Below are 72,089 nucleotides of genomic sequence, written 5' to 3' on the forward strand. Positions count from 1 at the left end.
AATGATAGGTGGAATTGTAGGCAGTGTAGATGAAAGCATAAAATTACAAAGAGATATCAACAGATTAAGTGAATGGGCAAAACTGCGGCAAATGAATTTCAATGTAGGCAAATGTGAGGTCATCCACGTTGGACCTAAAAAGAATAGAACTTGCTAAATGGTGAAAGGCTAACAACAGTAGAGGTCCAAAGAGACTTGGGAGGGGATGGGGGGGTCCAGGTACATAGATCATTAAAATGTCATGAACAAGTACAGAAAATAATCAAAAAGGCTATTGGAATTCTGGCCTTTATATCTAGAGGACTAGAGTACAAGGGGGTAGAAGTTATGCTGCAGCTATACAAACCCCCGGTTAGACCACACCTGGAGTACTGTGAGCAGTTCTGGGCACCACACCGTAGGAAGAATATGTTGGCCTTGGAGCGAATGCAGCGTAGGTTTCCCAGAATGATACCCGTACTTCAAGGGTTAAGTTACGAGGAGAGATTATACAAATTAAGGTTGTCGTCCCTAGAATTGAGAAGGTTAAGGGTGATCTGATCGAAGTTTTCAAGTTACGATAGGGTAGATAGAGAAATACTATTTTGGCTGGTTGTGGATTCTAGGACTAGGGGGGATAGTTTACAAATTAGAGCCAGACCTTTCAGGAGTGAAATTAGGAAACACTTCTACGCTCGAAGGGTGGTAGAAGTTTGGAACTCTCTTCTGCAAATGGCAGTTGATGCTAGATCAATTGTTAATTTTAAATCGGAGATTGATAGCTTTCTGTTAACCAAATGTATTAAGGGATATGGGCCAAAGGCGGGTATATGGTGTTCGGTGTCAGATCGGCCATGATCTCATTGAAGGGCGGAGCATGCTCGAGGGACTGAATGGCCTACTCCTGTTCCTATGTTCAATACACTGGGGAGCAGGGGAGACTACTGATGGGAAAAACATACTAGTAATGGGACAAACCAAACCTGAAATCTTCTCTGGGACCGCAGACCCCCGGCCTGACCGAACCATGTGACCCAGAGCAGTCAAACACCAGGAGACATGACGAAGTAGGAAAAAATATCATGACATTTTAGAGGTGATTTGCAAGATCGCAAGTTGAGATAAATTTTCATTAAAAATCACATGTTTTGCGATTAATTTATGAGAGTTGGCATTACTGTTAAAGTTTAAAATTTTTTTTCATGTATTATTATTTTTAATATTTACCCCTGCCCTCCCTGAAATTTAATTCCCCTGTCTATGGCCGTTTGTGTGCAGTGCCATGGCAGAGTGACGAGTTAAATCAAAAATAAAACTTACTTACACAGAAGGAAACTTGGGTGAAAAACTAAAATGGCATTGGGGCCTGGCACTCTTGCCTAGCTGATGGTAGCTAAAGCATCGCTAGCATTTTCTTCTCTTCCCACTTCCATACAGTCACCCCAAAGGTCTCCCAGGATCCATCCATTTCACCCTCCTCTTCCACATGTACACACTGAGGGATGTAATGTGCTGTGTAGTTACCCTGTAATTCTATAAAATAGAGACCTGATAAGCAGGACCCAATAAATATTGATCTCAAAAAGTATTATTTTTAGTTGTTTAAGGATTAACAATTTATGCAAATCTGTGAGCTGCAGAAAATATATTTTCTCTACCAGTGTTCAAGACTCAAGGTGGAATGCAGTTCCACAGGTGCTGAAACTTCTTTGTACTTTCCCAAAGAGCTAGAGAGCACGTCTTAACATGTTCCTGATGTGCACTTACCAGCAGTAATTGCTGTGATCACAAGGCGCAGGAACACTGATTAATCTTTTCCCTCCTGTGGTCAAGACCAAATTGTGGCTAAGTGCCACAATTTCTCCACTACCCTGTCTGAGATCAGCTGACTTATCATAGACCCAGGATCAATCCCAGGGTGTTCCTAATCTGTGTAGCTCAGTACCACATCACATTGTGCATTTATGTACTGACCCAATTGGAGATACAATCTACATTGACTTCATGGTTAAAATTATTTTATATTTACATTTTTTATATGTACCTTTTTTAATATTTATATTAAAAAAGTGAATATACTTACAAGGCTAAATAAAGCAACAAATTCAATACATGTAGCTCAGTCTTAACGTAAATGTGGAGTTCCTACATTACAACACTGAAGACACTACTTCATTGGCTGTAAAGTGCTTTGGGACGTCCGGTGGTCATGAAAGGCGCTATATAAATAGAACTCTTCTTTTTTTCTTTTTGAAGGAATTAGAATAGGCAATCTGAAACCAAACAAGAAAATCCATAATAATAGTCTTCTTTTGAACAACTTGCATTTATATAGTGCCGTTAATATACTAAAATGTCCCAAGGTGCTTCACAGAAGCGTTATCAAACAAAATTTGATTACGAGCCACATAAGGAGATATTCGGACAGATGACCAAAAGTTTGGTCAAAGAGGTAGGTTTTAAGGAGCACCGTAAAGGTGGATAGAGAGGTTCAGGGAGGGAATTCCAGAGCTTAGGGCCTAGGCAGCTGAAGGCATGGCCACCAATGGTGGAGCGATTAAAATCGGGAAAGTACAAGAGGCCAGAATTAGAGTAGTGCAGAGATCTTGGAGGGTTGTAGGGCTGGAGGGACAAGGCCATGGAAGGATTTGAAAACAAGGATGTGAATTTTAAAATCATGGCATTGCAGGATGGAAGCCAATGTAGGTCAGCAAGCACAGGGTTGATGGCTGAATGGGATTTGGTGCGAGTTAGGATGTGGGCAGCAGAGCTTTGGCTGAGCTGAAGGTTATGGAGGGTGGAAAATGGGAGGCCGGCCAGGAGAGAATTAGAATAGTCCAGTCTCGATGTAAGAAAGGCATTGATGAGGGTTTCAGTAACAGATGAGCTGAGGCAAATGCAAGTCGAGTGATGTTATGGAGATGGAAGTATGTGGTCTTGCTAATCTCTGCGCTCCTCTAATTCTCGCCTCTTGCGCTTTCCCGATTTTTAATTGCTCCACTATCGGTGGCCGTCGTGATGGAGCGGATATGTGGTCGGAAGCTCATCTCGAGGTCAAGTATGTCACCAAGATTGCAAACAGTCTAGATCAGCCTCAGACAGTGGCAAGGGAGAGGGATGGAGTCGGTGGCGTGGAATGAAGACAATGGCTTTGGTCTTCCCAATATTAATTGGAGGAAATTTCTGCTCATCCAGTCCTAGATGTTGTATGACAAATTGGAGACAGTGGAGGGATCGAGAGAGGTAGTGATGAGGTAGAGCTAAGTATCGTCAGCGTACATGTAGAAACTGATGTGTTTTCGGATGATGTCACTGAGGGGCAGCATGTAGATGAGAAATAGGAGGGGGCCAAGGATAGATCCTTGGGGGACTCCTGAGACAATGGTGCAAGAGCAGGAAGAGAAGCCATTGCAGGTGATTCTCTGGTTATCACTGGATAGATAAGAATGGAACCAGGTGATGGCAGTCCCAGCCAGCTGGACAATGGAGGAGAGGCTTTGGCAGTGGCCTGCAAACACTACAGACAGGTCGAGAAGGATCAGGAGGGATAGTTTACCACGGTCAGTCATATAGGATGTAATTTGTGACTTTTTATAAGGGCTGTGGCAGGGGCGGAAACCTGATTGACGGGGTTCAAACATAGAATTGCGGAAAAGATGGCCATGGATTCAGGAGGCAACAACTCATTCAAGGACTTTGTTCTTTTGAACAACTCCAAGTTCTGCATGAGTTTGCAAGTGGGTTAGGTTGTTGCAGTGATAATGAGAAGAGGCCCACCAACAGGGGAAGCTCCAAACTGATAAACATAGCAACACAAGATGGAGTTTAGAGATGAACTGCTTTTAAGCAAGAGCCGAGCCAGGGTAAAGTGCCACAGGGAAAGAACAAAAGGGAGAGCTATAGAATCGAAGGCATGATTGCTTAAATGGCAAAAGGGATGATGGTGCAAAGCAAAAAAGGGATGCTAATTATACAGATGTAGAAACAGAAGATGGGTCCAAAGGAGGTATAAATGGATACAGCAGAATAATAGAAGGGGAGGTAAGCATGGATCGTGTGCCTCAGGAATGTAGCGGAGAAAGGCAGGTAGACACCAGTGGTGCAGACCACCGCCGGCTGAATACAGATAGGGGATCCCCCACCCTACTCCTCCTCCACTCCCAGTGGCACCTGACAGAAAATGGGTGCATTGCTTGAGGTCTATAGTTGTTAAAAGCTAAATGTTTAGGCTGGAGGGCTGTAAAGTGCCAAGTAGAAAGATGAGGTGCTGTTCCTCGAGCTTGCGTTGAGTTTAATTGGAACAGTGTAGGAGGCCGAGGTCAGAGTGGGATGGAGAATTAAAGTGGCAAGTGACCAGAAGCTTGGAGTCATGATTGTATAACGGTTCAGCTAAAAGACGGCGGGGCCAAAATTTCCCTTTCTTTAAGAGCCATGACCACCTCAAAGAGACGGCCACGGGTCGGTAAGGTCTGTCCGCCTAGTCGGCACGGAGTCAACAACATTTGTGAAAGTGCCCTACCTGGTTTTCCGTGCGGTGCTCGTCATTGCGCTGCCCATGTTGCCGCCCCGTCGGGCACGCGCCGATCCCTTACTGACCGGAGATGACCCCTTTCCGACCCACGAGGGAAATTGCCCCACAGGAGCGGATTGGCCTCCGGTCAGTGGTACTGACAGTGCTATACTCCTTGAGGATGGGTGGCACATCCACCCTTAAAGAGAAGGGCGCACTGCCGCGGTCGCCATTTTGTTTAATTGTCGGCCGATAGCGAGGTTGGCCCAACAATGGTGGCCACCAACTGGCAGCCCGCACCCCCTCTTGGGTGCCAGGCCACTGGCCCGGCCAAAATTCTCCCTGGTGGCCCAGTGGGCCAAACTAAGCTAAGTGCAGAGTTCGCTGCGGCCCTCCCCTTTAACTGAAGGGGAGGGATGTTGTGACATGTCACGGCAACACGGCACGTCCACATCGCATTGACGTCATCAGCGCGGCGCTAATGACAGCTTCTGACATCCGCCCCACTGCAACACCACTTCCGCCCCTCAACACCGCCCAGAAGGACAAAAAAAAATAAAGTGCTGAAAATCATTCTATTCTCCGCCCCATGGATTGGGACAGAGAAACAACTTCAAAAATGACAGGTTCGCCTACGTTTAGTCGGGTGTCAATTTCAGCTCTGACAGTACAACACTCTGTTATACTGAAGTGTCAACCTAGATTATGTAATCAAATCTCTGGAATGGTGCTTGAACCCACAGCCTTCTGACTTGGCTAAGAATGCTACAACTGAGCCAAGAGAGAGTGTCATTCCTCCATGGAGTGGGAAGAAGTGATCACCTTCAGCTGAACAGCCTATGGACCCTGATCTGACACCCATTGTTCAATAAAATAATGATTTGTGCAGGCAGTGGTGATGGCTTCCATGCATGTGGTTAAGATGATGGACAAACCGAGGAGTCGACTACCCGCATCTGCAACACATTTTAGGAAGTATCTCACTATCTGCAGAATACCCTGGAGACCGACAGCCTGGGAAAGTGCTGATGCATCAAGACATCAGGAAGACTTTCTAAGGATGCTGGTGTCTTCAGGAGTAGCAGCTGCCAGTGCTTCAATAGATCTTTTGAACAGAACACTTTCACAGGGCTTGCACGAGCTCGTTGTGACTATATGGTCGGCAATGAATCCGACCAGTAGCACCTCTGAGCCAATACCCAGTACCAGGCTTGAGCACAAATGTCACTTTCTGCAGAGAGTGTCTGTATGCACATTTCCTTAAGGTCCCCTCCATTGCCTTCATGAGGGAGCTCAGACATAGATCCAGAACCCCAAGCTGCCAAAGCTGGTCTCTGGGAAATCAGATACCCTGAGACAATAATAACCTCGGGTCTCTAAGGCTCCAATGGAACCATCCCAGACACAAACCGCTCAACCTCATGTCACTCAGAGCACCATAAAAGTAGTTTAGGACCTAGAGTAAGTTAGCTGGCAAAAAGGGCAGGCATGGTGTTGTTGCAGAAAGGGCAAATATTCCTGGCGAATGTGGAGTTGAAAGTGGTATTGCAGGAGATGACCTAAGGAGGGTTGCCCTATTTGAACTTGAAGGCCATCCTCCAGTAAACGCCCTGCATGATCACAGGTCACAGGTTGATGCTGTCATGTACATGGCTGCAAGTAAGGAAGGTGTCTGCTAGAAGCAAGATGAAAGTACAGGTACTTTTGTACCCATTTCTCGGGCTCATCAAACATGGGACAAACTTAAATTGTGAACTCTCACACCTTCTGCGAGGTACCATTTCAAGCACTGTACAGCCATTGCTCTTTTGCGCACATTCACGGTGCTGAGCTGCACAGAATACTTCTCCTCAAGTTAACCGCTGAAGAACAGCAAACTGATGTGAGGCATTCAGCCTGAGGTGCTTCTCTACAGTTAAGAATTTCTTTTTGGGGTTAATGGCCATGGGTGCAGAGAATAGTATGCTTCTGTTAAGAGTCATCCACACCTAATGTTTTTTCTCTGCCAAGTAATGCAAGCGTTGTGGAAAGCTGCTTCCTGGGTAATGTCGATTGAGGTGCAAAGTGATATTTCAGTGGTCAGATGTTACCTGAAGAATAATTGAATGCAAACATTTTCTCATTACGATGACCACAGGGTTGATAAAAAGAGCCCTGACGCCTGAATGGAAACCTTGTGTGATGCTTTGCACTCAATGGGAGGATAAAAAGTTTCCTGCTCTGGTAACTTTCAATTGTACAGGAGAAGCCAAACCTGATCTAGATGTCTTTAGGAAATTGTATAGCAGATGGCAGCATTCTGGGCCAGTCTGTCTTGGGAAGCAGTGAAAGAAGTTCCAGATATCTGGTCTGGTCTACTGATGTACCAAGTTAGTGATTGGTGTGGCCATAAGACTGGTGGGGGAGTGTGACTAGCTGAGGTGCTCTTGCAGAGAGCCAGCATGGGCTCGATGGGCCAAATGGCCTCCTGTACTAAACCCATTCTATGATTCTATGAACATGGCCTGGAAATTCCGGCCTCCCCGGGTCCGTACAGAGTGTGTACGGACCCGGGAAGGCATCGCAAAAGCCAGTTTTCAGCACTGAAAACCGGCTTTTCCGATCTGTCAAGCTGGAGCATCTCTGGAGCGAGGATATTTGCAAGGGCAAGATTGCGGTACTTACCTATAACTTGCCCAGCAAATGTTCTCAAAACTCTTGCGCCTGATAAAAGCAGGCACATAGCCAACTTTTACAGGCGTAAGAGTTTTAAAACATATAAAAATATAATTAAATTAAATTTAAAAAACACATTTTATTGTTTAAAAACCCTGCCCACTAAGGTAAGTTTATTTTTAACTCTAATTACAAAACTTTTTTTTAATCGGAAAAATATATATTTATTAACTTTAATGTCAATTAATTTTAATTATGTGAGGTATGTTTTTTTATTTTTTATTATGGTGTTTAGTGTGTTTGTTTTTTTCCTCATTAATAGCAATAAGAACTCGTAGAGACTGAGTTCTCATTGCTATTAATGAGAAAGCTGTGGAATACTGTTCCTGATTGGTTGAGCAGTCACACGTGACTGCATCTTCTGCATGGAAACCTTGAGGATGGGAGCGTGCTTTGCAGCGCGGGAAGAGAAAGCCTCCCCAACAGAATCCCATGTTCCTCTGGGACCACCAGGTAATTTCGTAGAAATTTTTCAGGTTGGAGGCATCCACCCACAAGAAGCTTCTGACTGCAATTTCTAGGTCAATAACCTAAGGATGTGCTTTACAAGCACTTATGGTCATTCACAATCACCTTTTTCTCATCTCAGTTACATAACACGTTTGAAGCCCGAATAGAATACTCGTCCTCACCAGTTTGTAAGATATGATTTAACTGTCAGTCGCAACCAAGACTAATGAAGGAGAATATTGGCGGGAAAAAAACAAACTGAGGTGCAAAAATAAAAAGAACTTACATTTATATAGCACCTTTCTTGATCTCAGGATGTGCCAAAGCACTTTACAGCCAATGAAGTACTTTTTGAAGTGTAGTCGCTGTTGTAATATAAGAAACACGCCACTCAATTTGTTCACAGCAAGTTCCCAGAAACAGCAATGTGATTAATGAGTAGGTCATGTTGTTTTTTTAGTGATGTTGGTTGAGGGATAACTATTGGCCAAGACATTGGAGAACTCCCCTATTCGTCTTCAAAACAGTGCCATGGGATCTTTTTTGTTTACCTGAGAGAGAAGATGGGACAGTGGCTGAATGTCTCATCTGAAAGACTGCACCTCTGACAGTGCAGCACTCCCTCAGTACTGTACTGGAGTGTCAGCCTAGATTTTGTGCTCAAGTCTATGAAGTGAGACCTGAACCCATAACTTTATGACTCAGAGGTAAGAATGCTACCCATTGAGCCAAGGCTGACTCAAAATGGCGGCTGGACAAAACTTACTAATGTATGGAACAAAAGGTTGCAAGAGGTAACTAAAAATGCACAAAATTCCTTTCTTCCTTATGTACTTGTCTAGCTTCCCCTTAAAGTTAACTCTGCTATTCAGCTCAACTATTTCGTGTGGTAATGAGTTCCACAATCTCACCACTCTCTGAGTAAAGAAATTTCCCCTGCTGCACTGTCCGTAGCTTTCTTAACATAAGCTTCAGTTAGATTCAGTGACAATTGTGAATTTCAAGGCAGATTTGAATAAATGATTGAAATTACAGAAAGCCAGATATCAAAAAAGTCTATCCAGCAACTACTGAATTGTAAAACAGTAAGTGCAGAATAAGAGGTGTCCATTAATCCCATAGGAACACGAGTAGACCATTCAGCCCCTCGAGCCTATTCCGCTATTCATTTAAATCATGGCTGATCTGTAACTTAACTCCATCTACTGTGTTGGTTCTGTAACCCTTTTTACCCTTGCCTAACAAAAATCTATCATTCAGTTTTGAAATTTTCAACCGACCTAGCCTCAGCAGTTTTTATTCCATACCGTCCATCTTCTCTGTCATCCAGGCAGTTTCAAGACCATTAGAAGCATATTTGCTTTTTTACGACACCAGCTGAAGTCCCACTTTTCGGTGCAATGTGGAACGGATCCAGTTTTCTGTTCTGAATAGTTTAGCCGAGGCCATGCTCAGCATTAGATGGCAATCTATTCCAAAGACCACAAATAAACTATTTGTCAAAGTTTAATCTGCAACTTCTTCAGGGTAAAACATGAAATTACGCAAAGTCAGCAGTACTTTATAGACTTAAATTCATAGGGGGAAATCTGTTACTCTTTCATCAGTTGCGGTCTACAGGCATGTTTTTAGTAAAGTTTGTTTTTAATCATTTATCCGGTAGTTGCACAGAGTTCAGTGGAGGCAGCGAGCCATAATTAAAGCAGAATAAAGAGGATAGTAATGTAATTCCTGAAGCTACAGCGAAATCGCACAATTGATGTCGGTGTTTTAACTTTTTAAGGTGAATGCAAAAAAACCCATCAAAAATAGTTACTTGAACAAACTACAAGAGGGTGCCGCCACTTTTGAAACTTCCCCAGTAGGGCTCGGCATATCCAAGCATTAACAGGTTAACTTTGAATCTAATAGTGGATGTGTTTCTAAGAGATCATCTGTTTCATTCTGGAAACAAGGTCAGTTTTGTTTCTCTCGATCTTTATCTTGCGAGCTATATACTAACGCCTTACATCATAAAAATACAAGTTTAATAAAAAAAATACCCAGAAATCCTATGGGAACATCATTAGTTTTTTCAGTTTTGTGCCTGGAATTCAATTGTCTGCAAATAATTAAAAGCTGATGTTGCAACTCCATGAATGTGAGATTAGAGCGATCCCTTACAGCGATATGTACTTTGTATTAGTTGGCAGTGACTTGAATCCAGTTTGAACTGCACCTCACCCAGCACGGAAATGAACTCTGTATACGCCCATCTGCGCGAAATGGCTTTCACCTCTCACAGTCGGCATGTGATGGGATGGCTGCTATTTCTTTTTGCATCTCGATGGAGAGTGACTGAAAGCGGGGACCTTCTCGTGGTGCCTGTGGATGGAAGTCATTGGTTTAACCTGAAAAGTCTGATGGACGAACTTGGGAAAAAAGGTCACAATGTTGTGGTTGTCGTGCCTGAGGTGAACATGCACATGGACTCATCCCCTTACTACACAACAATGATGTTTCCAGTGCCTTACAGCAGGGAAGAGATGGGCAGCATCAAACCAACAGTCTTCACCAACATGTCTTTCTTCCAAAAAATGAGTGCTGCTTTTGAAAAGGCAAATATTCTTCGGCAGTTCTTCCTGACTACCTGCGAGAGTCTGCTGTACAACACAGAGCTGATGAAGGAGTTGGCTGAAGAAAAGTTTGACGCTTTACTGACTGACCCTTTCGTCCCTTGTGGTGCAATTATTGCTGAGTATCTCTCACTGCCCACTGTGAATCTGCTGCGAGGAATCCCTTGCGGTTTGGATTATTTAGCCACTCAGTGTCCCAGGCCACTCTCCTACGTGCCAAGGTTTTTCACAGGGAACACGGATCGAATGACCTTCCTCCAAAGGACAAAAAACGTGCTGGCCAGTTTATGGGAGCCATTGCTGTGCCATTTTATATATTCACCTTTTGAAGAGCTGGCCACCAAGTTCCTTCAGAGAGAGGTGACACTGGTCCAACTGCTGGGTCGTACTTCCATTTGGTTGCTGCGGTTTGACTTCATATTTGAGTATCCGAGACCTCTGATGCCAAATATGGTCTTAGTTGGTGGCATCAACTGCAAGGAGGGAAAAGCCTTATCTCAGGTAGAGCAACACTGGACAAATAGCTGTAAAGTTGGAATTTTTAAAACAAAATCAGCTTTTAACTGCTTTTTGAATATAGCAGAAACTAAGTTAAAAAGCGAGAATTTCAATGTACCTTTGCTGTGAACTAAAGCTCTATTTTGCATATTCCAGGAATTTGAAGAATTTATGAACAGTTCTGGACAACATGGAGCGGTGATCTTTTCCCTGGGTTCAATGGTATCAGAATTGCCTCTTGAGATAGCCAATCGTATTGCAGATGCATTGGGGAAAATTCCTCAGAAGGTGAGTGGAAACATTGAGGTATATACTTAGTTATTAAAAATGATTCATACAGGATAAGAAATATATTTTCCAAACATATTACAAACATGCTTTACCACCTCACGAAACTGTCCTGTTAATTTACAGCTACTGTTATATATGTGGGCTTGTATTTACTCTCTACAGCCACCAGAGGACTCTTCCCCTGGAGTCCCAAGGGATCCCATAATCCCGTGGGAGCACAGTTATTTAAGGAGGCTTCACAGGTTGGTGAGGCACTCTGGAGACCTGCAATAAAAGACTGAGGTCACACTTAACTTTGAGTTCAGAGTTTTCAGTCTGACTCTTTCTCCATACCCAACAACTGGCGACGAGATACAGATAGTGAACCCAAAGATGCAGAGAACAGTGGGCATCCTGGAGAAATTTTCGGAGGGAGATGATTGGGAAACTTTTGTGGAGCGACTTGACCAATACTTCGTGGCCAACGAGCTAGATGGGGAAGAGAGTGCTGCCAAACGAAGGGCGATCCTCCACACTGTCTGTGGGGCACCAACGTATGGCCTCATGAAGAATCTGCTCACTCCAGTGAAACCCATGGAGAAATCATACGACGATTTGTGCACACTGGTCCGAGAGCATTTGAACCCGAAGGAAAGCGTTCTGATGGCGAGGTACCGGTTCTACACCTACAAAAGGTCTGAAGGCCAGGAAGTGGCGAGTTATGTCACCGAGCTAAGACGCCTTGCAGGACATTGCGAATTTGAAGGACATTTGGAGCACATGCTCAGAGACTTTTTCGTACTTGGCATTGGCCATGAAACCATACTTGGCAAACTTTTGACTGTAGAGACCCTAACCTTGAGTAAGGCCATAGCGATAGCCCAGGCGTTCATTGCCACCAGTGACAATATGAAGCAAATCTCTCAGCACACAAGTGCTGCTACAAGTACTGTGAACAAAGTGATGTTGTTTTCGAATGGTAATGTACAGGGCAGGTCACACATATCTGCAGCTACACATCCGCAGATGACTCAGAGTCCATCATCAAGGGTGATGAATGCAAGGCCATTAACACCTTGTTGGCACTGCGGGGGTGATCATCGTTTCCATTCATGATGATTCAAAGAGTACGTTTGGAAGGGCTGTGGAACAATGGGACACCTCCAAGGAATGTGCAGGTGAGCTGGAAAGCCTGTTAAACCTGCAAACCACCATGATGCAGAGGAGGACAGATCCACGGAGAATCATGACGAACCAGAACCTCGGATTGAGGAGGCAGAGGTACATGGGGTGCACACATTCACTATGAATTGTCCTCCGATAATGCTGAATGTTGAACCAAATGGACTCCCGGTGTCAATGGAGCTGGATACGGGCGCGAGCCAGTCCATTATGGGCAAAAAGACTTTCGAAAGGTTGTGGTGCAACAAGGCCTCAAGGCCAGTCTTAACTCCAGTTTGCACGAAACTAAGAACTTACACAAAAGAACTGATTCCTGTAATCGGCAGTGCTACTGTAAAGGTTTCCTACAATGGAGCAGTGCACAAGCTACCACTCTGGGTGGTACTGGGCGATAGTCCCATGCTGCTCGGCAGGAGCTGGCTGGGAAAGATACGCTGGAACTTGGATGATGTCCGAGCGCTATCGCCCGCTGACAACACTTCATTTGCCCAGGTCTTAAACAAATTTCCGTCGCTATTTCAACCAGGCATCGGGAAATTCCAAGGAGCAAAAGTGCAGATCCACCTAATTCCGGGGGTGCGATCCATCCATCACAAGGCGAGAGCAGTACCGTACATGATGAGAGAAAGGGTGGAGATCGAGTTAGACCTGCTGCAAAGAGAGGGCATAATTTCCCCGATCGAGTTCAACGAGTGGACCAGTCCTATCATCTCAATCCTCAAGGGAGACCGCACCCTCAGGATCTGTAGCGATTACAGAGTAACTATCAATCGTTTCTCCCTGCATGACCAATACCCACCAACAAAGGCCGATGACCTCTTTGCAACGCTGGCGGGAGGAAAGATGGTCATGAAGCTGGATCTGACTTCAACTTACATGACTCAGGACCTGGAGGAATCATCGAAGGCCCTCACTTGCATCAACATGCACAAGGGTCTTTTTGTTTATAACAGATGTCCGTTTGGAATCCGATCACCGGCGATGATATCCCAGAGAAACATGGAAAGTTTATTGAAGTCAGTCCCGCACACCGTGGTCTTCCAGGACGACATCTTGGTCACAGGTTGGAACACAGTTGAGAACCTGTAGAACGTGGAGGAGGTTCTTAGTCCACTCAACCGCGTGGGGCTCAGGTTAAAACGCTCGAAGTGCGTTTTCCTGGTGCCTGAAGTGGAGTTCTTGGGAAGGAGGATTGCGGCGTACAGCATCAGGCCCACCAACGCGAAGACGGAGGCAATCGAGAACTCACCGAGGCCACAGAATATGACAGAGCTGCGGTCGTTTCTGTGACTCTTGAACTACTTTGGTAACTTCTTACCAGGTCTCAGCACACTGCTAGAACCACTACATGTCTTACTACGAAAGTAGTTAAGCAATGTACCCAGGGAGACGCCGCTAAGTTTATGGTCTTGGCCCTCCAAACCGTGGTCCAGGGTACACGTCGACTATGCAGGCCTGTTCTTGGGTAGAATGTTCCTTGTGGTTGTAGACGCATACTCCAAGTGGATTGAATGTGAGATAATATCGAATAGCACGTCCACTGCCACCACTGAACGCCTGCGGGCCATGTTTGCCACTCACGGCTTACCCGATGTCCTGGTGAGCGACAAAGAGCCATGTTTTACCAGTGCTGAGTTCAAAGAATTCATGACCCGTAACATAGAAACATAGAAAATAGGTGCAGGAGTAGGCCATTCGGCCCTTCGAGCCTGCACCATCATTCAATAAGACCATGGCTGATCATTTCCTCAGTACCCCTTTCCTGCTTTCTCTCCATACCCCTTGATCCCCTTAGCAGTAAGGGCCATATCCAACTCCCTCTTGAATATATCTAATGAACTGGTATCACCAACTCTCTGCGGCAGGGAAATCCACAGGTTAACAACTCTCTGAGTGAAGAAGTTTCTCCTCATCTCAGTCCTAAATGGCTTACCCCTTATCTTAAGACTATGTCCCCTAGTTCTGGACTTCACCAACATCAAGAACATTCTTCCCGCATCTAACCTGTCCAATCCCGTCAGAATCTTATACGTTTCTATGAGATCCCCTCTCATCCTACTAAACTCCAGTGAATAAAGGCCCAGTTGATCAGTCTCTCCTCATATGACAGTCCAGCCATTCCTGGAATTAGTTTGGTGAACCTTCGCTGCACTACCTCAATAGCAAGAATGTCCTTCCTCAGATTAGGAGACCAAAACTGAACACAATATTCCAGGTGAGGTTTCACTAAGGCCCTGTACAACTGCAGTAAGACCTCCCCGCTCCTATACTCAAATCCCCGAGCTATGAAGGCCAACATACTATTTGCCTTCTTCACCACCTGTTGCACTTGCATGCCAACGTTAAATGACTGTTGTACCATGACACCCAGGTCTCGTTGCACCTCTCCTTTTCCTAATCTGCCGCCATCCAGATAATATTCTGCCTTCGTGTTTTTGCCCCCAAAATGGATAACCTCACATTTATCCACATTATACTGCATCTGCCATGCATTTGCCCACTCACCTAACCTGTCCAAGTCACCCTGCAACCTCTTAGCATCCCCCTCACAGCTCACACCGCCACCCAGTTTAGTGTCATCTGCAAACTTGGCGATATTACACTCAGTTCCTTCATCCAAACTGTTAATGTATATTGTAAATAGCTGGGGTCCCTGCGGCACTCCACTAGTCACTGCCTGCCATTCTAAAAAGGACCCGTTTATCCCGACTCTCTGCTTCCTGTTTGCCAACTAGTTCTCTATCCATGTCAGTACATTACCCCTAATACCATGCGCTTTGACTTTGCACACCAATCTCTTGTGCGGGACCTTGTCAAAAGCTTTTTGAAAGTCCAAATACAGCACATCCACTGGTTCTCCCATGTCAACTCTGCTAGTTACATCCTCAAAAAATTCCAGAAGTTTCCCTTCCCTCAAGCATGATTTCCCTTTCATAAATCCATGCTGACTTGTCACTGCTTTCCAAATGCACTGTTATTTCATTCTTAATGATTGATTCCAAAATTTTCCCCACGACTGATGTCAGGCTAACCGGTCTATAATTACCCGTTTTCTCTCTCCCTCCCTTTTTAAAAAGTGGTATTACATTAGCTACCCTCCTGTCCATAGGAACTGATCCAGAGTTGATAGACTGCTGGAAAATGATCACCAATGCATCCACTATTTCGAGGGCCACTTCCTTAAGTATTCTGGGATGCAGACTATCAGGCCCCGGGAATTTATCAGCCTTCAATCCCATCAATTTCCCGAACACAATTTCCTGCCTAATAAGTATTGTGTTCCTAACACAGATGAGGCTGCACACAAGGAGGTTAAAGTAACAGTGACCTCAGTCTTTAATAAGACACTCCAGAGTGAGGAACAGGCCTCAGAGGTCGGCTTATATACAGTGCTCCCAAGGGTTGCTGGGATCCCTTGGGACTTCATGGGATGAGCTCCCTGGTGGTGGAACATGGGAGTACATGCTTTACAGATACACAACATCACTCCCCCCCCCCCAAAGTGAAAGTGAAAACTATTTACAAGGTGAGGCGGTCAGGAGCCTTTCTTTCCCTGGTGGACCACCTCGGTACAAATGTCTGTTCTGGTGTGTTGGCTGTGCCATCGCTGGGCTGGCGTGTTGTTGACCCTGCAGGGCTGCTGGGTGAGCCTGGCCTTGCTGGGCTGTTGGGTGTGATGGGTTCGATTTCCTGGTCCGGCGTGGTGTCGTTGATCCTTTGGGTGTGTGTTGTGGACTCGAAAAATGTGATGTCTGCTGTGGGTTGTTCAGGGCAGTCTGTGAACCGCAGCCTCGTTTGCTTCAGGTGCTTTCTGCAAATTTGTCCATTGTCTTGTTTGACTACAAATACCCTACTCCCTTCTTTAGCTATCACAGTGCCCGCGATCCACTTGGGACCATGTCCATAGTTTAGTACATACACAGGGTCATTCAGATCAATTTCCCGTGACACAGTGGTGCGACCATCGTTTACATTTTGTTGCTGCCGCCTGCTCTCTACCTGATCATGAGAGTCTGGTTTTAAGTGTCCTTTTCATGAGTAGCTCAGCCGGGGGCATCCCTGTGAGCGAATGGGGTCTCGTGCAGTAGCTGAGCAGTACTCGGGACAGGCGGGTTTGGAGTGAGCCTTCTGTGACTTGTTTAAGGCTCTGTTTGATTGTTTATACCGCTCGCTCTGCCTGCCCATTGGAGGCTGGTTTAAACGGGGCCGAGGTGACATATTTGATCCCATTGCGGGTCATGAATTCTTTAAGTTCGGCACTGGTGAAACATGGCCCGTTCTCACTGACCAGTATCTCAGGCAGGCCGTGGGTGGCAAACATGGTCCTCAGGCTTTCAATGGTGGTAGTGGCGGTGCTTCCTGACATTATTTCACATTCAATCCGTTTTGAAAAAGCATCCACCACCACCAGGAACATTTTACCGAGAAACGGGCCCGCATAGTTGACATGGATCCTCGACCATGGTCTGGAGGGCCAGGACCACAAACTTAGTGGTGACTCTCTGGGCGCGTTGCTCAACTGAGCACATACGCTGCATTGCCGTACACAGGACTCTAAATCAGAGACGATATCGGTCCACCACACGTGGGATCTGGCTATCGCTTTCATCATTACTAGACCTGGGTGTGTGCTGTGGAGATCCGAGATGAACGTTTCGCTGCCCTTTTTGGGAAGCACTACGCGGTTACCTCACAACAGGCAGTCTCCCTGAATGGACAGCTCATCCTTTCGCCGCTGGAACGGCTTGATTGGCTCTTGCATTTCAACCGGGATGCTGGCCCAGCTCCCATGCAGTACACAGCTTTTTACTAGGGACAGCAGAGGGTCTTGGCTGGTCCAAGTCCTAATCTGGCGGGCCGTGACAGGTAATTTATCATTTTCAAACGCTTCCATGACCATCAACAAATCTGCGGGCTGCGCCACCATCAACAAGTTTGCAGACTGCGCCATTTCCACCCCCGTGTAGGGCAAGGGTAGCCGACTGAGAGCATCCGCACAGTTCTCGGTGCCTGGCCTGTGGCGGATGGTATAGTTATACGCTGATAGCGCGAGTGCCCACCTTTGTATGCGGGCTGAGGCATTAGTATTTATCCCCTTGTTTTCAACGAACAGAGATATGCGGGGCTTGTGATCAGTTTCCAGCTCAAATTTGAGGCCAAACAGGTACTGATGCATTTTGTTTTACCTGAACACACACGCTAATGCCTCTTTCTCAATCATGCTGTAGGCCCTCTCTGCATTCGACAAGCTCCTGGAAGCATAGGCGACAGGTTGCAACTTCCCCGCAATGTTAGTTTGTTGTAATACACACCCGACTCCATACGACGACGCGTCACATGCTAGCACGAGTCTTTTACACGGGTTATACAATACAAGCAGCTTGTTTGAGTATAAAATGTTTCTGGCTTTCTCAAAAGCAATTACTTGTTTTTTTTCCCATACCCAGTTCTCACCTTTGTGCAATAACACATGTAGGGGCTCTAAAAGGGTGCTTAACCCCGGTAGGAAGTTACCAAAATAGTTGAGGAGTCCCAGTAACGACCGCAGCTCCGTGACGTTCTGTTGCCTGGGCGCGTTCCTGATAGTCTCTGTCTTGGCGTCTGTGGGCCGAATGCCGTCTGCCGCGATCTTTCTCCCCAAAAACTCCACTTCTGTTGCCATGAAGACGCATTTCGACCTCTTCAGTCGTAGCCTATGCGATCCAGTCGCTAGAGGACCTCCTCCAGGTTTTGTAGGTGCTCGACGGTGTCCCGACCCGTGACCAATATATCGTCCTGAAAGTGTGTGGTATCAACTTGAGTAAGCTCTCCATGTTTCTCTGGAAGATCGCTGCAACCGACTGAATTCCAAACAGGCATCTGTTGAAGATTAACAGTCCCTTGTGGGTGTTGATGCAGGTGAGGCCCTTCGAAGACTCCTCCAGCTCCTGCGTCATGTAGGCCGAAGTCAGGTCGAGCTTGGTGAACGTCTTGCCTCCTGCCAGCGTTGCAAATAGGTCGTCTGCCTTAGGTAGTGGGTATTGGTCCTGTAGCGAGAAACGATTAATAGTTACTTTATAATCGCCGCAAATCCTGACCGTGCCATCATTTTTGAGTACTGGAACAATTGGGCTGGCCCACTCGCTGAATTCCACTGGGGAGCTGATGCCCTCGCATTGCAGCCTGTCCAGCTCGATTTCTACTCTCTCCCTCATCATGTGAGGTACCGCTCGCACCTTTTGGTGAATGGGTCGTGCCTCTGGGACCAAGTGGATCCGCACCTTCGCCCAGGAAAAGTTTCCAATGCCTGGCTCAAAGAGGGAAGGAAATTTGTTGAGAACCTGGGTGCATGAAGACTCATCGACATGTGATAGTGCTCGGATGTCATCCCAGTTCCAGCGGATTTTGCCCAGCCAGCTCCTTCCAAGCAGTGTGGGGCCATCGCCCGGGACAATCCAGAGTGGCAGTTCGTGCACCGCGCCCTCGTAGGTGACATTGACCATGGCGCTGCCCAGTACAGTGATAAGCTCTTTGGTGTACGTTCTTAGTTTCGTGTGGATGGGGCTCAGAGCTGGTCTGAATGCCTTGTTGCACCACAGTCTCTCAAACATCTTTTTACTCATGATGGATTGGCTAGCGCCAGTGTCCAGTTCCATGGCTACGGGTAAGCCATTCAATTTTACGTTTAGCATTATAGGTGGACATTTCATCGAAAATGTGTGCACCCCGTGTACTTCAGCATCTGCCTTCTCTCTCTGAGGCTCGAAATTGCTTTGATCCACCATGGACCGATCTTCCTCTGCCACGTGGTGGTCAGCAGGTTTTGCAGAGCTTGCAGCTCGTTTGCAAGCTCAGGTGCCCCATTTTTCGACACATCTTGCAAACATACCCTTTGAAGCGGCATGAATAGGCTGAATGGAAGCCTCCACAACGCCAACAAGGTGTGAATTGCCTTGCATTCATTCTTTGTTGGGGATTCTGAGTCAGCTAGGTCACCTGAGGCCTGCTGGCAGTTGCAAACTCGTGGGTTCTGCCCTGTACATTTCTGCTCGGAAACACAGTTCCAGTTAATTTATGAACATTGCTCGCACTTGTGTGCTGAGAGATTTGTTTGGTGTTATCACTGGTGGACATAAACGCCTGTGTTATCGCAATGGCCTTACTGAGGGTCGGTGTCTCTACAGTCAAACGTTTTCGTAGGATGGTCTCGTGGCCAATGCCCAGTACAAAAAAGTCTCTGAGCATTTGCTCCAGGTCGCCATCAAACTCACATTGTCCTGCAAGTCGCCTTAGCTCGGCGCCTTAGCTCGCCATTCCCTGACCTTCAGATCGCTGGCACGTGTAGAACCGATACCTCGCCATCAGCACGCTCTCCCTCGGGTTAAGATGCTCCCGAACAAGTGTACACAGTTCCTCATATGACTTATCTGTGGGTTTCTCTGGAGGCAGAAGATTCTTCATGAGGCTGTAGGTCGGTGCCCCGCAGACCGTGAGGAGGACCGCTCTCCTTTTTGCAGCGCTTCCTTCTCCGTCCAGCTCGTTGGTTACAAAGTACTGGTCTAGCCGTTTGACATAGGCTTCCCAGTCCTCACCCTCCGAGAACGTCTCCAGGATGCCCACAGTTTGTTGAATCTTTGCGTTGGATTCGTATTGTCGTCGCCAGTTATTGTGTTCCTAACACAGTTGAGGCTGAACACAGGGAGTTTAAAATAACAGTGACCTCAGTCTTTAATAAGACACTCCAGAGTGAGGAACAGGCCTTAGGGGCCGGCTTATATACAGTGCTCGCAAGGGATGCTGGAATCCCTTGGGACTTCAGGGGATGAGCTCCCAGGTGGCGGAACATGGGAGTGCATGCTTTACAGCTAAACAACACTTATTGCCTCTCATCAAAGGCTGTGTGCTTCACGGGAGCTGGTTCAGTGTCCCAGTGGAAGTGCAGGAAGAGATAAATCCGTTCCCGCAGTGCAAAGATGAAACGTCTATACAGGCAGACTGCCTTCTGTGGGGTAATCGAGTAGTGGTCCCCAAGAAGGGCAGAGACACCTTCATCAATGACCTCCACAGTACCCACCCAGGCATCGTAATGATGAAAGCGATAGCCAAATCCCATGATGGGCCGATATCGATGTGGACTTAGAGTCCTGCGTGCACAGATGTAACACATGCTCGCAGTTAAGCAATGTACCCAGGAAGGCGCCGCTAAGTTTATAATCTTGGCCCTCCAAATCTATGTAGGCCCGTTCTTGGGTAAAATGTTCCTTGTGGTTGTAGACGCGTACTCGAAGTGGATTGAATGTGAGATAATGTTGGCTAGCAAGTCCGCTGCCACTACTGAAAGCCTGCGGGCCATGTTTGCCACTCACGGCTTACCTGATGTCCTGGTGAGTGACAATAGGCCATGTTTTACCAGTGCTGAGTTCAAAGAATTCATGACCCGTAACGGGATCAAACATGTCACATCTGCCCCGCTTAAACCAGCATCCAATGGTCAGGCAGAGAGAGCAGTGCAAACCATCAAGCAAGGCTTGAAGAGGGTAACTGATGACTCACTGCAGTCTCGCCTATCCCGAATCCTGCTTAGCTACTGCACGAGACCCCACTCACTCACTGGGATCCAACCTGCTGAACTGCTCATGAAAAGAGCACTTAAGACAAGGCTCTCGTTAGTTCACCCTGATTTACATGAACAGGTAGAAAGCAGGCGGCTTCAACAAAGTACATACCATGATAGCGCGAATGTGTCATGCGAGATTGAAATCAATGATCCTGTATTTGTATTAAATTATGGACAAGGTCCCAAGTGGCTTCCCAGCACTGTCGTAGCCAAAGAAGGGGGCAGGGTGTTTCGGGTCAATCTTTCATTCACTGGAAACACCTGGACCAAATTAAACTCAGATTCACTGACTATCCTGAGCAACCCACCTTGGACCCTACCTTTTTTGATCCCCCAACATACACACCAGTGGCAACCGGCACCACAGTTGACCACGAAGCAGAACCCATCAGGGCCCAACACACCAGGCAGCCCAGCAAGGCCAGCTGCATAGCAGCCCAGTGAGGGCCAAACAAATGATTCAACAACATCAACTTTCACACCGAGACGATCAACCAGGGCAAGAAGGGCCCCAGATCGACTCACATTGTAAATAGTTATACTATTGACTTTGGGGGTGGTGGGGGAGGTGGGTGTGTTGTTATATCTGTTGACTTGTATTCACTCTGTACAGCCACCAGAGGGCTCTTCCCCTGAGTCCCCAGGGAGTCCCAAGGGATCCCATAATCCATTGGGAGCACAGATATTTAAGGAGGCTTCACAGGTTGGAGAGGCACCCTGGAGACCTGCAATAAAAGACTGAGGTCACACTTTACTTTGAGCTCAGAGTGTTCAGCCTGACTCTTTCTCCATAGCTTGGATGATGTGGAATCTATATGGGTAGAGCTGCAGAATACCAAAGGACAAAAAACATTAGTGGGAGTTGTGTACAGACCTCCAAACAGTAGTAGTGATGTTGGGGAGGGCATCAAACATGAAATTAGGGGTGTGTGCAATAAAGGTGCAGCAGTTATAATGGGTGACTTTAATATGCACATAGATTGGGTTAACCAAACTGTAAGCAATACGGTAGAGGAGGATTTCCTGGAGTGCATAAGGGATGGTTTTTTAGACCAATATGTCGAGGAACCAACTAGGGGGGAGGCCATCTTAGACTGGGTGTTGTGTAATGAGAGAGGATTAATTAGCAATCTCGTTGTGCAAGGCCCCTTGGGGAAGAGTGACCATAATATGGTGGAATTCTGCATTAGGATGGAGAATGAAACAGTTAATTCAGAGACCATGGTCCAGAACTTAAAGAAGGGTAACTTTGAAGGTATGAGGCGTGAATTGGCTAGGATAGATTGGCGAATGATACTGAAGGGGTTGACTGTGGATGGGCAATGGCAGACATTTAGAGACCGCATGGATGAACTACAACAATTGTACATTCCTGTCTGTCGTAAAAATAAAAAAGGGAAGGTGGCTCAACCGTGGCTATCAAGGGAAATCAGGGATAGCATTAAAGCCAAGGAAGTGGCATACAAATTGGCCAGAAATAGCAGAGAACCCGGGGACTGGGAGAAATTTAGAACTCAGCAGAGGAGGACAAAGGGTTTGATTAGGGCAGAGAAAATGGAGTACGAGAAGAAGCTTGCAGGGAACATTAAGACGGATTGCAAAAGTTTCTATAGATATGTAAAGAGAAAAAGGTTAGTAAAGACAAACGTAGGTCCCCTGCAGTCAGAATCAGGGGAAGTCATAACGGGGAACAAAGAAATGGCGGACCAATTGAACAAGTACTTTGGTTCGGTATTCACTGAGGAGGACACAAACAACCTTCCGGATATAAAAGGGGTCGGAGGGTCTAGTAAGGAGGAGGAACTGAGGGAAATCCTTATTAGTCGGGAAATTGTGTTGGGGAAATTGATGGGTTTGAAGGCTGATAAATCCCCAGGGCCTGATGGACTGCATCCCAGAGTACTTAAGGAGGTGGCCTTGGAAATAGTGGATGCATTGACAGTCATTTTCCAACATTCCATTGACTCTGGATCAGTTCCTATGGAGTGGAGGGTAGCCAATGTAACCCCACTTTTTAAAAAAGGAGGGAGAGAGAAAACAGGGAATTACAGACCGGTCAGCCTCACATCGGTAGTGGGTAAAATGATGGAATCAATTATTAAGGATGTCATCGCAGTGCATTTGGAAAGAGGTAATATGATAGGTCCAAGCCAGCATGGATTTGTGAAAGGGAAATCATGCTTGACAAATCTTCTGGAATTTTTTGAGGATGTTTCCAGTAGAGTGGACAAGGGAGAACCAGTTGATGTGGTATATTTGGACTTTCAGAAGGCTTTCGACAAGGTCCCACACAAGAGATTAATGTGCAAAGTTAAAGCACATGGGATTGGGGGTAGTGTGCTGACATGGATTGAGAACTGGTTGTCAGACAGGAAGCAAAGAGTAGGAGTAAATGGGGACTTTTCAGAATGGCAGGCAGTGACTAGTGGGGTACCGCAAGGTTCTGTGCTGGGGCCCCAGCTGTTTACATTGTACATTAATGATTTAGACGAGGGGATTAAATGTAGTATCTCCAAATTTGCGGATGACACTAAGTTGGGTGGCAGTGTGAGCTGCAAGGAGGATTCTATGAGGCTGCAGAGCGACTTGGATAGGTTAGGTGAGTGGGCAAATGCATGGCAGATGAAGTATAATGTGGATAAATGTGAGGTTATCCACTTTGGTGGTAAAAACAGAGAGACAGACTATTATCTGAATGGTGACAGATTAGGAAAAGGGGAGGTGCAAAGAGACCTGGGTGTCATGGTACATCAGTCATTGAAGGTTGGCATGCAGGTACAGCAGGCGGTTAAGAAAGCAAATGGCATGTTGGCCTTCATAGCGAGGGGATTTGAGTACAAGGGCAGGGAGGTGTTGCTACAATTGTACAGGGCCTTGGTGAGGCCACACCTGGAGTATTGTGTACAGTTTTGGTCTCCTAACCTGAGGAAGGACATTCTTGCTATTGAGGGAGTGCAGCGAAGGTTCACCAGACTGATTCCCGGGATGGCGGGACTGACCTATCAAGAAAGACTGGATCAACTGGGCTTGTATTCACTGGAGTTCAGAAGAATGAGAGGGGACCTCATAGAAACGTTTAAAATTCTGACGGGGTTAGACAGGTTAGATGCAGGAAGAATGTTCCCAATGTTGGGGAAGTCCAGAACCAGGGGACACAGTCTAAGGATAAGGGGGAAGCCATTTAGGACCGAGATGAGGAGGAATTTCTTCACCCAGAGAGTGGTGAACCTGTGGAATTCTCTACCACAGAAAGTTGTTGAGGCCAATTCACTAAATATATTCAAAAAGGAGTTAGATGAAGTCCTTACTACTAGGGGAATCAAGGGGTATGGTGAGAAAGCAGGAATGGGGTACTGAAGTTGCATGTTCAGCCATAAACTCATTGAATGGCGGTGCAGGCTAGAAGGGCCGAATGGCCTACTCCTGCACCTATTTTCTATGTTTCTATGTTTCTATGTTTCTATACCCAACAGCTACCTCCAAGGTCGTGGGTTCAAGTCCCACAGAAGAGATTTGAGCACAAAATCTGTGCTGGCACCCACCATACTGAGGTACTTCTGCACTATCCGAGATGCCATTTTTTGGATAAAAAGGATGTAAAAGATCCCATGGCATTATTTTTAAGAAGAGCAGGGGAGTTCTCCCCGGTCTCCTGGCCAATATTTATCCCTCAACCAATATCACTTAAACAGATGATCTTCATTATCACATGACCTTGCTGTGTGCAAATCGGCTGCCTCGTTTCCTACATTACAACAGTGTCTACGCTTCCAAAGTACTTCATTGGCTGTACAGTGCTTTGGGACGTCCTGAGGTTGTGGAAGGCGCTTTAGAGCTGTAAGTCTTTCTCTCAGATACTGCAGTACAAGCACAGGACAGAAAATTCTGAAATGTAGAAGAAAACCATGGGCTTTATTCTCGCCACCATTGGGCACCATTTTTTTGGCGTCCGCTGATTTTTTTTTGAGCAATCTTGATTTTGCAATTCTCCTCAAAATTTGTACGCTGGCGGCGACTGTCAACGTCGGATTTTTTGGCGCAGGTCTGGTTGAAAGCTGATTTCCGCCCTTTAAACGATTTTCACTAACGCCGATTTTTTTCAGCACCGATCAGAAAAATCTTACGTAAACTTAAAGAAATCAGCGCTGGGTATATTTTGAATTTTTGGAGCGAGGGAAGAAGACAATTTAAAACTCAAATTCACAATGATTTTTGCAGAGGGAACTCGGAAAATAACTCGCAAAGTTCATTAATTTTTTCCACGTTATGCGAGAATTGGGACTCCACCCCACCTCTACTCATGGGGCTCCAGGCATGGGTCGGAGGAGTGCCGGCCGGCCACGGCCAGTGGTAGGATCGCTCCCTCGGCCAGACACAAGCACAAGAGCGTGGCACTGGGATTCCCCCCACCCCAGGCTCAGCTTGTAAAGAAACCCGGAGTGTGGCGGGGTGCGGAGGGAAGGGGGATGTGGCGGGTGGAATACAAGCGCCGAGCTCATGTGTTTCTGTCCGCCCAAGGGAGCGATCCTGCCGACATTCACTCTGAACTGTGCATCGGAGATGGCACAACACAGCAGCAAACATAGGCATTTCGGCAAAGGCTCTAAATGCCATAAATTACTGTGTGTCACGTCTCCAGAGAGACAGAGCTTAGTGTTGCACATGCGCGCAGACCAGGGTGTGGTCCATTCTACTAGGGCGTCACCCAGCAAAGGTGTGTGCTGTGCTTCAGTAAGTACTGTCTCATAATAAGAATAACAAAATTAAGAATAATAATTATGGGTGCAAATATTACTATGCCTCATGTAGTCAGGTTGGTTTACATGCATGCCATGTAGAGGTGACGGATAATACGAAGCCATCATCGCAGAAACAAGAACACTTGGGCATTAATGGGGAGGAGGCCATACCCTGATCGAATCTACTGGGACAGGCCTATACCTGAGTGAGGCAGACTGCATTCGCAGGGCGCAATTTAGAAAGGAGGTCATCACCGAGATCTGCCAGCTAGTCAGGGCAGACATACAGCCAACAAGCGGCAGGAGGACTGCTTTACCTGTGGAAGTGAAAGTCACTGCAGCACTTGCCTTCTATGCTTCTGGCTCATTTCAAGAAGCAACTGGGGACATAGGCTGCATCTCGCAGCACGCCACACATTTCTGCATTCGACAGGTGACTGCTACATTGTATACCAAAAGGGACCAGTTCATCAATTTCCCTATGACCACGCAGGCAATGCGAGACAGGTCTGTGGGGTTCTCCAGAATTGCTGGCTTCCCAAGATACAGGGTGCGATCGACTGTACCCACATCACCTTGAGAGCACCTTTGGACGACTCCGAGGTTTATCGCAACAGGAAATGGTTCCATTCCCTAAATGTGCAGCTTGTCTGCGACGATCAGCATTGGATCATGGCAGTGGATGCCAAATACCCAGGTAGCATCCATGATGCTTTCATCCTATGTGAGAGTATTATATCTACAATGTTTCTGGAGCTGCCAGAAGGACACAGCTGGTTGCTCGGGGACAAAAGGTATGGGCTCGCCACCTGGCTTATGACCCCCCCCCCCTATGCAATCCCCGCACTGAACCAGAGCGTCGGTACAACATAACGATATGGAGTATAATAGAGAGGACAATTGGCATATTGAAGCAGCGTTTCCGATGCTTGGACCAATCTGGAGGCTACCTGCAATATGCCCCTCACCACGCCAGTCAGTTCACTGTTGTGTGCTGCATGCTGCACAACTTGGCCATCATGAGGGGCCAGGCACTGGACATTGAAGATCCTCTGAGGGGAGGAAGACGGGGGAAGAGGAGGCTGACAATGAGGACGATGAGGAGGAGCAGCAGCAGGAGGAGGAGGAGCAGCAGCAGGAGGAGGAAGACGAACCCATGCCACCACTCGCAGGACACCAGCAGAGGCGGTGGCCTCGTGCACCGAAAGCCATAGCTAGAGAACTCCATCAGCGGCTGATCCGTGATCGCTTTGCTGCCTGACTGCTAAACGGCCCAACAATGTTGACTCTTTGCACCTGTTAGTGTGAAAAAATAATGTGCCTAATAATGTACGTAATGTTGTGTTGCTTTATGTTGCTTTAATTCAAAAAATAATGTGCGGGATTCTGCTTAAATTTAAAAAAAATTAGGTTTATTAAACATTTGAACAGTTTTACTTAACTTTAATTTTAAAAAAGTGTATCAAACTGTAAACTTTTCAATGAAGAAAACAACAAGTAGCAGCCACAAACAAACAAACTCTAGCTACAGCCATCTCTCCTCCCCCTTATTCAAAGACCTTAGCGCTGTGCGCCCCTCTTGCCGTCTCTACCCCGATAAATGTGAGGTTATCCACTTTGGTGGTAAAAACAGAGAGACAGACTATTATCTGAATGGTGACAGATTAGGAAAAGGGGAGGTGCAAAGAGACCTGGGTGTCATGGTACATCAGTCATTGAAGGTTGGCATGCAGGTGCAGCAGGCGGTTAAGAAAGCAAATGGCATGTTGGCCTTCATAGCAAGGGGATTTGAGTACAGGGGCAGGGAGGTGTTGCTACAGTTGTACAGGGCATTGGTGAGGCCACACCTGGAGTATTGTGTACAGTTTTGGTCTCCTAACCTGAGGAAGGACATTCTTGCTATTGAGGGAGTGCAGCGAAGGTTCACCAGACTGATTCCCGGGATGGCGGGACTGACCTATCAAGAAAGACTGGATCAACTGGGCTTGTATTCACTGGAGTTCAGAAGAATGAGAGGGGACCTCATAGAAACATATAAAATTCTGACGGGGTTAGACAGGTTCGATGCAGGAAGAATGATCCCAATGTTGGGGAAGTCCAGAACCAGGGGTCACAGTCTAAGGATAAGGGGTAAGCCATTTAGGACCGAGATGCGGAGGAACTTCTTCACCCAGAGAGTGGTGAACCTGTGGAATTCTCTACCACAGAAAGTTGTTGAGGCCAATTCACTAAATATATTCAAAAAGGAGTTAGATGAGGTCCTTACTGCTAGGGGGATCAAGGGGAATGGCGAGAAAGCAGGAATGGGGTACTGAAGTTGAATGTTCAGCCATGAACTCATTGAATGGCGGTGCAGGCTCGAAGGGCCGAATGGCCTACTCCTGCACCTATTTTCTATGTTTCTATGTTTCTATGACCCGTGCCCGTTGTCTCAGACTTCTGCTTCCTCACTCTGACCCCAAGGTTTTTCTGCTTTCTGCGCGAAGGCGCATTTGTTGTTGGTGGGGTTGGACAGGGACAGACGGAGCAGACAGCATTGTGGAAGGCCTGGTTTCCTCTTTGGACTCTTCTTCAGCCTGTGGTCAACCCACGGCACACTACCTGAGGTTGGTCTGGGGATTGGAAAGTGAGTGTCAGCAGTTGATGCTGCCAATTGCTGTTGGGTGTGTCCACTTATTACAGCAGCTATCTCCGACATTCCCTCCCTAATTTGTCCCGACACTGCACCAGTTGCCTCCGACATTCCTTCCCTAATCTCTGAAATACCCTCCCTCCTCTGTCCCGACACGGCTCCCATTCCTCCAGGTAGTGTTGTTACTTCTACTGAAAGTCCCACTAATTCTACCCTCATCCCACCCATGGTGGCCACGAGCGATCTGGTTAGTTCAATGCTCTCCCTACTCATTCCCATGACCTGTCCTATAGCCCCTGCATTCTGCATTTCAGGTTGCGCTCTCCTTCCCACCCTCCTCGGCCGTCTCCCAGGTGTGGCTTGCTGCAACCCACTGGGACCCACAGCCTCAGACTCTACCCCATGAAATGTCACCGGTTGTATCGCTCAGCAAAGGGCTCAGTGTCCTCAGGGGGTTCACCGGCTCCAATTCTAATGTAAACATCTCTGTATTGGGGTCTTCTTGCTGCCCTTCATTGTCCAGCTCATCCTCGTCCTGACGTTGATGATGGATATCTGGACTGACGGCTTCCTGATCTTCTGCTTCAGCTTCTGTCTCTTTCTGATGCGCAACATCTGCAAAACATAACAGAGCATATGTTTGGTTAGCAACAGGGGCGGGGGAGAGGGGGCAGGGTGACAGGAGTATGCGGGTCACACAGCGCAGGCTGTTTTCAAAGACCACGATGCCAACCCAGACTGTGCAATTTGCAGGGCTTACTCGCTCTCGGTAACCTAGGCCCAGGGTCCACCTTGGTGGTTGATTTTCTCTTGCAAGATTTAATCATATCAGCGATCCTCTGTTCTACAAGTGTTAGTTGGAGCCTACTTGGTGCACGTCCTCCAGTTTTTGACCTTTCTTAGTTGATCTGTAACACCTTCCTCTGCAAAGATGAAAATAGAACTTTTTAACAGTGGGTCCTACTGCTGTAGTGGCCACACACAAACACACACACACACACATATTAGTCACATTTAAAATGTAATTGCAGTGCATAAATAAAAATATTACTTACAGTAACTGCTCGGCCAAGGTCCTGCCACTTCTTTTTGATCTGCATGCCGCTTCTCGGGGTCATTAAACTCTTCTGCAACTTGATCTCAAAGTTTTGCTAGTTGTTCCAGTTTCTTTTGTCCCATTTGTTGTGTATGTATAATATAAGTATATACCCTGTACACTCAATGTACAGTTACAAAAGACCACTGAATGTATCTTCACACTGTATACACTATACCTGTACCACCAGAGGGTGCAACTGGTGGAGACCTAAGGGTCACCTGTACACTGCAGGTAACCAAGTATAAAAGGGAGCTCACCTTCCTGTACCCTCATTCAGGAGCTGCAATAAATGGACTATGGTCACAATAGTTCAAGTACAATACCTTACCTCGTGGAGTCATTACTAGAGTGCTTACAGATACAATAAATGGCGACGAGATTAAGAATTTCCCCGCGAAAAATGACTAACCTTGGCAACTTTCAACAATTCGTTGATGGGGAAGATTGGGAGCCTTTGTGGAAAGGCTCGAACACTTCTTCATTGCGAACAACCTGGTGGGAGACACACCGACCTCGCTGGCTGATAAGCACAGAGCTATCCTGCTCAACAGTTGTGGACCCACCGTCTATGGTCTTGTCAGGGACTTGCTAGAGAAGACGACAACCAAACGTATGCAGAGCTCGTAACGATGATACAGGAATAGCTCAAACCTAGAGAGAGCATCCTCACAGCCAGACACCGGTTCTACACACACCGGCGACCCGAAGGCCAAGAAATCGCAAAATATGCTGCAGACCTCAGACGATTGGCTGCACCGTGTGATTTTGGCGACCACCTCACCGAAGCACTGAGGGATATCTTTGTTATTGGAATCGGCTACGAGGGCCTCCTCCACAGGCTGCTCTCTGCGGACATCATGGTCACCCTGCAGAAGGCAATTAATGTCAGCCAGGCGTTCATGGCCTCGGCCTATGATTCCAAGCGGATGATGACTCACCCCCAGGACTCTAACCCAACAAGTACCGTGAACCAACTGGCGCATTTTAGAAGCAAGGCTGCTACCCCGAGTCCCAGAACCCTGAGTCCGCCACATGGGGCCAACCATGCTGGCGCTGTGGAGGGAATCACAGGGCCCACCAGTGCCGCTACAAAGACTATACTTGCAAAGGCTGTATCGCGAAAGGCCACCTCCAGCGAATGTGCAAGAGAAATTTTACGTACTGATTCGCTGAAGAGTTGGTCAATCATCCGGACTCCAGCACTGATGAAGAGGAAGAGAGAGTCCAGTAGGCAGCTCAGCCCCATGAAGAGGTGTACGGAGTGTTTACCTCTCCACCGAGAGTTCTCCATTGAAAATGGAAGTTGAAATCAATGGTGTTCCAGTCCGATGGAGGTCGACACAAGGGCGAACCAATCGCTGATGAATTAGGCGGCCTTTGAGAAACTCTGGGACAATCTAAGCAAATGACCTAATATGATCCCGATCCATGTGAAGCTGCTCACTTGCACAAACGACACCATCTCAGTCGTTGGCAGTGTGGATGTCCAGGTGTCCCATGGCGGCACGATGCACAAGCTACCTTTGTGGATCATTGCTGGTGATGGTCCAATGCTGCTAGGAAGAAGATGGATGAAACAAATCCATATCTGTTGGAGCCAGGAAAACCTCCAAGGCCCAGCGATCGACGTCCTATGTGGCCCCGAATTTGGATCCATCACAGCACCTGAAAATCCAACCATCCAACTCGACTGCGTGGCAACGACACAGATCGCCCAACCTAACTGCGAGATGATCTAACCCAAATGACCAGACCTCACCTTCCAGGCTCCAGTGGCAGGACTCCAGAGGAAGAAGATTAGCGCAGAAGGTAACTTCCCTATTTCCGTGGCAGAACCTGGGGAAAAAAGGATCACCGCAGTCTACCTTGTGGAAAGAAGATGGCGCCCGCACTACGAAGTGAAGAGCTTGAAGTAAAGATGGCGGCGGCCAGACCACAAGGGGCAGCATTGAGGGAGCAATACATGATGCCGAGCAGCAAACCGGATTGGGGTAAAGATTGCAAGGCCCTCTTAAAGGAGACCAGCAACCCATCACAATTAAAGGGACAGTTCCACTCTTTGTACAGCAATGCCGGTAATACACATGGAAAAGATGTAATTCACAAATGCAAGTATCTAAATGTAACTTTGAACAGTGATGCCAGTCGTATACATGGAAAAGATATCATTCACAAATGCAAACATGTAAAGACAACTAACAATGTTGAGTCGAGTGGTTGCGGTCAGAGCCAATGTATTAGGACTGTAAATGAAGAAATGATGTGCGATGCCGGGTTCTACATGTACGCCGACAAAACCAAGTGCAATCTCCTGTCGGAAGCACCCAGATCCAGCGGGCTACCCAATCATGTAGCCTGGGCCTCTGGGACCAATGTGATGTCCCAGGGAGGGTGGCCACACACACAGTGGGAGCATACCCACTGTAGGGCCAGCGATCAATGGCACCACTACTGGCACCCTGCACCCGATTGGCTCTACCTCTCTGGCCACCAGGACCAGTACTGGAAGCGAGAGGCTAGCACCCTCCAGCCCTCCCGTCAAGACCTGGGATGACCAGGCTCCAACTACTGCCGAAGGGCAGCGGGAAGACCCTGCAGCCCTCAGAGGAGGACGTGGAGGCCACACATTCCTGTGGCTCTGCCCACCACTAGGCAACGGCAAAGGTCCTGAGACTCAGCCAGGTGAGCGATCCGAGCCCACCCAACTGGAGGGGATGCAGCGCCACCATCAGACAACTTGGAACTAGCATTCTCACCCACCTGCACCTACACCCCAGGGGCAAGACTGTAACACCACGTATGTACTTACCTATAAAATGTACTTGTTCCACTACTGTTAAACCCAAACAGTGATGTAACTAGTCCTATTTCCTTTTTTTTCTCTCTACATGTATGCACATGCAGGTGTTGAGCCACACACATGGTCTATGTATGGGGGGGGATGTAGCCATGGACACACATGGATCACACCCAGAACCCACTCAACCACCATTGCAACTTCCAACTGTCCACTGCTGACCATTTCCCAATGTTGTGGCATTAAAGACTTGGGAGTCTACAGGGAGAGAGCCATGCCAAAGCACAGACAAGGTGCAAGGGCTTTGGGCACTCAAGTCTAGGGCCAGAGCACACAGTGCAAAGGCCAGTGGCACAAGACTGTGGGGGAGTGATGTTGTGTATGTATAATATAAGTATACACCCTGTACACTCAATGTACAGTTACATAAGACCACTGAATGTATCTTCACACTGTATACACTATATCTGTACCACCAGAGCTTGCAACTGGTGGAGACCTAAAGGTCACCTGCACATCACAGGTAACCAGGTATAAAAGGGAGCTCACCTTACTGTACCCTCATTCAGGAGCTGCAATAAATGGACTAAGGTCACAACAGTTCAAGTGGAGTCATTACTAGAGTGCTTACAGATACAATACCATTCTTCCTTTTTTCTCAAGCACATCCCATCTCTTCTCAATGATGTCTACCAGGGGCTCAATTTCTTCTGCTAGAAATCTCTTGGCCCTTCCCGCTTCCCCTTCTCCTTGTCCTTGTCCTTCTTCCCCTTCCCTTGGCCATCTTTTGCAGCTAAAATTTAAATGTCCAGATCCAGCTCCGATCCCAATGTGTTCTCCCAAGCTGCTGATCCAGACCAGGAAGTTCACTGTGGATGCGCAGAAACACCTGTCACGGCACTGACTTTTTGGCACACACTTGAAGCTCCGCCCCCAGATTTAACTTCTGGTACCGCAGTGCCAAAATTACATTTTACTTTGACGAAAGTGTATTTTTTTTCTCGGCACAATCAGGCACAAAAAAATTGGCCTTGCATCCTCCTGGACGCCAAAAATCGTCAAAGAGGAAAATAGAGCTCCATAACTGTAACCAAAAAACTCAAATTTTTAAGATGTTTATTAGAATTTATAGGAAAAATGTGACAAAAATTGTTTTTTTCCTATGGTTTTACTTAGTTTTAACACAATCCTTTAAAATAATTTAACTATCTGCACCCAATGTTTTTGTTAAGCTGCACAGCCCACAAGGCCGCTCAAAGACTTTATAATGGAAAAACTGCGCCATAATTTGAACGGGCTGCACAGCTCGTTAAAGGGCCACACACCCAAAGATCAGTCAGCAGGAACATTGCCTGCACCATCATTAAGACCAGCATACGAACATAGGAAAAAGATGAATAGAAAGACCAGCTGGCCGATTGAATCCGTCCCATTCAGCTGTGTCGCAAGGAGGTGACACAACCACTAATGCTCCCCATCCACCATCAGCCATGTAATCTCCTGGGATTGGCAGAAACATGGGTTAAAATAATCCCTAGGTCAGTTCAGGGAAAACAAAATTCTCAGAAATTTCTCTCTGAACCACAAAGAAATAAAAGAATCACTTTACAATCATAGAATCTTATAACACAGGAGGCCATTTGGCCTATTGTGCCAATGCTGGCTCTTTGGAAGAGCTATCCAATTAGTCCCACTCCCCTGCTCTTTCCCCATAGTCCTGAAACATTTTACCCTTCAATTATTTATTAAATTCTCATTTGAAAGTTATTATTGAATCTGCTTCCACCACCCTTTTAAGCAGTGAGTTCCAGATCATCATAACTCGCTGTGTAAAAAAAATTCTTCTCATCTCACCTTTGGCTCTTTTACCAATTACCTTAAACCTGTGTCCTCTAGTTACTGACTCTTCTGCCAATGGAAATAGTTTCCCCTTATTTACTATCAAAACCCTTCACGATTTTGAACAGCTCTATTAAATTTCCCCTTTACCTTCTCTGCTCCAAGGAAAACAAACCAGTGATTTTATAAAGGTTTAGCATAACTTTCTTGCTTTATACTCTATGGGGGCAAAATTGCCCTGCGGCCCGATTGGGGATGGTAACCAGCTGGGGCCGGTACTTTCTGCGCCCAGCACCGAGGTCCCATCCCTGATGCTACATTGGGCTTACCGCCCCTCAAATTAAGTGGAGCACAATCTCGCACGCTCCACTTCCTTTAGGGGCGGTTCCCGGGGCACTACTGGTGCAGTGAGTGAAGCGCTATGCAGATGCTCCAAGTAGCACTGACGCGCTTCAATGCCCAACCCATTCGCTTAAAGGGGAGGGCTGCTGCACACTCTGCAGCCTGGCACCTAAAACGGAATGCCAGGCTGCACGATGGTGGCCCGGACCATGTTGAGGCCACCATCCTGGAACCCACCCGAGAGTCAGCAATCCAGAAAAGATGATGGGGCAGGGCGCTGGTGCCCTCCCCTTTAACTAGCGCCTCAAGAGCGGATATCGGCCAGCTTCGCGACCTGCGAAGCAGGGATTGACATCCATTCGCACCAGCCTTGCGGCCCATGGTGCAATTTACCCCATGGGGCAGTAAGGGGTCATTGCGGGGCAGTGAGGGGTCGCCATGCACGGCGATGACATCATCGTTGGTTGTGCAGCTGCCCGGGGCACGATGATGCCGTGGTAGTGCCTCCGCAAACTCCCGGGCAATTTCCCGGGAGCCGATAGTGGCCCATCCCCTCGGGCAAAAACTCTCCTCCACCCCGTTAGCAGCCCCTGGAGATGCTGACGGGTCTCTAAAAAAGGGACAATTTTGCCCCCTAAATATCACTTCCTCTATTTCTGTCTCTTTTTTTTCTCTCCATCTCTGGTAACTCAGCATTGTTGTCTCTTTTGTTAAAGGTCCTGTGGAGATACACTGGAAAGAACCCTACTACACTGGCGCCAAATACAAAACTAGTAAAATGGCTACCACAGAACGATCTACTAGGTAAGATGCTAATCCATCATTTATCTGGACTCACCAAAAATGGTTGTCTCATGGACAGTAAGCTTGGTTCAATTAATGTTTCTCAGACTGGTGAATGAGAGCCTTGGTCTGCTCCAGGAATCAGTGCTGTGATCTCTCTTCTTTTCCAGTGACATAAAATGATTTAGGCATTGGCACAAGAGGAACGATATTGGGGTTTGCTAATGTTACCAACTTAGGGGTTATAGAAAGAACTTGTATTTATATGACACCTTTCATGATCCCAGGACGTTCCCAAAGCACTTTACCACCAATGAAGTACTTTTGAGGTGTAGCCACTCTTGTAATGTAGGAAACGCAGCAGCCAATTTGCGCAAGGTCTAACAAACAACAATGTGGTAATGGCCAGATAATTTGTTTTGGTGTTGTTGGATGAGGGATAAATATTGGGTAGGACACTGGGGAGAACTCCCCTGCTCTTCATCAAAATAGTACCCTGGGATCTTTTACATCCACCTCAGTGGGCAGACATGGCCTTGTTTTAATGTCTCATCTGAAAGATGGCACCTACGACAGTGTGGCGCTCACTCAGTACTGCACTAGAGTGACAGCCCAGAATTCGTGCTCAAGTCTATGGAGTGGGGCTTGAACCTACAACCTTCAGGTTTGAAAAATTAACTTGCCAACAGCTTAACTTGCTGGTTTTAATCTCAAGCCCAATATCTAAAGATGCTCATGAATTCAGAGCGGTTCACACTGTGGCCGCACTCAATCTCAGTCTGGCGTTTACCTGCGAGTGATGGGTTTTATAGTCTCTAAAATAAAGCCAGGCTTTACTTTAGAGTGACTAATGTCCATTCGGTTGCTGCTGCAATGAATGGGTTAGGTAACCTATCCTCTTCCTTGAATTAGTGAGTCTGTTGACTGGGAAAACAAAATTATTAGCTGCTTGTTTTAGGCAGTCTGTAAGATTTCTAATTTATTCTAAATCTAGGAGATGCTGGTTGTATTACCTCACTCTTTCTTTTTACTACCTAGATCCTTTCTGCAGCAGGTTTGAATAATTATTGAAAATAACTGCATAGTCAAGCTTTCAATGAGTCTCAGTAAGGTTTGATTTTGTTTGTTTCACTCTCCTGTGAACCAGGACATCCCAAAACAAGAGCCTTCATCACCCATGGAGGGACCAATGGAATCTATGAGGCCATCTGCAGTGGTGTACCATCTGTCATGTTACCATTATTTGGTGATCAAGGATATAATGTACAACACATGGTAGCTCAAGGTGCTGGTATCGACCTAGATGTAGAACATATGAGCTCCCATGATCTAGTTAATGCGTTAAACACAGTTATCAACGATAACAGGTCAGTAAAATGAATGATTCCATTCTTACCTTAAGAAAGAAAGACTTGCATTTATGTAATACTGGTCGATGACCTTTCCTCAGACCTGAAAGTTTTCTGATCATACCTGGCTCTATAAAGTGTTTAAATCTTTCAGCAGCACCCTTTTTCCCCATTCCCATTAATGAGATTTTCTCAGACCTGAAACGTTAACTCTGTTTCTCTTTTCACAGATGCTGCCGGACCTGCTGAATATATCCAGCACTTTCTGTTTCTATTTCAGATTTCCAGCATTTGCAGTATTTTGCTTTTGTACTTGCATTTATATAGTGCCTTTCACAACCTCAGGATGTCCCAAAGCACTTTACAGCCAATGAAGCACTTTTGAAATGTACTCACTGATGTAATGTAGGAAACTCAGTAGCCAATTTGTGCTCAGCAAGCTCCCACAAACAGTAATGTGATAATGACCAGATCATCTATTTTTTAGTGATATTGGTTGAAGGATAAATATTGGCCATGACATCGGGGACAACTCCCCTGCTCTTCAAAATAGTGCCATAATCTTTTACATCCACATGAGAGAGCAGACGAGGTCTCGGTTTAACCTCTCATCCGAAAGTGGGAACCTCCGACAATGCAGCACTCCCTCAGTACTGCACTGAGAGTGCCGGACTAGATTATGTTCTCAAATTTCTTCCGTGGGCCTTGAACCCACAACCTTTTGACTCAGAGGCAAGAGTGCTACCAACTGAGCCAAGGCTGACACATAAAATTAACAAGGGTCTCACTGATTTAACTTTTTAAATTACAAATTTGGAATCTGATAGATTGATGTTAGCTGCTTTGACTTTAAAGGAAGCTGTTTGAATGTAGTGGACTAAATCAGATATCGTCAAGCGCAACCGGAGAGAAAGTTTACAGCAGATTTCTCTATCTATTTCTATGAAATAAAATATGTGTTAAAAGTTGGACCCACCTGTCCTGAGTTTGAGTGGTTTAGACGTGAACCTCTGAACTTCAGAGCACCATACCTACACCCAATTTATAGTGGAGTATCAATCTCCCGACTCCCTGGTAGATATTTGGTTCTGATATACAGCAATGCCCTTTTTAAAAATAAATTATCTCCCAGTCTCTCTGCATCAGTGTAAATCTTGATAAGCTCCTTGGCTGGAAGGGCAAGTGACTACAATTTTCTCATCCTCTTATATTATTCTCCTAATTACGGTCCATTCAGTACTGTTTTGCCATGCTGATTTACAGAGAGACCTCCCGTTTGACTTGCGGTCCATTTTGAGATTAAATACATTCCGTGGTTCTCTCGGACAGCTTTACGGTAGCTGCGCCTAATGTACATTGCTTCTCTCCCCTAACAGTGTTCCTATCAATTTGAAACTAATTTTTACTTTCCTCCTGTCATAGATACAAAGAAACCATGCTAAAGCTGTCTTCACTGCACAAGGATCGTTCAGTTAAGCCAATGGAACTCTCTGTCCATTGGGTAGAATTTGTGATGAAGCACAGAGGAGCAGAGCATTTACGCCCCGCAGCTCATGATCTTAACTGGATCCAATACCACTGTCTGGATGTCATTGGTGTGCTTCTAGCCTCTGGGGTGGCCTCTATGTACTTAATGGTTAAGTGTTGCTCATTTTTCTGCAAGAGATGTTTGTGTGGAGCAAGGAATCAGATGAAGAGAAAATCAGAATAAATTAGATTAGAACATAAGAACATAAGAAATAGGAGCAGGAGTATGCCATCTGGCCCATCGAGCCTGCTCCGCCATTTAATAAGATCATGGCTGATCTGATCATGGATTCAGCTCCACTTCCCTGCCTGATCCCCATAATCCTTTTCTCCCTTATCGCTCAAAAATCTGTCGATCTCTGCCTTAAATATATTCAATGAGCTAGTCTCCACAGCTCTCTGGGGCAGAGAATTTCATAGATTTACAACTCTCTGAGAGAAGAAATTCCTCTTCATTTCAATTTTAAATAGCGGCCCCTTATTCTGAATCTATGTCCCCTAGTTTTAGTTTCCCCTATGTGTGGAAATATTGGGCCCAAGTTTCGGCCTCAGTTGCTCCTGATTTTTTGGAGCAACTGGTGTAGAACGGAGTATCTTAGAAATTCAAATTCTCGGCATTTAGTTTGCTCCAGTTCTCGTCAGTTAGAACAGTTTCACTTTGGAACAGAATATTTTTTCAAAAGGGGGCGTGTCCGGCCACTTACGCCTGTTTTCAAAGTTTCGGCAGTGAAAACTTACTCCAAACTAACTTGGAATGGAGTAAGTGAAGATTTTTGTACGCTCGAAAAAACCTTGTCTACACTTTAGAAAATCAGGCGTAGGTTATAAATCAGGCGTAGGGAATGGGGGAAGGGGGGTTTAAAGGGAAGTTTACAAACATTAAACACTTCAGTTTTACAAATAAAGAGCCATCATCAATAATAAATTATAAAAACATCAATAAATCAACCAATAAAATCAAAAAAAATTAATAAGAAATAATTTTTTTTTTAAATCAATAAATAAAACATTTTCTACTTACCGACTGCAGCACCGGGAGTCCCCCAGTATGTCTCTGTCAGTGTCTCTATCTCTCTGTCTGTCTGTCTGTGTGTGTCTCTCACTCTCTGTCTGTCAGTGTCTGTGTTTCTGACAGCGAGGAGTGGAGGGGAGGGGGAGGATGGGGGGGGGGGGGTGGAGGGGTGGAGGAGGAGGGGTGGTGTAGTGGGGGTGGGGGGGAAGGGGTGACAAAGGAGGGAGGGGAGGGGGGGTGAGAAGGGAGGGAGGGGAGGGGAGAGAAGGGAGGGGGGGAGAGAAGGGAGGGGGTAGAGAAGGGAGGGAGGGGGAGAAGGGAGGGAGGGGAGGGGGGTGAGAAAGGAGGGAGGGGAGGGGAGGGGGGGTGAGAGGGGGAGGGGGAGAGAAGGGAGGGAGGGGAGGGGGGTGAGAAGGGAGGGAGGGGAGGGGGGTGAGAAAGGAGGGAGGGGAGGGGAGGGGGGGTGAGAGGGGGAGGGGGAGAGAAGGGAGGGAGGGGAGGGGGCTGAGAGAAGGGAGGGAGGAAGAGAAGGGAGGGAGGGGAAGGGAGAAGAGAGAGAGAGAGAGAGGGGAGAGAGAGAGAGAGAGAGAGAAAGAAAGGAGAGGGAGGATGAACGGGTCGGGCCCGGCCGGGCCCAAGACTTCGAGCTTAGATTTACCCGATTGACAGGTAGGTGGCGTCGGGTCCGGGGTCCGGGGAGATCAGGGGCGGAGATCGGTCGGGGTGGGGGGGGAGATCGGTCGGGAGCGGAGGTCGGTCGGGGAGGGGGGGGAAGCGGAGGTCAGGTCGGGGGGGGGGCGGAGGATGGGAGCGGGAGTCAAGTCGGGTCTGGTCCGGTCCGGAGGAAGCAGGAGCTGGGCGTGGGAGGCAGCCTTATTCACGCAGCCCCAGTGAGGCCATTGGGCCAGGGCTAGGGGCTGCGTGCTTCGGGCCCCTCCCACACAGTTTTGGGCGCCTGGAGCTACTGCACAGGGCGCGCATGTGCAGAGGTCCCGGCACTGTTTTCAGCGCAGGGACCTAGCTCCGCCCCCTGCAGCTCGTGCCGTGCCGAGGGCCAGAGGACAGGGAGCCGGAGAATTTGGAAGTTTTTTTTAGGCGCACTTTGTGGCGCGAAAAATGGGCGTCCAGGTCGGGGCTGCGCCATTCTGGGCGTGGCCCGAAACTTGGGCCCCTTGTCTCTGCATCCACCTTGCCGAGCCCCCTCATTATCTTGTATGTTTCGATAAGATCACCTCTCATTCTTGTGAACGCCAATGAGTATAGGCCCAACTTACTCAACCTATCTTCATAAGTCAACCCCCTCATCTTCAGAATCAACCTAGTGAACCTTCTCTGAACAGCCTCCAATGCAAGTATATCCTTCCTTAAATAATCATTCCCATCTCTGAATATTTGAAGAGTAGCCTTGTCTCTGCAACTGGTTAAATGGTAACAATCCAAGTGGAATGAACTCTGCGTATTTATAATGGGGAACAAAGAAATGGCAGACCAGTTGAACAAATACTTTTGTTCTGTCTTCACGAAGGAAGACACAAATAACCTTCCAGAAATACTAGGGGACCGTGGGTCTAGTGAGAAGGAGGAACTGAAGGAAATCTTTATTAGTCAGGAAATTGTGTTTGGGAAATTGATGGGATGGAAGGCCGATAAATCCCCGCAGCCTGATAGTCTGCATCCCAGAGTACTTAAGGAAGTGGCCCTAGAAATAGTGGATGCATTGGTGATCATTTTCCAACAGTCTATCGACTCTGGATCAGTTCCTATGGATTGGAGGGTAGCTAATGTAAAACCACTTTTAAAAAAAGGGGGGAGAGAAAAAACGCGTATTATAGACTGGGTAGCCTGACATCAGTAGTGGGGAAAATGTTGGAATCAATCATTAAGGATGAAATAGCAGCGCATTTGGAAAGCAGTGACAGGATCGGTCCAAGTCAGCATGGATTTATGAAAGGGAAATCATGCTTAACGAATCTTCTGGAATTTTTTGAGGATGTAACTAGCAGAGTGGACAAGGGAGAACCAGTGGATGTGATGTATTTGGACTTTCAAAAGGCTTTTGACAAGGTCATGCATAAGAGATTGGTGTGCAAAATCAAAGCGCGTGGTATGAGGGTAATGTACTGACGTGGATACAGAACTGGTTGACAGACAAGAAGCAGAGAGTCGGGATAAACGGGTCCTTTTCAGAATGGCAGGCAGTGACTAGTGGAGTGCCGCAGAGCTCAGTGCTGGGACCCCAGCTCTTTACAGTATACATTAACTATTTGGATGAAGGAATTGAGTGTAATATCTCCAAGTTTGCAGATGACACTAAACTGGGTGGCGGTGTGAGCTGTGAGGAGGATGCTAAGAGGCTGCAGGGTGACTTGGACAGGTTAGGTGAGTGGGCAAATGCATGGCAGATGCAGTACAATGTGGATAAATGTGAGGTTATCCACTTAGGGAGCAAAAACACGAAGGCAGAATATTATCTAAATGGCGGCTGATTAGGAAAAGGGGAGGTGCAACGAGACCTGGGTGTCATGGTACATCAGTCATTGAAAGTTGGCATGCAGGTACAGCAGGCGGTGAAGAGGCAAATGTTGGCCTTCATAGCTCTGGGATTTGAGTATAGGAGCAGGGAGGTCTTACTACAGTTGTACAGGGCCTTGGTGAGGCCACATCTGGAATATTGTGCTCAGTTTTGATCTCCTAATCTGAGGAAGGACATTTTTGCTATTGAGGGAGTGTAGCAAAGGTTCACCAGACTGATTACCGGGATGGCAGGACTGACATATGAGGAGAGACTGGATCGACTGGGCTTGTATTCACTGGAGTTTAGAAGGATGAGAAGGGATCTCATAGAAACATATAAAATTCTGACGGGACTGGGCAGGTTAGATGCAGGAAGATGTTGGGGAAGTCTAGAACCAGGGGACATAGTCTAAGGATAAGGGCTAAGCCATTTAGGACTGAGATGAGGAGAAACTTCTTCACTCAGAGAGTTAGGAATTCCCTACCGCAGAGAGTTGTTGATGCCAGTTCATTGGATATATTCAAGAGAGAGTTAGATATGGCCTTTAGGGCTAAAGGGATGAAAGAGTATGGAGAGAAAGCAGAAAAGGGGTACTGAGGTGAACGATGAGCCATGATCTTATTGAATGGTGGTGCAGGCTCGAAGGGCCGAATGGCCTACTCCTGCACCTATTTTTATGTTTTAATTTTGTATGTTTCTATTCATCTGGGTCAGAAATAAAAATGACAGTTAAAACTACTTTGAAAAAGTACAGTAACAGCTAGAATCATAGAATCAAAGAAATTTACAGCACAGAAGGAGGCCGTTGGCCCATCGTGTCCGTGCCGGCCAACAAGGAGCTGTCCAGCCTAATTCCACTTTCCAGCACTTGGTCTGCAGCCTTGTAGGTTATGGCAATTCAAGTGCATATCCAAGTACTTTTTAAATGTTATGAGGGTTTCTGCCTCTACCATCCTTTCAGATAGTGAGTTCCCAGCCCCTATCACACTCTGGGTGAAAAAATGTCTCCTTAAATCCCCTCTAAACATCCTACCAACCACTTTAAATCTCTGCCCCCTGGTTATGATCCCTCTGCTAATGGAAATAGGTCCTTCCTATCCACTCTAAGCCACTCATAATGTTATACACCTCAATAAGGTCTCTCCCCAGCCTTCACTGTTCCAAAGAAAACAACTCCAGCCTTTCCAATCTTTCCTCATAGCTAAAATTCTCCAGTCCAGGCAACATCTTCATAAATATTCTCCGTACTCTATCAAGTGCATTCACATCTGTTCTGTAATGTGGTGACCAGGACTGCACGCAGTACTCTAGCTGTGGCCTAACCAGTGTTTTATAGAGTTCATGCATAACTTCCCTGCTCTTATATTGTATGCCTCGGCTAATAAAGGCAAGTATCCTAAATGCCTTCTTAACCACCTTATGTACCTGTCCTGCTACCTTCAGGGATCTGTGGACCTGCATTCCAAGGTCTCTCTGTTGCTCTACACTTTTCAGTGTCCGACCATTTATTGTGAATTCCCTTTGGCTTGTTAGCTCTCCCCAGATGCATTACCTCACACTTCTCCGGATTGAATTCCATTTGCCACTGTTCTGCCCACCTGACCAGTTGATTGATATCTTCCTGCAATCTACAGCTTTCATCTTCATTATCAACCACACAGCCAATTTTTATATCATCTGCAAACTTCTTAATCATGCCCCCCTACATTGAAGTCTAAATCATTGATATATACCACAAAAAGCAAGGGACCTAGTACTGAGCCCTGCGGAACCCCACTGGAAATTGCCTTCCGGTCACGAAAATGCCCATCGACCATTACCCTTTCCTTCCTGCCTCTGAGCCAATTTTGGATCCAACTTGCCATTATGCCTTGGATCCCATGGGCTTTTACTTTGGTGAGCAGTCTGCCATGTGGAACCTTATTAAAGGCCTTGCTAAAATCCATATACACTACATCAAATAACAGATTTATTTCTGAGCAGAGCATGCACACCCCTTGTCAAGATCCATTACCACTATGACACTGGTATCGACCTGAAGATTGCTCAGGTATGTGCTATTCACAATGAAACAAGATAAATCTAATCCCAGGCAATTGCTGCTCTGTCAAGCTCCTCCCAATACCAGTAAAGTGATGGAAGTAGTCAACAATAGTGCTATCAAACAACACCTACTTACCAATTACCTGCTCATTGACGCTCAGGTTCTGCTAGAGCCACTTAACTCAGGCCTCATCATAGCTGTGGTCCAGACTTTGATGTAAGAGCTGAATACCAGAGATGAGGTGAAGTCGCCGCCCTCAGTATTAAGGTTACACAATATGGCACCAAAAAACTCTGGGAAAGTTTGGTCAATCCGCCAATGGCTGGAGTCATATTCTACACAAAGGAAAATGGTCTTGGTGGTTCGAGCCCAACCAAGCATCGCAGCCTGTGGAGTTCATCAGGAGAGTGACCTTGGCTTAATTATTTTCAGCTGCGTCATAATGACCTTCCCTCTGTCACAAGGTCCCTGGGGTTGTTCACTGTTGATTGCAACAGTATTCTTGGGACTCACCAAGAAGTTTAACTGGATAAGCCATAGCGACATTGTGGCTTGATTAGCAGGGCAAAGCCTGGGTACTCTGCAACAGATAGTTCAAGACCCTCAAAGCCTCTCCACTGTTTTTCAAGGCTCAAGTCAGGAATGTGATGGAATACTCACCACTCACCTGAATCGGTGAGCGCGAAGGAAATAGAAGGATATGGGGTCAGGTTGGGAAGAGGTAAAGTGAGAGGAGTCTCCTGTGGAATATAAACACTAGCATAGACCAGTTGGGCCAAGTTTCTATAAAAAGGAAGGAAGAAAAGAAAGTAAGAAAAGTTATACAGCGCTTTTCATGATCTCAGAACGTCTCAAAGCGTTTTACAGCCATTGATGTAATGTAGGAAACAGGCCAGTCAATTTTTGCACAGCAAGCTCCCACACACAGTAATGTGATAATGACCAGATAATATGTTGGGTGAGGGATAAATATTGGCCAAGACACGGGGGAGAACTCCCTTGCTCTTCTTCAAATAGTGCCATGGGATCGTTCAAATCCACCTGAGGGGGCAGAGGGCCTTGGTTTAACATCTCATCCGAAAGATAGTACCTGTGATACACCATCACTCCCTCAGTACTATATTGGAGTGTCAACCTAGCTTTTGTGCTCAAGTTCCTGGAGTAAAGCTTGAACCCAACACCCTCTGACTTGGAACGAAGAGTGCTACACACTGGGCCTTGGCTGACACTCAGAGTCTGGGTCAGCAGAGGAGCAGATGCAAAACTAAGCCATCTGCTCGAAGAACACTTACAGCTAACATGCAGCATAGGGTTTACATAGGTTGAGGGACAGTAGTCGTCTGTTCCTACGTTCCTACACCCAAAATGAGTTAGTGCCTCCGAGCATTTAATAGTGGATGTTTTGACTGAGAAATCACCTGGAATCATTGGGGGGGAATTTTAACCCCAAAAAACAGGCAGGTTTGGGTCAGGTGGGACGTTAAAGTAGTAGAAATCTGAATTCCGCCTTCAACCCGCTCACTTCCAGTTTTAGCAGAGGCAGGATGGGTAGGGGGGAGTGGCTGTCAACTCACTCGCAGGTGGCAGATTGGTGCGTTAAATATTATAATGACGCTGTGTGCCTCATTTTGAATCTCCATTGAAATTGTAACTCTGGGCGCCCTTCTGGAAACCCGGCAACTGAATGAAGGCGAGGACTGTTGGATCCAGGAGGTAAGTGCCTTTCCACTTACCTGCTGGATCCAGGGTCCCTGCCTCACCAAACCCTCACTATCGAACACCCCACCAACCCTTCTGATCTCCCCTGATCTCCCCGCCCCCCGACCCCTCATGTGGCCTCCAATTCCTCCCCCAACTAAATCTCTGATTCCCCTCTCCATTCTCCGATCCCCGGTCCCTGACCCCCTCTCTGGCCCATCGATCTTGGCCTTCTGATCCCAGGCTTCCAACCCCCGATATCCAATCTCCAACCCCTCCACTCATCCCATCCTCCAATCCCTCCCTCCCTCCTCTCTGCTCCCTGGCTGTAGCCTGGTGCCACAGGCCTATCCACCCACCAGCCAGCTGTTGTTTTATATAATGTTTACTTGTCTGCAGTTTTCTATCCATTGTAGCTGCACAGAAATATCTTGCCATGGTTTGAACAATTAAGTGGTTAAAAGCTGGAGCTAATATGAGAATGATTCCGGCAGGTGTAGCAGAGACTTGAATTCAGTGAGATTTTGATCTGAGGCAGCTGAAAGAAACCGCTGATCCTGTCCATGAGCTGATGAGGCAATTTCTTTTGTAACATGGCTTTCACCTTTCACCGTGTGCCTGTTGTGGGATGCCTGCTAATTCTTTTAAAATGTTTTTTTGGAGAGTGACTGAAAGTGACCTTCTCGTGGTGCCTGTGGAGGAAGACTTTGGTTAAACCTGAAAAGTCTGATGGACAAACTTGGGAAAAGAGGTCACACTGTGGTCGTTGTTGTGCCTGAGGTGAACATGCACATGGGCTCATCCCCTTACTGCACAACAAAGTTGTTTCCAATAACTTACAGCAGGGAAGACATCAACAACATGACACCAGATATCTTCATCAATATGGTTTTCTTCTAAAGAAGTAGTTTTGTTTTGGAAGATATTAAAAACTTTTCACAGTTCTTCCTGACTACCTGCGAGAGTCTACTGTACAATACAGAAGCTGATTGACAGCAAATTTAATGCTTTACTGACTGACCCTTTCATCCCTTGTAATGTTGTTATTGCTGAGTATCTCTCACTGCCCACTGTGAATCTGCTGAGAGGAATTCCTTGCGGTTTGGGTTATTTAGCCACTCAATGCCCCAGGCCATTCTTGTACATGCCAAGGGTTTTCATAGGGAACACAGATCGAATTACCTTTCTCCAAAGATCAAAAAACATGCTGGGCAGTTTATGTGAACCAGTGTTGTGCCATTTTATATATTCACCTTTTGAAATTCTGGCCACCAAGCTCCTTGAGAGAGAGTCACAATGATCAACATCGACTCCTGGTGCTTTCTCCAGGTGCAAATCACAGGAAGATTGCTCCCGTGACATCAACACGAGAGGGGTGCTCATTTTGCTGGAGGCGAAAATTGCTGACTTTAGGAAAATACTAAACGGGCAGAGTGAGTGAAGGAGCAAAGGGTTTTGCTGAGCTTCTGTAGGATTGACCTCACAGATTTACATGGTAAAAATGTAACCGTTGGTTTGAACTAAATCCATAAACACACCAATGAATCCCAAACCCTGGTTTAATTTATAATTGACATACCTAACTGTTATGTTAATGTTTGTGGGAATAGAAGTGTTGACGCCTAATCTACAATCACCAACACTCATCTTGTAGGGTTGCATAAACATTCCAATGTGTGTTGCCGTGTAAAAAGTGTTAGAATTAAAATTAAATACAACCAAATAGGACATTTTGTGGCTTCCTCAACAAAAAGGATCAGTGCATAGTAACACCAAGTCTTCATTCCATTTCTGCACATGTGTCTGCTTAAGCAGATAGCTGCTCTCCACCCATTACACCACAGATACTGACCTAAACAGTGTTCACAGACCCTGTGCTAATCAGATACGTGGGCATGCTTCTGGATTGCTATTTAATATTCATAAAAAATGCTGGAAATACACAGCAGGTCAGGCAGCACATCAGAACTCGGTTCACAGACCTGAAACGTTAATCCTGTTTCTCTCTCCACAGATGCTGCCTGACCTGCAAGTGTTTCCAGCATTTTCTGTTTTTATTTTTTATTTCCAGCATCCGCAGTATTTTGCTTTCATATATAATATTCATTCCCATTTAACAGCACAAACTGTACTTTGTGTTATTAGAGTAAAATGCTGCGTCAATAAAATTGTGTTCAATATTCGAGTGTTAAGTTTATTTCACAGTTTAGTTTATAGTCGATTAACTAGAGGCATGGCAGGGCAGCTCAGTCCCGTGGAGTGCACATGCTGTGGCATGTGGGAAGTCCTGGATGCTTCGCGTAACCTGGACGACCATGTGTGCAGGAGGTGTCACCAGCTGCAGCAACTTGAGCTCTGCGTTTCGGAGCTTGAGCAGCGGCTGGAGTCACTGCGGTGCATCCACAAGGCAGTGAATTTTGTGGATAGCTCGTTTCTAGAGGTGGCTGAAGAGTGTGCAGGCAGGGAGGAAGTGGGTGACCACCAGACAAAAAAGGAGGACCAGGCAGATAGGACAGGAGTCCCCTGAGTGCATCTCGCTCTCCAACCAGTACTCTGTTCTGAGTACTGGTGAGGGCGATGGCGCCTCTGGGGAGTGTAGTCAGAGCCACAGGTGGTTCAGCTGCACAGTGGGGGAGGAAGAAGAGTGGAAGAGCAGTAATGGTAGGGGATTCGATAGTTAGGGGAGCATACAGGCATTTCTGTGGCCGCAGACGTGACTCCAGGATGGTATGTTGCCTCCCTGGTGCCAGGGTCGAGCGGCTGCAAGACATTCTGGGGGAAAGGGTGAACAGTCAGAGGTCGTGGTCCATATCGATACCAATGACATTGGTAGAAAGAGGGATGAGGTCCTGCAGGCAGAGTTTAGGGAGCTAGGAGAGAGATTAAAAAGCAGGACCTCAAAGGTAGTAATCTCAGGGTTACTGCCGGTGACACGTGCTCGTGAGTATAGAAATAGGAGGATGGAGCAGATGAATGCGTGGCTGGAGAGATGGTGCAGGCAGGAGGGCTTTAGATTCCTGAGGCATTGGGACTGTTTCTGGGGGAGGTGGGCCCTGTACAAGCCAGACGGGTTGCACCTCAACAGAGCCGGGACCAGTATCCTTGCGGGAGTGTTTGCTAGTGCTGTTGGGGAGAGTTTAAACTAGTTTGGCGGGTGATGGGAACCGGAGAATAGATTCAGTGGGGAGAGAAGCAAAGCTGGAATTGGGCAGCAGAAAAGTAGACAGTGAATTTGGAAGACAGAGGAAACAAGGGCTGGAAAATAGACAACCAGAGAGTGTGGCACCACTAAATGGTATATGCTTCAATGCAAGGAGTATAGGGAATAAGACAGATAGGCTGAAAGCACAGATAGACACTTGGGAGTACGATATTATAGCCATTACTGAGACATGGCTGATAGAAGGACAGGTATGGCAGCTCAGCATTCCTGGTTACAGGGTTTTCAGACAGATAGAGATGGGGGTAAAAATGGAGGGGGGGGGGGGTTGCAGTATTAACTAAAGAAACAATTACAGCTGTGAGAAGGGATGATATGTTAGAGGGGTCCCGAAAACGAGGCCATATGGGTTGAATTGAATAAAAAAAAGGGGGGGGCGATCGCACTGCTGGGAGTGTACTATAGACCCCCAAACAGTCAGAGGGAGATAGAAAAACAAATATATAGGCAAATTGCTGCAAAGTACTAAAACTATAGAGCTGTAATAGTGGGTGATTTCAACTACCCCAATATTAACTGGGGAAAAAGCACTGTGATTGGTACAGAGGGTGCGGAATTCCTAAAATGCAGTCAGGAGAACTTCTTTAGCCAGTATCTAAGAAGCCCAACAAGGGAAGGGGCGGTTCTGGACTTGGCTTCGGGGAATGAAGAGGGGCAGGTGGAAGGGGTATCAGTGGGAGAGCATTTTGGTGCTAATGATCAGAATTTAGTAAAATTCAGGGTAGTTCTGGAAAAGGACAAATGTGGACCAGGAAATAAAGTTCTCAATTGGGGTAAAGCCAATTTTGCTGAGCTCAGATGGGATTTGGCCAAGGTGGACTGGAAATGGCTACTTGACGGTAAATCAGTGTCAGAGCAGTGGAGGCATTCAAGGGGGAGATCCTGAGGGTACAGAGCAAGTATGTTCCCTTAAGAAAAAAGAGTGGGGCTAACAAATCTAGAGTCCCCTGGATGTCAAGGGACATACAGGGTAAGATAAAGAAAAAAAGGGAAGCTTATGATAGATTCCGAGAACTTAATACTGTAGAGACTCCACAGGAGTATAAGAAGTGCAGTTGGAAACATAGAAACATAGAAATTTACAGCGCATAAGGAGGCCATTTCGGCCCATCGCGTCTGTGCCGGCCGATAAAGAGCTGCACGGCCCTTCGTCAGCAGCCCTAAAAGTTACATACAAACCCATGACCCATGAACAATGACGGAAAGGCAAGAGTACCCAGCCCAACCAGTCCGCCCCACACCACTGCAACACACATTATACTAAAAACATCTACACTCCACCCCAACCAGAGCCATGTGATCTCCTGGGAGAGGCAAAAACCAGATAAAAACCCAGGCCAAATTAGGGAGAAAAAAATCTGGGAAAATTCCTCTCCGGCCCATCCAGGCGATCGAAACTAGTCCAGGAGATCACGCTGGCCATATTCTATTCCCTGCAGTACTTACCATTATATCTGCACCGGCCAACAAGAGGTTATCCAGTCTAATCCCAATTACAAGTTCTAGGTCTGTAATCCTGCAGGTTACGACACTTTAAGTGCCCATCCAACCATCTCTTAAAAGTGGTGAGGGTTTCTGCATCCACCACTCTTCCAGGCAGCGAGTTCCAGATCCCCACAACCCTCTGCGTAAAGAAGCCCCCCCTCTAATCCTCTCTAAACCTTCCACCAACCACCTTAAACCTATGCCCCCTCGTAATAGCTCCCTCCACCAATGGAAATAGATCCTTACTATCCACTATGTCCAGACCCCTCAATATTTTGTACACCTCGATGAGGTCTCCTCTCAACCTCCTCTGTTCCAATGAGAACAAACCCAGTTTATCCAATCTGTCCTCATAACTAAGATTCTCCATTCCAGACAGCATCCTAGTAAATCTCCTCTGCACCCTCTCTAGTGCAATCACATTCTTCCTATAATACGGCGACCAGAACTGCACGCAGTACTCCAGCTGTGGCCCAACCAAAGTATTATACAATTTAAGCATAACCTCCCTGCTCTTGTATTCTATGCTTTGGCCAATAAAGACCAGCATTCCGTATGCCTTCTTAACCACCTTATCCACCTGGCCTGCTACTTTCAGGGATCTGTGGACAAGCACTCCAAGGTCCCTTTGTTCATCTACAGTATTAAGTGGCGTACCGCTTAATGTGTATACCCTTTCCTTATTAGCCCTCCCAGAGTGCATCACCTCACACTTCTCTGAATTAAATTCCATTTACCACTACTCTGCCCACCTGACCAGTAGATTGATATCCTCCTGCAGCCCATGACTTTCCTCTTCATTATCAACCACACAGCCAATTTTAATGTCGTCTGCAAACTTCTTAATCATACTCCCTATATTCAAATCTAAATCGTTGATATATACCACAAAAAGCAAGGGACCCAGTACTGAGCCCTGCGGAACCCCACTAGAAACATCCTTCCAGTCACAAAAACATCCATCAATCATTACCCTTTGCTTCCTACCTCCAAGCCAATTTTGATCTACGTAATTTGCTCTGGATCCCATGGGCTTTAACCTTCATGACCAGTCTACCATGCAGGACCTTAGCAAAAGCCTTGCTAAAGTCTATATATATTACATCGTACGCACTACCCTCATCGACCCTCTTGGTTACCTCCTCAAAAAGTTCAATCAGGTTAGTCAAACACGATCTTCTCTTAATAAATCCGTGCTGACTGTCCCTAATTAATCTTTGCCTATCCAAATGCAGATTTATTCATTTCAGGATTTTTTCCAATAATTTTCCCACCACTGACGTTAGGCTGACAGGCCTGTAATTACTCGGCCTATCCCTTTTTCCCTTCTTACACAAGGGTACTACATTAGCAATCCTCCAATCTTCCGGCACTATGCCCATATCCAAAGAGGACTGGAAAATGATGGTTAAGGCCTCTGCTATTTCCTCTTTTACTTCGCTCAACAACCTGGGGTGCATTTCATCCGGGCCTGGGGACTTATCTACTTTCAAAGCTACTAAACCCCTTAATACTTCCTCTCTCACTATATTTATTTCATCCAGAATATCACACTCCTCCTCGATATCAGTATCTGCATTGCCCCTTTCCTTTGTGAAAACAGATGCAAAGTATTCGTTAAGAACCCTACCAATATCTTCTGCCTCCACACAAAGCTTACCCCCATGGTCTCTAATAGGTCTTACCCTTTCCTTAGTTACCCTCTTACTTTTAATATATTTATAGAACATCTTAGGATTTTCCTTAATTTTACTGGCCAAGAATTTCTCATGCTCTCTCTTAGCATTCCTAATATCCTTTTTAATTTTGCCTCTTAACTTTCTATATTCCTCTAAAGATTCTAAAGTATTTAGCCATTGATATGTGACATAAGCATCCCTTTTTTCTTAATCCTCCCCTGTAAGTCCCTGGACATCCAGGGGGCTCTAGAATTATTTTTCCCAGCCTTTTTCTTTAAGGGCACATATTTGGCCTGAACCTTTAGAATCTCCTCCTTGAATGCCTCTCACTGTTCCGATGCTGATTTACCCACAAGTAGCTGTTTCCAGTCCACTGTGGCCAAATCACTCCTTAACTTAGCAAAATTAGCTTTTCCCCAATTCGGAACTTTTACTCCAGGCCTATTCTTGTCCTTATCCATAACCAACTTTAATCTGAATGAATTATGGTCACTGGCACCCAAATGCCCCCCCACTAATACCCCTTCAACCTGCCCAGCTTCATTCCTCAAAACTAAATCCAAGACTGCCCACTCTCGTGTTGGGCTTGCTACATATTGACTAAAAAAGTTCTCTTGAATGTATTACAAGAATTCCGCACCCTCTATAGCTTTCACACTAAATTTGTCCCAATCAAATCAGGAAAGCAGAGAGAGCACAAAATAATGTTGGCAAATAAAATCAAGGAAAGTATGTTTTATAATACATTAAGAGCCAGTGGATAACTAGAGAAAGAGTGGGGCCTATTAGATACCACAAAGGAAATATGTGTGTGGAGGTACAAGATGCAGGTATGATTCTTAATGAATACTTTGCATCTGTTTTCACAAAAGAAAGGGGTGATGCAGAATTTGCAATGAGGGAGAAGGAGTGTGAAATATTAGATGAGATAAACATAGTGAGAAAGGAAGTATTAAGGGGCTTAGCAGCTTTGAAAGTGGATAAATCCCCAGGCCCGGATGAAATGTATCCCAGGCTGTTAAGAGAAGCAAAAGAGGAAATAGCAGATGATCTGACCATCATTTTCCAATCCACTCTGGCTACAGGTGTGGTACCAGAGGACTGGATGACTGCTAATGTTGTACCTTTGTTTAAAAAGGGAGAAAGGGATAGACCAAGTAATTACAGGCCAGTCAGCCTAAGCTCAGTGGTGGGAAAATTATTGGAAAAAATCCTGAGGGACAGGATAAACCTTCATTTGGAAAGACATGGATCAATCAAGGACAATCAACATGGATTTGTTAAGGGAAGGTGATGTCTGGCTAACTTAATTAAATTTTTCGAGGAGGTAACCAGGAGGGTCGATGAGGGCAATGCGTATGATGTAGTGTATATGTATTATAGAAAAGCTTTTGATAAGGTCCCACACGGCAGACTGGTCATGAAAGTAAAGGCCCATGGGATCCAGGGCGAAGGGGCAAGTTGGATTCAAAATTGGCTCAGAGGCAGGAAACAAAGGGTTATGGTTGATGGGTATATTTGTGATTGGAAGGCAGTATCCAGTGGGGTTACATAAGAAATAAGAACATAAGAAATAGGAGCATGAGTTGGCCACCTGGCCCCTCGAGCCTGATCCGCCATTTAATAAGATCATGGCTGATCTGATCATGGACTCAGCTCCACTTCCCTGCCGCTCCTATAATCCTTTATTCCCTTATCACTCAAAAATCTGTCTCTCTCCGCCTTAAATATATGCGATGACCCAGCCTCCACAGCTCTCTGGGGCAGAGAATTCCATAGATTTACAACTATCTGAGAGAAGAAATTCCTCCTCATCTCAGTTTTAAATGGGTGGCCCCTTATTCTGAGACTATGTCCCCAAGTTTTAGTTTCCCCTATGAGTGGAAATATCCTCTCTGCATCCTCTTTGTCGAGCCACCTCATTATCTAATATGTTTCGATAAGATCACCTCTCATTCTTCTGAACTCCAATGAGTATAGGCTCAACTTACTCAACCTATCTTCATAAGTCAAACCCCTCATCTCCAGAATCAACCTAGTGAACCTTCTCTGAACAGCCTCCAATGCAAGAATATCCTTCCTTAAAAACAGAGACCAAAACTGTACACAGTACTCCAGGTGTGGCCTCACCAATACCCTGTACAGTTGTAGCAGGATTTTGCTGTTTTTATACTCTATCCCCCTTGCAATAAAGGCCAACATTCCAGGGCTCAGTGATGGGTCCCTTGCTTATTGTGGTATATATCAATGACTTGGACATAAGAACATAAGAAATAGGAACAGGAGTAGGCCATACGGCCCCTCAAGCCTCCTCCGCCATTCAATAAGATCATGGCTGATCTGATCATGGACTCAGCTCTACTTCCCCGCCCGCTCCCCATAACCCCTTATCCCCTTATCGTTGGACATGAATGTTGGAGGTATGATTAAGAAATTTGCAAATTACACTAAAATAGGCTGTGTGGTTGATAATGAAGAAGAAAGCTGCGGATTGCAGGAAGATATCAATGTACTAGTCAGGTGGGCGGAACTGTGGCAAATGGAATTCAATCTGGATAAGTGTGAGGTAATGCATTTGGGGAGATATAACAAGGCAAGGCAATACACATTAAATGGTACAACATTGAAAAGTGTAGAGGAACAAAGGGACATTGGAGTGCAAGTCCACAGATCCCTAAAGGTAGCAGGCCAGGTAGAATAGGTGGTTAAGAAGGCATATGGAATACTTGCCTTTATTCGTCGAAGCATGGAATACAACAGCAAGGTGGTTATGCTTGAACTGTATAAAACACTAGTTAGGCTGCAGCTAGAGTACTGCATGCAGTTCTAGTCACCACATTACGGGAAAGATGTGATTGTACTGGAAAAGGTGCAGAGGAGTTTTACAAGAATGTTGCCTGGACTGGAGAATTTTAGCTATGAGGAAATATTGGAGATGCTGGGTCTGTTTTCTTTGGAACAAAGGAGGTTGAGGTGTATAAAATTATGAAGGACCAAGATAAAGTGGATAGGAAGGACCTGTTTCCCTTGACAGAGGATAAACAACCAGAGGACATAGATTTAAACTAATTGGGGGAAGGTTTAGAGGAGATATAGAGGAAACTTCTTCACCCAGAGGGTAGTGGGGGTCTGGAACTCACTGCCTGAAAGGGTGGTAGAGGCAGAAGCCCTCACACATTTAAAAAATACTTGGATGTGCACTTGAAGTACCATAACCTACTGGGCTACAGACCAAGAGCTGGAAAGTGGGAATAGGCTGGATAGCTCTTTGTCGGCCGGCGCCTACACGATGGGCCGTAATGGAATTCTTCCGTGCTGTAAATTCCTATGTTTCTATGTTTCTAATATTAATGTTAGTTTACTAAAACCCAACGAACATAAGAAATAGGAACAGGAGTAGGCTATACATCCTCTCGAGCCTGCTCTGCCATTCAATAAGATTATGGCTGATCCGATCATGGACTCAGCTCCACCTCCCTGCCAACTCCCCATAACCCCTTATCGTTTAAAAAACTGTCTATTTTTGAGGCAGTGAATTCCACAGATTTACAACCCTCCGAGAGAAGAAATTTCTCCTCATCTCAGTTTTAAATGGGCGGCCCCTTATTCTAAGATCATGCCCTTGAGTTCTAGTCTCTCCCATCAGTGGAAACATCCTCTCTACATCCACCTTGTCAAGCCCCCTCATAATCTTATACGTTTTGATAAGATAACACCTCATTCTTCTAAATTCCAATGAGTAGAGGCCCTACCTACTCAACCTTTCCTCATAAGTCAACCCCCTCATCTCTGGAATCAACCTAGTGAACCTTCAAAGCAAGTATAACAAAGTTTGACTTAAAGTTATAATGACCCAGAATTTTGCTGGAGGCAGGCTAGTCCTGTTAGTTAGACATGTTCTTACACCTTTCAGCTCAAATACAGAAAGGATAAGAAGGAAACATTTTAGAAATTTTACAGCAACAATTCACTACCTGAAGGAATGATACTTCATATTTTTAATTGTTCACTTTCTGGGTAAGAGAGGTGGCATGTCAGTCATTAAAAGGATAATTATGCTGTTGATTACTAGGCTTATCTTTCTGTGGCGATTTTAATGGCCAATTAACATGCAAATGCAGGTACTTCATGAAACTCATGGGCATGCTAAGGGCGAGATATTGTTTTCATAAAGCTACCGGCTGAGTGGCACAAAATGGCCAGCCACTTCTGATAATTCGTAATTCACAGATTATCTCTTCATCACCACAAGTTGCTGGCCAATTTGTACATTAGTAACATCGAGCGTCACTCAAATGCCGTTATATTTTCCAGCAAATTCTGGGCCATTGTTTGTGTGTTCCATCACCTAATCCCAAGTATTTGAGTGTGCTGAGGAAAAATTCAACTAGTATCGTAGGGTGGCGCAATTGGAACGCACTTTATGCATTACATTCGCGAGAGCGCATGCGAAATTGGAGGGCCGGCCCCATTCGATTGAGATTGGCGAGCTCGCAGAGCTACTTGTGTTGTTTATTGGCAGTTCACCGATTGGGGTAAGCTGGAAAATCAGGCCTCATTGATGTCATATAAAGGCAGCCTGTACCTCTTAAAGGGGAGGTTCCCTTTGACTGCTTTCATAGAATAATAGAATCATACAATGGTTACAGCACAGAAGAAGGTCATTCAGCCTGTCGAGCCCATGGCAAAATCACTTCAGCTAATCCCACTCCCCCACCCTTTCCCTGTAGCCGTGCAAATGGTTTTCCTTCAGATACTTTTCCAATTCCCTATTGGAAGCCTCGTTTCAGTCAGCCTCCACCACCCTTTCAGATAGTGCATTCCATATCCTAACTACTCACTGCGTAAAAAAGTTATTTCTCATGTCACCTTTGGTTCTTCTGCCAATTACCTTAAATCAGTGTCCTCTGGTTCTTGACCCTTCCGCCAATGAGAACAGTTTCTCTCTATCTACTCTGTCTAGAACCCTCGTGATTTTGAACACTTCTATCAAATTTCCTCTCAACCTTCTCTGCTCCAAGGAGAACAACCCCAGCTTCTCCAGTTTATCCACGTAACTGAAGTCTCTCATCCCTGGAACCATTCTTGTAAATCTTTTCTGCACCCTCTCTAAGCCCTTCACATACTTCCTAAAGTGCGCTGCCCAGAATTGGACACAATACTCCAGTTGAAGCCGGACCAGTGTTTTATAAAAGTTCATCATAATTTCCTTGCTTTGGTACTCAATGCCTCTATTTATTAAACCCATGATCGTGAATGCTTTTTTAACCACTTTCTCAACCTGCCCTACAACCTTCAACAATTTGTGCACATATAGCCCTAGGTCTCTCTGTTCCTGCACCACCTTTAGAATTGTACCCTTAGTTTATATTGCCTCTTCCTACCAAAATGTATCACTTCACACTTTTCTGCATTAATTTTAATCTGCCACATGTCCGCCCAGTTCATCAGCCTGCCTATGTCCTCTTGAAGTTTATCACTATCCTCCTCACTGTTCACTATACATCCAAGTTTTATACCATCTGCAAATTTTGAAATTGTGCCCTGTACACTCAAGTCCAAGTCATTGATATATATCAAGAAAAGCAGTGGTCTGAGTACCGAACCCTGGGGAACACCACTGTGTAACTTCCTCCAGTCCAAAAAACAACCGTTCACTACTACTCTCTGTTTCCTGTCACTTAGCCAATTTTGTATCCATGCTGCCACTGTCCCTTCTATTCTATGGGCTTCAACTTTTCTGGCAAGCCTATTATGTGGCACTTTATCAAACATCTTTTGGAAATCCATGCACACCACATCAACCACATTGCACTCATCAACCCTCTCTGTTACCTTATCAAAAAACTCAATCACATTAGTTAAACATGATTTGCCTTGAACAAATCTGTACTGGTTTTCCTTAATTAATCCACACTTGTCCAAGTGACTGTTAATTTTGTTCCGGATTATCATTTCTAAAAGCTTCCCCACTGCCGAGGTTAAACTGACTGGCCTGTAGTTGCCGCGTTTATCCTTACATCCTTTTTGAACAAGGGTGTAACACTTGCAATTCTCCAGTCCTCTGGCACTACCCCCGTATCTAAGGAGAATTGGAAGATTATTGCCAGTACCCCCGCAATTTCCACCTTTACCTCCCTCAGCATCCGAGGATGCATCTCATCCGGTCAAGGTGACTTAGTACAGTTAGCCTTTCCAGCACTTCCTCTTTATCAATTTTTAGCCCATTCAGTATCTCAACTACCTCCACTTTCACTATGACTTTGGCAGCATCTTCTTCTTTGGTAAAGACAGATGCAAAGTACTCATTTAGTACCTCAGCCATTTTATTTGAATTGCTGTTGAACATCAGGAAATGACTGGCAGAGCTCGTAAAGGAAAGGCCGTTTTGACTTTCAGAAGCTGCTCTGGAGGTGTTGGTGGAGGATGTGATCTGCTTTTTCGAGCTGATAGGAGAAGGGCTCCAAAGCAATTTGCCCAACCACAGTGGGCAGGGGTGGCAGAGCAGGCGAAAGCAAGAATCATATCACCCAGGACCTGGCTGCAAGGCCAGAAAAAAAATTCAATGATCTGACCAGAGTGGCTGAAATGTTGCTTACGTTCTGCTCAGTCTGCATTACTTGTAGCCCTAGCACGCACAAGCCTAATCCCACCACCCCCCCACCCCGATTCCCATCACATTCCTCCAAATCATAGTCGCACACTTCACTGAACTGACATCTACTGTGACTGCAACACTCTGCACCTGTCCTCACAATCACACTCCTCGCCTCTCACTTCCTCATCCTGTGCCATCTTTCACACACCAGCAACACTATTCTACCCTGACAGTCACATTTTCACCAGCCTGTGAAATTTGTAGGGTCAGTGGTGGGACAACAGAGTGGGTGCAAAGCTTATCTCCCACAACTCTGTCAGTGTAGAATGTCCTGGCCGAGATCACAAGGCTTTGTTTCATTGAAGTTGAGAATGTTAAGGTGCCTTCAAGATTATGAAGGGTTATGATAGGGTAAACTGGGATAAAAGGGTTAGGTTATGAGGATAGGTTGCTTAGACGAAGCTTGTATTCCCTTGAGTATAGCAAATTAAAAGGGTGAACTGATTGAGGTGTTTAAGATGATTAAAGGAGTTGATAGGGTAGATAGAGAGAAACTAATTTCTCTGGTGCGGGAGTCCAGAATAAGGAGGCATAACGTTGATATTTGATCTTTTTCTTTGTCTTATCAGTAAGAAACCTTTAGGTTAATTTAAGGGTTAAGTCATGGCAGGAGAGCCCAGACCAGTGTTATGCTCCTCCTGTACTATATGGGAATCAGGGACGCTTCTTGTGTATCCAGCTGCAGCTCCTGACAGACCGCATGACGGTACTGGAGCTGCGGATGGATTCACTCTGGAGCATCTGCGATGCTGAGGATGTCGTGAATAGCACGTTTAGTGAGTTGGTCACACCGCAGGTAAATATTTCAAAGGCAGATAGGGAATGGATGACCATCAGGAAGAGTAGCGAAAGGAAGGTAGTGCAGGGGTCCCCTGCGGTCACCTCCCTCCAAAACAGATATACCACTTTGGATACTGTTGGGGAGATGGCTCATCAGGGGAAGGCAGCAACAGCCAAGTCCATGGCACCAGGGCTGGCTCTGCTGCACAGGAGGGCAGGAAAAAGAGTGGGAGAGCTATAGTGATAGGGGATTCGATTGTAAGGGGAATAGATAAGCGTTTCTGCGGCGGCAAACAAGACTCCAGGATGGTATGTTGTCTCCCTGGTGCAAGGGTCAAGGATGTCTCAGAGCAGCTGCAGCGCATTCTAGAGGAGGAGGGTGAACAGCCAGCTGTCGTGGTACATATTGGTACCAATGATATAGGTAAAAAATGGGATGAGATCTTACAAGCTGAATTTAGGGAGCTAGGAGCTAAATTAAAAAGTAGGACCTCAAAGGTAGTAATCTCAGGATTGCTACCAGTGCTACATGCTAGTCAGAGTAGGAATTGCAGGATAGCTCAGATGAATACGTGGCTTGAAGAATGGTGCAAGGGGGAGGGATTCAAATTCCTGGGACATTGGAACCAGCTCTGGGGGAGGTGGAACCAGTACAAACTGAACAGTATGCACTTGGGCAGAACCGGAACCGATGTCCTAGGAGGAGTGTTTGCTAGTGCTGTTGGGGAGGATTTAAACTAAAATGGCAGGGGGATGGGAATCTATGCAGGGAGGCAGAGGGAAGTAAAAAGGGGACAAAAGCAAAAGGCAGGAAGGAGAAGAGCAAGAGTGGAGGGCAAAGAAAACAAGGGCAAAAATCAAAACGGGCCACATTACAACAGAATTCTAAAAGGACAAAGAATGTTAAAAAAGCAAGCCTGAAGGCTCTGAGTTTCAACGCGAGGAGCATTCATAGAAACATAGAAACATAGAAAATAGGTGCAGGAGTATGCCATTCAGCCCTTCGAGCCTGCACCACCATTCAATAAGATCATGGCTGATCATTCCCTCAGTACCCCTTTCCTGCTTTCTCTCCATACTCCTTGATCCCTTTAGCCGTAAGGGCCATATCTAACTCCCTCTTGAATATATCCAATGAACTGGCATCAACAACTCTCTGCGGTAGGGAATTCCACAGGTTACAACTCTCTGAGTGAAGAGGTTTCTCCTCATCTCAGTCCTAAATGGCTTACCCCTTATCCTTCGACTGTGTCCCCTGGTTCTGGACTATCCCAACATCGGGAACATTCTTCCTGCATCTAACCTGTCCAGTCCCATCAGAATTTTATATGTTTCTATGAGATCCCCTCTCATCCTTCTAAACTCCAGTGAATACAAGCCCAGACGATCTAGTCTCTCCTCATAAGTCACTCCAGTCATCCCGGGAATCAGTCTGGTGAACCTTCGCTGCACTCACTCAATAGCAAGAATGTCCTTCTCAGACTAGGAGACCAAAATTGAACAGAATTTTCCAGGTGAGGCCTCACCAAGGCCCTGTACTACTGCAGTAAGATCTCCCTGCTCCTATACTCAAAACCCCTAGCTATGAAGGCCAACATACCATTTGCCTTCTTCACCGCCTGCTGTACCTGCATGCCAACTTTCAATGACTGATGTATCATGGCACCCAGGTCTCGTTGCACCTCCCCTTTTCGTAATCAGCCGCCATTTAGATAATATTTTGCCTTCGTGTTTTTGCTCCCTAAGTGGATAACCTCACATTTATCCACATTGTACTGCATCTGCCATGCATTTGCCCACTCACCTAACCTGTCCAAGTCACCCTGCAGCCTCTTAGCATCCTCCTCACAGCTCACACCGCCACCCAGTTTAGTGTCATCTGCAAACTTGGAGATATTACACTCAATTCCTTCATCCAAATCATTAATGTATATTGTAAACAGCTGGGGTCCCATCACTGAGCCCTGTGGCACCCCACTAGTCACAGCCTGCCATTCTGAAAAGGACCCGTTTATCCTGACTCTCTGCTTCCTGTCTGCCAACCAGTTCTCTATCCACGTCAGTATATTACCCCCAATACTATGCACTTTAATTTTGCACACCAATCTCTTGTGTGGGACCTTGTCAAAAGCCTTTAGAAAGTCCGAATATACCATATCCACTGGTTCTCCCTTGTTCACTCCACTAGTTACTTCCTCAAAAAATTCCAGAAGATTTGTCAAGCATGGTTTCCCTTTCATAAATCCATGTTGACTTGGACTGCTGTCACTGCTTTCCAAATGCGCTGTTATTTCATCTTTAATAATGATTCCAACATTTTTCCCACTACTGTTGTCAGGCTAACCAATCTTTGATTACCTGTTTTCTCTCTCCCGCCTTTTAAAAAAAGTGGTGTTACATTAGCTACCCTCCAGTCCATAGTCGATAGACTGTTGAAAAATGATCACCAATGCATCCACTATTTCTAGGGCCACTTCCTTAAGTACTCTGGGATGCAGACTATCAGGCCCTGGGGATTTATCGGCCTTCAATCCCATCAATTTCCCTAACACAATTTCCCGCCTAATAAGGATATCCTTCAGTTCCTCCTTCTCACTAGACCCTCGGTCCCCTAGTACTTCCGGAAGGTTATTTGTGTCTTCCTTCGTGAAGACAGAACCAAAATATTTGTTCAACTGGTCTGCCATTTCTTTGTTCCCCATTATAAAGTCACCTGAATCTGACTGCAAGGGACCTACGTTTGTCTTCGTAATAAGGTGAATGAATTAACTGCTCAGATCGATGTTAACGGATATGATATAATTGGGATTACGGAGACATGGCTCCAGGGTAATCAAGGCTGGGAACTCAATCTCCAGGGGTATTCAATATTCAGGAAGGATAGACAGGAAGGAAAAGGAGATGGGGTAGCGTTACTGGTTAAAGAGAAGATTAACGCAATAGTAAGGAAGGACATTAGCTTGGATGATGTGAAATCTATATGGGTGGAGCTGCAAAACACCAAAGGGCAGAAAACGCTAGTAGGAGTTGTGTACAGACCACCAAACAATAGTAAGGAGGTTGCGGATGGCATCAAACAGGAAATTAGGGATGTGTGCAATAAGGGTACAGCAGTTATCATGGGTGACTTTAATCGGCATATTGATTGGGCTAACCAAACTGGTAGCAATACTGTGGAGGAGGATTTCCTGGAGTGTATAAAGGATGGTTTTCTAGACCAATATGTCGAGGAACCAGGCCATCCTAGAGAGCAGGCCATCCTAGACTGGGTCTTGTGTAACGAGAGAGGATTAATTAGCAATCTGGTCGTGCGAGGCCCCTTGGGGAAGAGTGACCATAATATGGTAGAATTCTTCAGTAAGGTGGGAGAGTAACACAGTTAATTCAGAGATTAGGGTCCTGAACTTAAAGAAAGGAAACTTTGACGGTATGAGACATGAATTGGCTAGGATAGACTGGCGATTGATACTTAAAGCGTTGACGGTGGATAGGCAATGGCAGATATTTAAATATCACATGGATGAACTACAATAATTGTACATCCCTGTGTGGCGTAAAAATAAAAAAAGTAAGGTGGCACATCCGTGGCTAACAAGGGAAATTAGGGAAAGTGTTAAATCCAAGGAAGAGGCATATAAATTGGCCAGAAAAAGCAGCAAACCTGAGGACTGGGAGAAATTTAGAATTCAGCAGAGGAAGACAAAAGGTTTAATTAGGAAGGGGAAAATAGACTATGAGTGTAAGCTTGCAGGGTACATAAAAACTGACTGCAAAACTTCTGTAGATATGTGAAGAGAAAAAGATTAATGAAGACTGTAGGTCACTTGCAGTCAGAATCAGGTGAATTCATAATGGGGAACAAGGAAGTGGCAGACCAATTGAACAAATACTTTTGTTCTGTCTTCACGAAGGAAGACACGAATAACCTCCCGAAAATACAAGTGGACCGAGGGTCTGGTGAGAAGGGGGAACTGAAGGAAATCCTTATTAGTCAGGAAATGGTGTTAGGGAAATTGAAGGGTCTGAAGGCCATTAATGATAGTCTGCATCCCAGAGTACTTAAGGAAGTGGCCCAAGAAATAGTTGATGCATTGGTGATCATTTGCCAACATTACATGGACTCAGGATCAGTTTCTACGGATTGGAGGGTAGCTAATGTAACACCACTTTTTAAAAAAGGAGGCAGAGAGAAAACATTGAATTATAGACCAGTTAGCTGACATTGGTGGTGGGGAAAATGCTGGAATCAATTATTAAAGATATAATAGCGGCACAATTGGAAAGCAGTGACAAGATCAGTCCAAGTCAGCATGGATTTATGAAAGGGAAATCATGCTTGACAAATCTAGAATTTTTTGAGGATGTAACTATTAGAGTGGATAAGGGAGAACCAGTGGATGTGATGTATTTGGACTTTCAAAAAGCTTTGGACAAGGTCCCATACAAGAGATTAGTGTGCAAAGTTAAAGCACATGGCATTGGGGGTAATGTATTGACGTGGATAGAGAACTGATTGGCAGACAGGAAGCAAAGAGTGGGAGTGAACAGGTCCTTTTCAGAATGGCAGGCAGTGACTAGTGGGATGCCGCAGGGTTCAGTGCTGGGACCCCAGCTATTTACAATATACATTAATGATTCAGATGAAGGAATTGAATGTAATATCTCCAAGTTTGCAGATGACATTAAGCTGGGTGGCAGGGTGAGCTGCGAGGAGGATGCTAAGAGGCTGCAGGGGGACTTTGACGCTTAGGTGAATGGGCAAATGCATGGCAGATGCAGTATAATGTGGATTAATGTGAGATTATCCACTTTAGTGGCAAAAACACGAAGGCAGATTATTATCTGAATGGTGACAGATTAGTAAAAGGGGAGGTGCAACAAGACCTGGGTGTCATGGTTCATTGGTCATTGAAGGTAGGCATGCAGGTACAGCAGGCAATAAAGAAAGGAAATGGCATGCTGGCCTTCACAGCGAGGGAATTTGAGCATAGGAGCAGGGAGGTTTTGCTGCAGTTGTACAGGGCCTTGGTGAGACCACACCTTGAGTATTGCGTGCAATTTTGGTCTCCTAATCTGAGGAAGGACGTGCTTGCTATTGAGGGAGTGCAGCGAAGGTTCACCAGACTGATTCCCGGGATGGCAGGACTGACATATGAGGAAAGACTGGATCGGCTAGGCTTATATTCACTGGAATTTAAAAGAATGAGAGGGGATCTCATAGAAACATATAAAATTCTGATGGGACTGGACAGGTTAGATGCAGGAAGAATGTTCCCGATGTTGGGGAAGTCCAGAACCAGGGGTCACAGTCTAAGGATAAGGGGTAAGCCATATAGGACCAAGATGAGGAGTAACTTTTTCAACCAGAGAGTTGTGAACCTTTGGAATTCTCTACCACAGATAGTTGTGGAGTCCTGTTCGTTGGACATATTCAAAAGGGATTGAGATGTGGCCCTTACGGCTAAAGGGATCAGGGGTTTTGGAGAGAAGACAGGGGTGGGGGGTACTGAGGTTGCATGATCAGCCATGATCATATTGAATGGCGGTGCAAGCTCGAAGGGCCGAATGACCTGCTCATTCACCTATTTTCTATGTTTCTATGTAATTAGAGCTAGGCTGTTCAGGGGCGATGTCAGGAAGCACTGCTTCACACAAAGTATAGTGGAAATCTGGAACTCTCTCACCCAAAAAAGCTGTTGATGCTGCTGGTCAATTGAAAATGTAAATACTGAGATTGATAGACTTTTGTTAGGCAAGGGTATTGAGTGATGTGGAACCCAGGTAGGTATTTGGAATTAAGGTACAGATCAGCTGCGATCTGATTGTATGGTGGAACAGGCTCGAGGGGCTGTTCCTATTCTGATATTCCTATTGTTTAAAGGGATGTTACAAATTTTTGTTTGTATGCAGAAGGTGGTTTAATTCTCTGCCACCGACCGTTGCAGTAGCAAAATGCATAGGTGCTTCATGCCCATCTGACTAACGTCAGAATCAGCTCATAAGTTTTCTCAGTGGACTCCGCCCATCAGGATTGCCCCCAGTACTTGGGAGAATGCTGCTATGATGGGGCGGTGGGGTTGTGGTCCAAGAATGGAGCCTGCAGCTTACTGATAAGGAACTGCTTAGTCCAATGTGTCCAAATCTATTTTTCATTCTGCCTTGGCCCTTTAAACTTGTACAGTTGGTCTATTCCCTTTGTAATGCTGGATGCCTGTCAAGGACTTTGTCAATATAAGACCGCTTATTACCCAAGTATTATGATTAATAAAGCGTAGGGTCAATCCGATTTCAGATCTATATGTTGCAGCTGAACATAAACTGAATATATCACCACATTGCGTGCGAGCAGTTGCCAAAACTTAAAAGGCTTTGTGATGAGATTTGGGGAAGCAATACAGACACTCCTGAAAATAAAATTCAGAGCATTGTGTACAGCTTATCGCAGTTCGACTTTATTCCCTCGCGTGACAAGTAGCTGTGGCAAAGCCTCAAATATCTCACCTGCATACCCGATTCACAGTTCATGGCAGGAGTGACGGGTTGTTCGGTTGCTTTGAATTGAGGTGGCTACGAAATGCGGGATGCATCAAGTTACTTGCTAAAGTGGCACTTGACCCTGAGCTCAGCTTCCTCCTTGGTGTTAACCATGGCTCAGTGGTAGCACTTTCACCTCACTGAGTCAGGTTTCCTATCCTTGAGCACGAAATCTAGGCTGACATTCCAGCGCCGTACTGAGGAAGTGCTGCTTTGTCGGAGGTGACTTCTTTCAATGAGATGTTAAACCTAGGCCTCTTTTGTCCTCTCACATGGATGTAAAAGATCCCATGGATGTATTTTGAAAAACAGAAGGGGCGTTCTTCCAGGTGACCTCCCAGGTGACCCGGCCGGCCTAGGGCTGAGAGCGGCAGCTGGCCGGGAGGAGACAGTCGGAGCCTCAGGTCCTGCTTCTCGGCATCACGTGCATGGAATGATTCGGGCCGTGGGGGGGGGGGCGGAGCTTGACAGGGGCAGGGCTTGTTACATGTCTGTCAAAAAAGTGCAGTACAGGCATGGTGGGGGGTGGGGTGGGGGGGGGGGGCAGGGTTTGACAGACACCTGTCTGTCAAAAAAAGTGCCGTACAAATAGTTACATTGAAAATTTATCAACCAACATCGCGAAAACAGATTATCTGGTCGTTATCATATTGCTGTTTGTGGGACCTTGCTGTGTGCAAATTTACTGCCTCATTTCATACATTACAACTGTAATATATATAGCTCCACCTGTGGACTAATGTGGCACAGCAGCCAGTGCTGTGTACAAATAAAGAGAAAACAGGTCACCTGACTAGAGTTCCGGAGTGTTCTGCCATCTTAAGGCTTGTGTGTGTTTGTGAGTTGTACTGAAGATATAACTGTTATATCTCAAATAAAGCAATGTGACAGAGTACTGTAGACTTGAGTAAGTGTGACCTTAGTCTCTTTATTCTGACTCCAGAGTGCCGGCACAGCATGGGAGGCCTGCTTATATACAGTGCTACCAAGGGATGCTGGGATTGCTTGGGACGCCAAAAGATGTGCCCTCTGGTGTTGCATACATAACATCACTCCCCCTCAAAGTCAATAGTACACTTATTTACAGAGTGAGACGATCTGGGGCTTTCCGCTCCCTAGTCGATCATCTCGGTACAGACACAGGTGCAGGTGAGTTAGTTGGGCCTTCGCTGGGCTGCTGAGTTGCTGGGGATGATGAGTTCAGCTTCGTGGTCAACCGTGATGTCGGTTGCCACTTGTGTGTGTATCGGAGGGTCGAGGTTGGTGGTGTCCTCTTCAGGTTGCTCGTGGCTGTCTGTGAATCGCAGTTTGGTTTGCTCCAAAGGCTTTCTGCAAGTTAGTCCATTTGCAAGTTTGACCTCAAACACCCTACTCCCTTCTTTGGCTATGACAGTGTCAGCAAGCCATTTGGGACCATGTCCATAGTTGAGTACAAATACTTCAATATCGCGTGACAAATTTGCGCGATCATGGTACATGTTTTGTTGATGCCGCCTGCCCTTGACATGATCATGGAGATCAGGGTTGACTGGAGAGAGCCTTGTTTTGAGTGTCCTTTTCATGAGCAGTTCGGCAGGGGGAACCCCGGTGAGCAAGTGGGGTCTTGTGCGGTCGCTGAGCAGGACTCGGGACAGGCAGGTCTGCAGGGAGCCTTCCGACACGTGTTTCAAGCTTTGCTTGATGGTTTGGACTGCCCGTTCTGCCTGGCCATTAGATGCAGGCTTGAACGGGGCAGATGTGACGTGCTTGATCTCATTGCGGGTCATGAATTCCTTAAATTCAGCGCTGGTGAAGCACGGCCCATTGTCGCTGACAAGGACATCAGGCAGGCCGTGCGTGGCAAACATGGCTCGTAGGCTTTCGATGGTGGCAGTGGACATGCTTACATTATTACACACTCAATCCATTTTGAATAAGCATCCACAACAACCAAAAACATTTTGCCTAGAAACGGACCAGTGAAGTCAATGTGGATCCTAGACCAAGGTTTGGAGGGCCATGACCACAAACTTAGCGCTGCCTCCCTGGGTGTATTGCTCAGTTGAGAGCAAGTGTTGCATTGGCGCACGCAAGACTCCAAATTTGAGTCAATGATGGGCCACCACACATGGGATCTGGCTATAGCTTTCATCATTACTGTGTAGGTCGCGTATGAACATAGCAAAACCACGCAATTACCCCATAAAAGACAGTCCGCCGTATGGACATTTCATTTTTGCGCCGCTGGAACGGCTTGATCTCTTCATGCATCTCCGCTGGGACACTGGACCAGCTCCCATGGAGGAAACAGTTTTTTACAAGGGACAGTAAAGGATCCTGGCTGGTCCAGGTCCTGATCTGGCGGGCCGTAACGGGTGACTTTTCATTTTCAAACGCATCCATCACCAAGAGCAAGTCTGCAGGCTGTGCCATTTCCACCCCGGTGGTGGACAATGGTAGCCGATTGAGAGCATCAGCACAGTTGTCTGTGCCTGGCCTGTGGCGAATTACATAGTTATATGCAGACAGCGTGAGCGCCCATCTTTGGATGCGAGCAGAGGCATTGGTATTAATACCTTTGCTCTCTGAGAATAATGATATGAGCGGCTTATGGTCAGTTTCTAACTCGAACTTAAGCCCAAACAGATACTGGTGCATTTATTTCACCCCGTCAATGCATGCCAGAGCTTCTTTTTCAATCATGCTGTAGGCCCTTTTGGCCTTGGACAAACTCCTGGATGCATAAGCGACCGGTTGCAATGTTCCCAATTTGTTTGCTTGTTGTAACACACACCCGACCCCGTATGAAGACGTGTCGCAAGCTAGCACTAAACGTTTACATGGGTCATACAGAATAAGCAGTTTGTTGGAACATAACAGATTTCTGGCTTTCTCAAAAGCAGCCTCTTGTGATTTCTCCCATACTCAGTCATTTCCCTTGCGCAGCAACACATGTAGGGGTTCTAGCAAGGTGCTTAACCCATGTAGGAAATTACCAAAATAATTGAGGAGTCCCAGGAACGACCGCAGCTCCGTCTCGTTCTGTGGTCTCGGTGCGTTCTTGATGGCCTCCGTCTTGGCGTCGGTGGGTCTGATGCCGTCTGCCACGATTCTTCTCCCTAAGATCTCGACATCTGGCGCCAGGAAAACACACTTCGAGCGTTTCAACCTGAATCCCACACGATCTAGCCGACTTAGAACGTCTTCCAGGTTCTGCAAGTGTTTGATGGTGTCCCGACCTGTGATCAAAATGTCGTCCTGGAAAACCACGGTGCGCGGAACCGACTTTAGCAAGCTCTCCATGTTCCTTTGAAAAATAGTCACGTCCGATCGAATCCCAAATGGACATCTATTGTAGATGAACACAAGACCTTTGTGCATGTTGATGCAGGTGAGGCCTTTCAATGATACCCCAAGCTCCTGCGTCATGTAGACCGAGGTCAGGTCCAACTTGGTGAACGCATTCCCTCCTGCCAGCGTCGCAAATAGGTCGTCTTCTTGGGTAGCGGGTACTGGTCCTGCAGTGAAAAATGGTTAATCGTTACTTTATAGTCACCACAAATTCTGACCGTGCCATCGCCCTTGAGAACCGGAACAATCGGACTGGCCCACTCGTTGAACTTAACCGGCGCGATGCTGCTCTTTCGTTGCAGCCTATCCAGCTTGATCTCCACTTTCTCTGCACCATGTATGGCACCGCACGTGCCTTGTGGTGGATGGGTCGTGTACCGGCAACCAAGTTGATCTGCACCTTCGCCCCAGAGAAATTTCCGATGCCTGGCTCAAACAACGATGGGAACTTGCTCAAAACCTGGGCACATGAGGCGTCATCGATGGACGAAAGTGCTCGGATGTCATCCCAGTTCCAGCGGATTTTTCCCAGCCAGCTTCTGCCGAACAGTGTGAGGCCATCTCCTGGTAAATTCATAGTGGTAGTTCGTGCACCGCTCCATCATAGGAGACTTTTACTGCTGCACTGCCAATTACAGGGATCAGCTCTTTAGTGTAAGTTCTCAGCTTGGTATGAATAGGGCTCAGCTTGGGCCTTTGTGCCTTGTTGTACCACAGCCTCTCGAAGGCCTTTTTGCTCATAATAGACTGACTCGCACCCATGTCCAATTCCATGGATACTGAAATTCCGTTATTCCGTTCAGTTCAACTTTTAACATGATCGATGGACATTTCGTGGTGAAGGTGTGTACCCCGTACACTTCTGCCCCCATGGTTCGAGTCTCTAGTTCAGTTTGATCCGCCATGGACCGGTCTTCCTCTGCAACGTAGTGGTTTGCAGGATTTGCAGCTCGTCTGCACATTCGCTGGAGGTGTCCCATTGTTCCACAGCCTTTGCACGCATAGTGTTTGAAGCGGCTCGATGATCACCACCGCAGCGCCAACAAGTTGTTAATTGCTTCGCATTCACACTTGATGGCTGACTCTGTGTCATCTGAGGTCATGCAGCTGCAGACGTGTATGTTCTGCGATATGCATTCCTGCCTGAAAACGACATTACTTTGTGTACAGTACTTGCCGATGCATCTTTATGCTGCGAAATTTGATTAGTGTTATTGCTGGTGGACATAAATGCCAGGGCTATCGTTATGGCTTTGCTCAGGTTCGGTGTTTCAACAGTCAATAGTTTCCGAAGGATAACCTCATGGCCAATACCAAGCACAAAAAAGTCTCTTGGCATTTGCTCCAGGAATCCACCAAATTCGGAATGTCCTGCAAGGCAACTTAGCTTGCCACTTCCTGGCCTTCAGAATGTTGACATGTATGCAATCGATACCTTGCCATCAGAACACTTTCCTTCGGATTTAGGTGTTCCTGGACCAGCGTACACAGTTCTTCATACAATTTGGTTGTTGGTTTCACTGGAGCAAGAAGATTCTTCATGAGGCCATAGGTTATTGCCCCGCAGACGGTGAGGAGGATCGCCCTTCGTTTGGCAGTGTTCTCATTCCCTTCCAGCTCGTTGGCCACGAAGTATTGGTCGAGTCACTCCACTCCACGAAGGCTTCCCAATCATCAACATCTGAGAATTTCTCCAGCCTATCAACAATTCTCTGCATTTCCGCGTGATGGTTCGTTATCTATTACTTGTTGCCAGTTGTTATGTCTCAAATAAAGCAATGTGACTGAGTACTGTAGACTTGAGTAAGTGTGACCTTAGTCTTTTTATTCTGACTCTAGAATGCCGGCACAGCATGGGAGGCCTGCTTATATGCAGTGCTCCCAAGGGATGCTGGGATCCCTTGGGACTCCAACAGATGGTGGCGTTAGAATGCTGGTTACAAGGCGTTGCATACATAACAATAACAATGGCGGCAAGGATGGGATAATCGGAAAATAAAAGCTGCAATTTTTGTTGGTGGATGATTCAGCCAACTGACAGAGAGACTTTGAGAGCTTCTCTGTTTTGATTAACAGCTACAAGTCCAAGGTAAATTACAAGCACACTTGTTTGAACTACCAGAATCCAGATGGCCAAGCCTATGGGAATAATAGGGCATTTGGGGGAGTTTCAACGTAAACGTGAAAGTTTTGGAGCATATGTGGAGCAGCTAGAAATGTTTTTCATTGCAAATAATATCATCGAAGTCCCCAATGATGAAAACCACAACCGGTTGGTGTTGGAAAGACAACAGGCTATTTTCTTAACTGAAGCAGGGCCAGAGATGTATGAAACCTTGAAAAATTTGCTTGTGCCTGTCAAGCCAAAGGACACAACTCTTAAGCAGGTAATAGCACTACAGTCCTGAGCCCTTGGAAATTGCTAAAAGTTATCGTTTCGGAATACGAGATCAGTTAACCGAAGAAAATATCAGTGAGTACATTGTAGCATTAAAAAAGCTATCTATTCATTGTAATTTCACAAACTTTCAGAACCGAGCATTGTGTGACCGCTTTGTTTGTGGGATGAAAAATGATGCAATCAGAAGAAAGTTATTGACAACTCCTAACTTGACTTTAGCTTGTCAGACAGCTATGTCAATGAACATGGCCGACCAATATTCCCCAGAATTTCAAACTATTTCCAGTCGTCAGACAACTGAGGTGAATCGCCTGCAGGTTAAAAGCAAAAGGCAGTTGGGTCCCAAGGTCTCAAAAACTGGCCACGGTAACAGAGCACTGAAGTCCTGCTATTGGTGCCTGGGATAACATATATGTGAAGGCAGAGTGTTTCATCTGCAGGAAAACTGGGCATCTTGCGAAGGCATGCTGACTGAAGGGTAAACCAGTTTTCAAAGCTATAAGTAGATATCCCCAGAGACTACATAGCATGGAAGAAAAACAACAGAACAAGGAGGTTTTAGAGCTACACATCATCGGAGCACAAGGTTAACTAACAGTGATTCAAAAAGTATCATAATCCACATAGATGTTGCAGGAACCAAGATACCTATGGAAATCGACACTGGTGCATCCACGAGTGTAGTACCGGAGTCACTATACCGCGACAAATTGCGTGATTTCCCATTGGAGAAATCCAAGATAGAGCTGCGAGGCTACTCGGGAGAGAACATTCCTGTGGTAGGTCATATCACCATACCGGTGAAATACAA

The 72,089-nt window shown here is 46.1% G+C and overlaps 1 protein-coding gene across 1 annotated transcript; it reads left to right on the forward strand.

Moving 5' to 3' along the window:
• The first annotated feature begins 9,920 nt into the window (after nt 1-9,920).
• LOC139260044 (UDP-glucuronosyltransferase 1A1-like) lies at nt 9,921-38,996 on the forward strand. Its single transcript, XM_070876129.1, has 5 exons — nt 9,921-10,770; nt 10,924-11,055; nt 34,980-35,067; nt 36,194-36,413; nt 37,818-38,996. The coding sequence occupies exons 1-5, from the start codon at nt 9,949-9,951 to the stop codon at nt 38,104-38,106; spliced, it is 1,551 nt and encodes a 516-aa protein (XP_070732230.1). The 5' UTR covers nt 9,921-9,948; the 3' UTR covers nt 38,107-38,996.
• The last annotated feature ends 33,093 nt before the right edge of the window (nt 38,997-72,089 follow it).

Source organism: Pristiophorus japonicus, chromosome 3 (genome assembly GCF_044704955.1).
Source record: "Pristiophorus japonicus isolate sPriJap1 chromosome 3, sPriJap1.hap1, whole genome shotgun sequence".
NCBI lineage: Eukaryota > Metazoa > Chordata > Chondrichthyes > Pristiophoridae > Pristiophorus > Pristiophorus japonicus.

Bases quoted from the DNA above. Each gene is read 5' to 3' on its own strand.
- LOC139260044 (XM_070876129.1), top strand. From the start codon at position 9,949: ATGGGATGGCTGCTATTTCTTTTTGCATCTCGATGGAGAGTGACTGAA. The intron at 35,068-36,193 runs GTAAGATGCTAA...CCTGTGAACCAG, and splicing joins ACCACAGAACGATCTACTAG to GACATCCCAAAACAAGAGCC. The intron at 36,414-37,817 runs GTCAGTAAAATG...CTCCTGTCATAG, and splicing joins ACAGTTATCAACGATAACAG to ATACAAAGAAACCATGCTAA.